This window comes from Haliotis rubra, unplaced genomic scaffold (genome assembly GCF_003918875.1).
Source record: "Haliotis rubra isolate DU_JTF1 unplaced genomic scaffold, ASM391887v1 Scf142, whole genome shotgun sequence".
NCBI lineage: Eukaryota > Metazoa > Mollusca > Gastropoda > Lepetellida > Haliotidae > Haliotis > Haliotis rubra.
In genome coordinates this window covers 1,169,199-1,241,287 of record NW_025765359.1, presented here as the reverse complement: position 1 = coordinate 1,241,287, position 72,089 = coordinate 1,169,199, and the positions used below count along the sequence as shown (strand labels likewise).

General features: G+C 39.1%; 1 long non-coding RNA gene across 1 annotated transcript; it reads left to right on the top strand.

The window, feature by feature from the left end:
* Nucleotides 1-28,598: 28,598 nt before the first annotated feature.
* Nucleotides 28,599-51,207, top strand: LOC124269113. Its single transcript, XR_006896424.1, has 3 exons — nucleotides 28,599-28,611; nucleotides 43,192-43,197; nucleotides 51,083-51,207. It is a non-coding gene; the product is annotated as an uncharacterized LOC124269113 (long non-coding RNA).
* Nucleotides 51,208-72,089: the final 20,882 nt, after the last annotated feature.

Here is a 72,089-nt window from a genome sequence, read left to right as displayed (position 1 = left end):
TCGTCCCTTTTCCATAAATGAAGAGACGCTCCAACGTTTCTAAACCATGTTTTTATATATCATCGTAAAATGTGATCTATACCTAAAGCAAACAGCTGCATCAGCCTACGTATATTTTTCAAAGTACCTCCAAGCTATGTTTGTTTCTCTAGAAGACAACTTAGAAGGTGAGGTGAAATTGGGGTTTAGATCCTACTTGAGAATATTTCGCTCATATGACGACATGCATGCGTGTGTATGTGTATGTGCGGCTGCTTGTACTAGCCCAGACTTAAGCTGGTTTTATAGTGCTAACCCACTGAGATACCATGCCGCAGTGAAGCATGAATACCCCACTCAGACACATTATACTGACTCCGAGCCGACCAGTCCTTGTTGTACCGATTAATGCCGAGCGCCAGGCAGGGACCAACAAGTACCATATGTTAACGTCTTTTGGTATGACGCGGTCGGGTATCGAACCCACGACCTTCCGCTCTCCGGGCGGACGCTCTAACCACTACACCACGGAGGTGGTAGACAACTTAGAAGTCCTAATTGAACTGGTGTGAAGCCAGTTTCCACAAATATACCCAAATGATCAGGAAGGAAGATGTATGGTTCAATGATCCATCTTTACAACACATAGCAGAGACAGCTGATGCCAAGCTAGACAAAGCTGCCGTTTGTGGAGACACTTGTCATGAAGCTGTCATTTCTTATTGTAGCTCACGTGTCTTACTAGTTCTTTCCGTTTCCGGAAGAGAAAGGTTGTTGCGATTTCCAAAACAGATCATGCTTGGAACGCATTGAGCAGACGAAATATATCATTTAAATGGGCATTGGTTTGGTTAGTTTTAGATTCCAAGATCAATAAGTGAAGAACACGAATGACTTTAAGCAACCAAATACATGCATTTCTTATCGCTACCTAGTAATCGCGTTTTTTTATATTGTCTGGTCTATAAAAATTTGTCGAATTTTACAGTTATATGCTAGTTTAATTCTCTATCAATGATATTCTAGTTATTTTACTGCCCTTTGTTGGCAGTGTGATACAATTTAATTCAATTGACTGTGAGTTTTTTAACTGTTGAAGTCACGATATGGCTGAAATATTACCACTGTGACTGTAAATTTTAACTCACCCACTCACATAGTAATCGTTTGTGCGTAGTATGGTTTTAATCAGTGTGCGAAATAGCCACTGGCCCGCTAGCCCGTGGCTGGTAAAAATCCAATCGGGCCAGTAAATCTTCACAGTAACTGGCCCGACTGTCTAGTGAATTTTCATGGGGTCATTTTTTAAATATATCACTCTCTCCGACTTTAATTCATGCAAGATTATGGCCTGATAAATATGTTCATCTATTAGCAGCTTAATGATGAAACGTGTCTATGTTCAAATTTCGGGCTAGTGAATTATTTTGTGCGCTAGTAACTTTCAGGCATAGCTATCCCGACTGACTAGCAAAATTTGGAAACTATTTCGCACACTTGTTTTAATATATAATCTTTTTCAATTCTTCATGTTATATGTTTAGTTATTTTTTCCACACTTAAAAACGACAATCGACCACACCTCGCCACCATTAATTGCCATAAGGATAGTTTCACTGACGACTGGCAGTCACAACACGCCGATTGGTGATGGTACCATGAGGAGGCGTTTGTCTGCTTGTAGTCTCTATTTCGCCTCGCAGCTCATTCTTACAGCACGTCATCGATAAAAACTAACTGGATTTCGCCTGATGACTTCGTCACTTGGACTGCACAATCATATTGAGCTGATTCGCCAATTTAGAACTGGATCTTGGAGACTAGATGGCAAATGATCTAGTGCCCAACGCGTCAAACCAAAAGATGTTTTATGATCGATGGCCTTGATGTTACCCTGTGTTGCGCTCGGTATTAAGGGTATACAACAAGGACGAGTCCAAGGAGCTAGAATACTGACTCTCTTGTTTGGAGCTGGAATACTGACTCTCATGTTAGGAGCCGGAATACTGACTCTCATGTTAGGAGCCGGAATACTGACTCTCATGTTAGGATATAAGACGAGTATATGAATGGCAACTTCTTGTTTATTGAATATCACAACGTTTCTGGGCTACTTCTTGCCCCTTCTTCAGATGATTTAAGACAGATGCAGAAAACAAACTATATACACCAGATTTACAGGAAGTCAGATATGTACATGTATATACAATACAATATCTGGCTTCCTGTAAATCTGTTATATATAGTTTGTTTTCTGCATCTGTCTGAAATCACCTGAAGAAGGGGCAAAATGTAGCCGAGAAACGTTGTGATATTCAATAAACAAGAAGTTGCCATTCATATACTCGTCTTATATATTCACCAACTTCTAAATGCCTCTCAAGAATCTCTCATGTTAGGAGCTGGTATACTGACTCTCAGGTTAGGAGTTGGTATGCTGTCTCTCATGTTAGGTATTCAATTAGATATTCTTTAACTGCAGCATGGCATTTCACTGTACTGGCACAACCAGCTTTTGTTTGGACTAGAACAAGCAGCCGCCCACCAACGTTCTTGCAGATCGTTATATACGGGCGATAATCTTGACTCCGACATTAACCCTCCTTTCACCTGACTTTCTTTAACTGAGATAATCCTAAACCTATCCACGGGTTGTTGTTAAACTACAATATGTTATATCTGCGTATTTGAAGTCGGTACCTTTTTCAAACGTCTGGAATCATCATCATTTGAAAGCGATTCTTAAATCCATAATTATGATATCTATAAGCGAGAAATATCAGATATTTTCAACCAGTCTCTATGGTTTAATAATAACATTAAAATAGAGGGAAAGTCAATCTACTATGAAAATATGGCAAAAAAGGGAATAATGTTAGTTTGTGATACTTAGGTCAGAATGGAAATTTCTTACATAAAGTTGACATAGAAAAAAAAATATGGAATTCCAAATATAAACTCCCTCCATCTAGAAGGTATAAAGAGTACTGTCTTAGCATATTGCAGACTCAGAAAAATACCTGATACAGCTTGGACCTATCAGGTTAAATACCCAACATTACCATTTAATATATCTTGCATTTGCGGACAAAACCAAAGGAGAAAATCCTTTTATAACGTATTTTTACCTCAAGTTGAAACTAGACGAACAAGCCAAACAAAGTGGGAAGACATCCTCAACAAACAATAAAACAAAGAAGACTGGTCGAACATATATTTAATGGCAAATAGATGTACAGAAAGTGTACAGTTAAGATGGTTTCATTTCAAGATTACTCACAATATTTTAACGACTAAACATAAGTTATACTTGATGAATTACACAGACTCTTCAATGTGCTCATTCTGTGAATCTGCTCCTGAAACAATCATTCATTTATTGTGTGAATGCCGATATACCGTGAAAGTATGGAAGGAGGTATCCGATTGGCTGGATATACTGTCTGAAGGAAATATTAATTTGTCGCACGAAAATATTATCTTTGGTTTCAAAGGTAAAAACAACAACCCACTTAATCTGGTGTTTCTAATAGTGAAATATATGCTATATTAAACAAGCCGAAATAATATAAAGCCAGATTTTAAAGTGCTTCAAAGGGAAATACTCAACTACTATAAAGCTACCAAATATACAGCATTTTCTAATGCAAACCCAGCAAAATTTTATGCTTTCTGGTCTTCCTTCCATACACTTTTTGCTAATTATACCAACCTAGATGTTATATAAGTATGATACAATTTGACAAGTGCATCTGAATACAAGTACTGGTATACATATTAGCCTTGGGCAAGGATAACAGATACATTATAGTAAATCCACCCTGAACATACGATGATGATTGTTTGTATTGATGGTGATGATGATGCTTGCACAATGTCGATGACGAGGATGTTTTTGTATGATGTTCTTTGTACAATGTATTATGACAAAAACAAATTGATAACGAGGATGTTTTGTATGACGTTTTATACAATGTATTATGACAACATATTGATGACGAGGATGTTGTTTACGATGTTTTGTACAATGTATTATGACAACAATTTGATGACGAGGATGTTGTGAACGATGTACTACGACAACAACAATTTGATGATGAGGATGTTGTGTATGATGTCTTGTACAATGTACTATGACAACAACAATTTGATGATGAGGATGTTGTGTATGATGTGTTGTACAATGTACTATGACAACAACAATTTGATGACGAGGATGTTGTGTATGATGTGTTGTACAATGTACTATGACAACAACAAATTGATGACGAGGATGTTGTGTACGATGTTTTTGTACAATGTACTATGACAACAACAAATTGATGACGAGGATGTTGTGTACGATGTTTTTGTACAATGTACTATGACAACAACAAATTGATGACGAGGATGTTGTGTACGATGTTTTTGTACAATGTACTATGACAACAACAAATTTTTTGATGACGATGATGTTGTGTATGATGTTTTTTGTACAATGTACTATGACAACAACAAATGTACTTTGGGAAATAAAAATACTTAAATTTGTTTTTTTTAAATGATATCTATAATCGGAATCGTACAATGGACTTTGTTTCATGATTGTATTTACCTTTATATTCACTTTACACCAACGCTTGTTAACATTGGAGTTTATTTACGTTTATTTTACTGTCAAGCCAAGCACTTTTCCCTACATCTTGGTAACAATGCCACAAATTTAACTTGGTCCCTATGAAGCACTGTGATACAATCACTTTGATTATTGTACTCATTGCACAACACACCTAAATGCCTATCCCACGAAGCATCTTGCCTGAAAGTCAGCAGTCGATTTGACTACTTTCAACAATACTAACAGTCGATGACGCAAAAATAAGGTCAATGAGTTAAGCCTGATTCTGAAATCTACAATGCCTGTCAATCAACAGTATATGATTAGGGCCAAGAGTTCATAATGGCCAAACGGCTACACATATTTATTGATTTCCCACCAAACAAAAGCTACTTGACACATAATGACCACAAGATGATTCAAGAACACACACCTGCTCATGTTCTTAAAGGAGCTCTATGGTTTTGGTGGAAGGGGCAGCTGCCAATTAGTCGGGAAACCCCAGTGTGACTAGTCATTTCTCAGGAGTATGTCAGCTCACAAATAGTCATTGACCTTGTTTCTGAGGAAGAACTGGTTCTGTTTTCCTTTCATGGTGCTTTGTGATTCTTCTGTTGACAGCAAGACATTAGGTATAGTCTACGACAATGCCCATATCGCCTGTAACTATTTATTCCTTCATACATTCATCACATACCTTCATTGCATCCTTCAAGCCATTCCTCGTGCTTTAACGTTGATAGTTTAGGGCAAAAATACACTTTGTAACACTACAAATGGGAATAGACAAAATCTTTTCTAAGTAAAAAGTTATTTTCAATATCAATTTATAAATTTTCATGTTTTCTTGGAGATGCGTTTAAATTAGTTTTAGGAATGATTGGCGTCGTAAACTGAAAATCAAGGTGCAGTGAGTGATGTTCCACTTCATTGTTGGACCCCTTCGTTACAATGAATGGATTACACCGCTCGCGACAAGGGTTGTCCCGTCACTCTTAAGGTATATTATTGACAGCGAGAGCTGGACAGTTGAGAAACACATTCTGACAAAAGGGTACCTACAAACTCATAGAGAGAGTGGGTGAGTTGAGGTTTGTACGGTTTTGACATGTATTCCATCTTTGTTATGACCGAATGTCATATTATATCATGTAGGGAAAAGACTGAAGTGATGCACGTCTCAAACATTCCCCGATTTGTTTGACTCCACGTGCACAGTTATGATGCTCACAAACCTAAAATCAAAATGAGGGTGAACTGGGATTCGGAAACGCTATCATCAGTTACTGGAGGTGAGCTCAAGGGCCGCCACTGGAATTGCAGCGCCGGAGACAATTCCACTTGTGCCCCTCAAGGATTCATAGAAACATTCATTGTTGAATCTTGGGAATTCATGCTGATGCCACCAATGCTTAGGCCATAACTGGAGTCTTCAGATTTACCATGAATTCTGCAGAGATTTCTATATGATTACAGAAAAGGCTTTTATTTACTCAGGTTTGCGCTAGTACATCTTTTAAGGTAGCAGAACTTGTTACAGTTTTCCCCAAATTCATATGATTCTACACCTACTAATATGTTTTGTGTTCTTAAGATTTATGAGAGGAAATATTTGCAGTTAGATGAAGCTGAACTAATAAAGCTTCCAGTGACATTATGGAATGTAAATAAATGTTTACATTAAAGATAAACTGCCGCGATAATGTACACACAGCTACAGCTATTTATTACAAATATTAAACTCCGAGTAATGTTATCACTCAAATAAGTGGAACATTTTCTAACTCTAGCTTACTCGCTTGTCTGCAGATCTGTAAAACATCTTACTACTCTTTTTTCAACTTTTGTCTAACTTCCAGCTAACATATATAAAGCCTTATGTTGCTATTAGATTGCTTCGCTCGAATATGTGTGCATGAAAGTGGTTGTATAAAGCATCATTACTGAAATATATTTTTTTATTTCCCGATTCAACCAAACACTAACTCGGAAATGCCAAAGGTGGTTCTCTCGTCCTGCAGCTTCTTCTGCAGTGAATTTGATTTTCTTGTCCCATAATATTGATGATACTTCCAAGAAGTGATATTTATGCTACAATACATTGCCTGGATTGACAATGTATTGGAATTTCATGATACATAAATCCCCACTTGAGTCATTTTCTCAAAATTATTCAAAGAAAAGGGAATCCCTCTTGTAAAAAGACATCATAAACCAGTTCAGTTAATAAACATTTTGTTATATTTTATAGCATAAGCACTATGAATTATATGGATAAGAGAAACACTACACGGTCTAATGGAAGATTTGGATCCACGTTCAGTGTCGCAGGATTAAGAGTGACCAATTCCACATTTATGCACCGTCATATTACTTATCGGCAATATTTCATCTATTAAATGTTTCATATTATTTCATTATGCAACAAAAAGTCGTCCGTGTCTTAATTGCCTGAAATGTGCCTGACACGTTTTTATGAAATTGAGATAAATAGCGGTAATGTGTTTGATATATTCTGGCAGTTTAACAGTAACTGTCAGTATTCAAGGACTGATTCCGTGGAAATATATGTGGTTAGATTCTACCAAAGACGTTTAAACGCGTGGGGTACTAGTATTTGCCACATGTGTTGCCCACTCACAAACATCTCCCATTTTGCAGGAACTTAGTCAAAGCTTTTAGATTTTTGATTTGGTGGTCACCCTCACATAGAAAGATGCCCGTTTTCTTTCACAGATCTTTTGCCACAGTAAATATATTATGATTCCTGACATACCGAACCCTCAAGCTCTTGGGACAAGCATGGATTCCAGTCGATCATTTCTATCACAAACCTCCAACAGGTGAATGTCAACGGAATCGGTTTATGAAGAATTTTAAACTTATACCTTTGTCTATTTTAAACTGATAATTTTCATCACAATGGAGATAACTAATTTGAAATCACTAACTATGAAAGATCTTTTTAATAATATCAGTTCTCATTGAGTTATTGTTTGTTTTAAAAGAAACTGATTTGATTCATAAATTTTGATGTATATAGGGATATTTATAAACAGGTAACACATGAACATTTACTGTGATTTGAAGTGGCGGTACCCTTGACGGTGGTTGAAGTACTGTAAAATTATTGTGCCCCTGAGAGGGTATGTGAGACCACTTCAATCACAGAATATTCATAGCTGCTATCGTTCTTAAACGTAAAATATTGGAGTTTTAAGATCAATGGATAACATTACCTACTATCGCTAGCACCCGAAGGGATGGTATAAATCCATCTAGGGAACCGTGCAGAAAGCAGAAGTAAGTCCCCACGGTCCCTAGTATGGTGACCTAACTTCCGTTGCCAGCAATCTATTGCCACTCTGTATCTCGTATCGTTAATTGTTAATGTATGATTTTAATTTTCTTTGATCTAGTTTTAACAAATCTGTGATAATCTAGTTCACAGGGTTTGATACATTATATGTATTTATCATGAATTTAGAACTAGTTTTAGTCACGATATGTCCGACAAATTGCCTGTGTGACTTAAAATCTTAACTCACTAATTTTCACTGATTAAACAAATAATCGATCAAAACCATTGTAATAAAGTGACGGTTCTAACTGAGACACACCATCTCCGTTGCCGGTGGAAACAGCTTCAAGTTTTATTATGTCTGTGGCCCAAGTGTGGTTGGTACAGCAAAGTGAATTTCATTTTCCAGACATAGCCAGAGACATAAATGGCACCAATGGCCTGCTATATTTCCAACAGATTACCAATTTACAATCTACAATATAGATCAGGAAAGATAATAACTATTTCATTTCTCACTGCGGCTCGGAGTATTGATGTATGGTGCAGACCTCCTGTGTGGACACAATGATGATAACAGTCAAGTATATTCTCGCAGGACTGGGCAAATATTTATTATATGACCACCCATATATGTATCAGAAAGGAATCATACAGACGGCTGGGTGTATTTTTGCACAATGTCTTTAACAATGGATTGGAGTATGAGGTCATTTTTATGAGGTCATTTTGACCTACGTTTGTTCAAGAAGTGACGCTGACATATCACGTCAAGTCTATATTCCATAGTCCGTATTCTGATCAAACATTGATTTCCTGATTATATGTATTGTGTTTTCGGAAAAGCTGCTCACATGCTTCAGCCATGGACTATGGTATGAAGTCATCTCGACCTGTGTTCCCATAACTTGTCACTTTATGAGTATATTCCCAATCCTTGATCTGATTCAACACTGAACACCAGAGCTGTGCGTGTGGCTATCCATGAACATTACTTAATATTTCGCACTTGGTTAAATCTCTTCGCAAACTGATCAACAGTTTATTAGCTATAGCATGCAAATATACACAGGTCTATATAACCAATTCAGCCACATCCAGCCGAGGACCATCTGACCATGCGTTTTCAAAGAGAGGCTAAACCTATTAACCAAGGTTTATGACATTTTTCATCCATACATTGATATGTACTGTTATACTCTTTACGCAAGAGCAAACTGTTCAACGCGTGCATGGTTGTTGTTGGGTCGCTTAAAGCAACACATTCAGAATGTTCTCTTGGGCTGAATATCAGAACATCGGAAACACCCTCTTTTGCAATCCTCGAATTTGCAGGACCATTTTGCAAATGTTACGCGGTCATGTTTTCCATTATTTTACCTGGAACCGTCCGAATTCATATTTGAAAATCAGCGCGGTTGTGTTCTTGTGGCATTAGGTATCAGAAACCTTGGCTTACGATCAGGTTTACTAAAACAATTCTAATGCACAAACATCAGTTTATTTTTCATCTTAGCTACCAGAAAATAAAGGACATCATCATTTCCCTCAAGCTTTCGATAACGGTCTCATGGTGGGGAAACCAAGAAAAGCTATCCCACCCGGTGGTACCCACATAAGGAAAAGCAGCCCGACACAACTGTACCACCCCACAGCCCTCCCAAGCGTCTCTTTGATTGATTTGTATCATCAGCAAACCCATAAGACCACTTCATACAGAGACGAGAATGTGAGCCTGTCCGTTCAAAGGAAATTGAAAGTAATGGTGAATGGAATTCCGGATATGAAGAACGACTCTTGAGAATATTGACGTTATCAAACATGGGTTTCTTCCGTGCACAGTAGCATCTTGAACATAATTCCTCTAAAAGTTTAGTTAAGATTATAACATTAGGAATACATTGGACATGTTTTAAACAATTCACAAGACAGAATAAAGCAAATATTGGTAGATTCATACCTCACCACACAGATCTTGTTCAAGCAACACATCATGATACCCGCATCTCATCCAGGAATTATTGTGCATTAACCCAGCACTATATCTCGTTTGTCAGATTTGTTATGGAGATTTGAAATTCATACACAATAGGAAAGCACACAACATGAGAATGTATAGAGTAGACAAAAACATGGACTTCTTCCTCTTCAGTGTATTCTTGAATATAATACCTCTAATAGTTGACTTAAGATGTTAAGCAACTCACTTCTGGACAGAATAAAGCAAATATTCCTCACCACACAGAACCTCTTACAGCAACACATCAAAATTCCCGCACATCATACAGGAATTAATGTGCATTAACCAATCCCTATAGTTCTTTATTGAGATTTGGAATCCATACAAATAGGAAAGTACACAACTTCAGGATTTATAGAGTAGTCGAACCTGATAATATTGATGCATGGTGTTGGTTTATTTCGTCATCAGTTAACATATTAACGCTCCCAGCATTGGATTTGATACGGCACAGATAACAAACTCAATTATATAATGTAGCGGTGCCTATATGTAATGGATATATAATATACGGCAATGTTTGTGGAAAAACCGACAGACATCGCATGCAAGGTAACATATAGACACATTGTATTTGATACGTCTCTGATACAAACTCAAGATTAAGTGATTGATGCCTAAATGTAATGGATGTGTAATACAGGGCAATGTCAGGGAACAACTGACTGATATTTCATGGACGGTAACCAGAAGCTGAACGACTAAAGCCTGGGACAGAAAGGTATATTCTAATTCTGTTGACTCTTCTTCAATTTGCACACCCTACAAATGACAACATCATGGACGGACGTTACCCATCTGTGACATATCTCTTTTGCATGTGCAAGAAGCACTCTTCGTTTAGACTCTCCTTTCAATGTGATAAAATTGAAATAACTATTCTCTTCACCGGGGATAAGACTGTGTTCAGAAGGGGGAGACACATAGCATTTTGGTTGAGCCAAGGACAAGTACTTGATCCTAACACTCACATCTTAAACTCACGTCTCGCAAGCAGCAATTAAAACCTGCTAAATTTCATAATTTAATTTTTCTTTAGGTATCAGTCATAAAACATGAAAGTCGGAAAGGCAAATAAGGTTGGAGTCGCAAAGTAATATCTTTTATTCGTCTTTCAAATGGACGATTTCTCTTATATCTAATAAGACATTTCAACCATTATCTAATATACTGAGCTTATAAATCATAACACGACCAGGAAGAAGCCTTGCAGGAAGCAACAAAAACTTCCTGCTCTTGAAATCACTATAAGTCTCCTCTAACTAGTTCAACAGAAATGAGAGAGATTCATTTTCACACAAATCAAGTTCGGGATTAATAAACATCCTACCTACACTATAGTCGCAGACGTAAATACACGAGGCTTTCCCAAATAGCCTAGATAGATTATTCGTATGTTCGATTAATATTCTGCAAAATATACTTCCTGCTTAGGCAAGACATCGATCTGAGCACCGTCTGTGAAGTAATCAGATCAGACACACGGCTAAAGGATTTTCATGTTTCAATCGACTGCAGGCCGAGCGCACATTCCTTTTTGCAAATTATGAGAAGATCCAACTCTTCTCATTAATGTCCGTATTTTTATCTCATCATAAAATGTGATCCATAGCGAATGTAAACAAGTACAATAACCTATGTATCTTTCTTCAAAGTTTCTCCAAACTTGTTTCCACAAGCGACAACCCAGAAGAACGGCTAGTTCGACTTGTGTGAAACCACTTTCTTGACATACACCCATGGGAGAAGATGTACGGTGCAATTATCCACTTGTACAAGACAGAGGCAATTCATTCCAAATTAGACCAATTTGCCATTTGTGGAGACATTTGTCATGAAGCTAACGTTTCTGATTGTAGTTTCAATCTTTAAAATAGATCATGATTCGAACACGATGAGTAGGACGAAATATTTCTTTGGACACTTGTCATAGAGCTCTAATCATATACTGAGTCAAAAAAGAAACTTCACAAAATGTAATTTGAAAAATAATGAATAATTTTTCTCTGATGATACATCTATGTATCCGAAATGGGATCCCTATCTTTCGACTCTAGAAAAACGTTAGCAAAACTCACTCAAACCCATCCATTCCTCGTGCAAATGACGTTAGTGCCAAATCAGGTTTTGCACGTGCAGTCGATCACGTGATCTTCGCATCGAAGTTTTCTTCATATGCACGTGTTTGCATTGGCCTCAAGAATTGAAAAAAACACTTTTAAACCACAGTTCTAACGGTACTTGAAATGCCACGATTGTCAAATGTGCAACGTGAACGTGCCGTTGGCACGTTGCAAGCGGGAAGATCAGTTATTGACGTCGCAAGAGCAATGGGATGCAGCCGTCGTACTGTGTATGACTTGCGAGGTCGTCTACAACAAACTGGCACCACTTCTGATCGCCCAAGGTCGGGTCGTCCACGTGTGACGTCACGAGCAGAAGACCCGTCAAATCGTCCTACGTCACCTACGTGACAGATTTCTGCCGGCTACACGAACCAGGGCTGAGATGTTTAGAGGTCGACTGTCCTCACAGACCATTCGAAATCGGTTGCGGGCTGCCAATCTCCATTCTCGACGTCCATATCGTGGGCCAATATTGACGCCGTTTCATCAACGTCAACGTCTGCTGTGGGCCCAACGTCACCTCCGATGGACCCAGAGAGACTGGAATCGAGTCGTCTTTAGCGATGAATCCAGGTTTACCCTCAGATTTGCGGACGGCAGGCATAGAGTCTGGAGACGACGTCGTGAACGGTATGCCCAATGTTGTGTACAGGAAGTCGACAGATTCGGGGGCGGAAGTTGCCAGGTGTGGGGTGCTTTCTGTGGGAACAACCGTTCCCGACTTCTGGTCATCCGTGAAAACCTCACAGCTGCTGCTTACCGCGACCAGGTGCTCACCCCTGAACTCGTTCCTTTCATGGCGGCTCATGGCCCAGGTCTACAGTTCCAGCATGATAATGCTCGGCCGCATACCGCGATGTTGACACGAAATTTCCTTCAAAACGCTGGAATCAACGTCATGGACTGGCCATCGAGGCCCCCCTGACCATAATCCAGTAGAGCACGTTTGGGATGCACTTGGAACCAACCTCAGAATTTGCAGGAACTTGGCGCTGCCTTGCAAGAGCAATGGCGCAGAATCCTCAACCACGTGTTCACAAGCATCAGGCAGTCGATGAGGAGACGGTGTTTGGCAGTGGTGAATGTGCGGGGCGACCATACACGATATTGAACTGAGAAATTTCGCATTTTTATTCTTGTGACTTGACATTCTGTATACCCATGTTTTGGAACGGCGGTGTAGCCTAATGGAACTGATTATGGCACTGTCAGTGTATCGAGTACATCACACAGATCTCAGAAATGAAATAATAACAATTTAACCATCTTACCATCTCTTGTTCTTTTATAATGACCTGAAGAAAGAATGTGAAGTTTCTTTTTTGACTCAGTATATATTGTAAATCAAATCTATCACTAAGTCTTAGAGTTTTTTGGAAAGACAGCTTCCCTGTTGAAAAAGATCGATCACTCAGTAGGCGAAATACATCAAGCTTTGGTTCGTCTTAGATTCTATGATCAATGCTTGAAGAACCTGGATGACCTTAAACAAAATGGATTTCTTTCCCCCAGCTAGTAATTGTATGAGTATCTAAGAGGTGTTCTAAAGGTGTGTGAATGACAACGAGCGTTGCACCGTTGAAAAGCAGATTCAAACAAAATGATACACATTAGGTTATATGGAGAATGAGTGGTGACTTGGATTTAACACGGTTTGGACCAGTATTCGATCTCTAGGCCTATCAGATTATTTTTTGTGGGTAACAAAACCTAAAAGTCGGACTGAACCCTTGATTTCAAACCACGAATTACGGTGAGCTTAAGTTACACATCCACTGAATCATGTACTGTTGAATCATGGAAATTCGTTCTTATGTTACCAATGATTCTAGCATAGTTGAAATAGCGCATCCCCCATGAATTATGATTCTTGTGATTGTGATTCTGAGGTTTGCTCTCTGGCATGTTCTGAATTGACACGAGAAAGTGCACACTTTTCCCACATTCACGTGATTCACGTTTTCTAACGTTTTATGTTTTAAATACTTATGCCAGGTAATATGTCCATTTAGTTAATGCTGCTCTGATAAAGCTTTTAGTGGCATTATGTAACTGTAAATACCTCTTAAAAGATAAATTGCAGCGAAAATATACACATGCCTTTATATACCTCTAAAGCATTAGTAAACTTCAAGTCCAAATGGGGGCGGTGGGGTAGCCTAATGGTTAAAGCGTTGGCTCGTCACGCCGGAGACCCGGGTTCGAATCCCCACATGGGCACAATTTGTGAAGCCCATTTCTGGTGTCCCCCGCCGTGATATTGCTGGAATATTGCTAAAAGCGGCGTAAAACCAAACTCAGTCAGTCAGTCAAGTCCAAATGGAACATTCACATTCTACCTCCTTTCCAGTGGAACAACTTAATGCCCCAATCTTTTTCCCAACTCTGTCTAACGGGCTTAATGAAATCATTTCACACGCTCACGTTGCTATTAGACTGTTTCCTTCGAATAACATGTTCAAGAAAGTGGTTGCAAAAAAACATTATTACTGAAATATATTCTTTATTTTCTGATCCATTCAAACACTAACTCGGAAATGCCAAAGGTGGCTCTCTCGTCCTGCAGCTTGTTTTGCAGTGAAGTTGTTTTTCTTGTCCCATAATATTGATGATATTTCATGATGGCACCACGAAGAGATATTTATACTGAAATACATTTCCGAGAATGGCAAGTATTGAATTTCATGATACATGAATCCCCACTTGTGTCGTTTTCTCAGAATTATTCAAGAAATAGAATCCATGGCGTAAAATGCTCATAAACCAGCTTACTTAGTATTCAGTTTGTTATATTTTACATCAAAAGTACTTCCTGTTATTTGTGTTATAGAAACATTACACGCCTAATGGGACATTGCAATTGGCTTCGAATGCATAGTTGCAGAATTAGGAGTGACAAGTTCTACATTCGGTATTATAAGTCTTTTTCCTTGTTACGTTTTCTTTCATATATTTATACATTGCAACAAAATGGCCACAATGTCGAAATCGTCTATTACATTGTGTAAGTGTTATTAATATAAACTTTATGTAACCTTACCTTAACTAGTATTGATGTCATGGCGGTTTGTGAGAATATCTACAAGTATGTAAGGACTTCTTCCGTGGTCAAGTAGATTCGACAAGGGTTGCCCGGACGCGTCAAACGAAAGACGTTTAAAGACGAGACCTGTTGTTTCCTGTCTGGCGCCTGGGATTAAGAGATGAAATAAACACTGATCGCCTCAGAGGCAGTATACATTGTGTGGTATTTTTGTTGGTACATTTTCATCCAGTCACAATCACAAATAATCTTGATGTACATATCCTTATCCAACTACTGGAGAATTAAAATTCGGCGGTCACTCACACATGGAGAAATGTCCGTTTATTTCACATCTTTGACAAAATCGTTTTGCCGATGCAACTATGCTTCCCGATATGCCGATCCCGTGAGTCGCTTAATACGGGAAGCATGTGTTGAAGAAATACAATTCTAACCCGGATATTCATGTGACACATGGCACCTAAATCAGTATATTATTTCAACAATTTTATATAATATACCTCTACTGCCAATTCAGTTGTGTAGAGGACAACGATCAATACGTAGTTCTTTTAAGACACTTCTCTGTGTACGGTGGAAACAAACGGGTTTAAGACGCCTGTGGCCAAAGTGCGGTCGGTACAGCAAAATAAATCTTTCTTTCCAGACTGGCCAACGCGACCCAGCTCCATAAATGGCACCACTGAGCTGCCATAGTCTCAGCACATTACGAATTTAAAAGCTACAATACAGATTATGGAAGATGATAGCAGTTTGATGTGGCCCTGCGGGTCGGAGTATTGATGTATGGTAGAGACACACTGTGTGGAGACAGTGATAATGGTAAAGCATATTCTCGCGAGACAGGGCAATCATTACCCATACGACCATACATATATACGCCAGAAAGAAATCATACACAAGGATGGTGTATTATTGCACATTGTCTCTTACGTCAAGCATGGGCTGTGCTGCATATAATAAAACCTAAATCATATTCTGTTCCGAATTTGGAGAACCATTTTACAAATATTACGTACTCCTGTTTTGCATTATTTTACTAAGAACCGTCTGAAATCATATTTGAAAATCAACCATTGGCGAGAAAGTTAGAGTCCTTGTGGCAGGAGGTATCAGAAAGCTTGGCTTTGGATCAGGTTTACCGTCCCCATGGTTAATTTGCCTCATCAGCAACCCTATAATACTACTTCATAGAGAAACGTGGATGTAAGCGTATCCTTTCAAAGGAAATTGAAAGTGATGGTGAATGGAATTCTGGATATGAAGAACGACTCTTGAGAATATTGACGATAACAAATAGGATGTTTGAGTTTCTTCTGTGTACAGTAGCACCTTGAATATGATACCTCTAATAGTTTAGTTTAGATTATAGCTTTAGGAATACATCGGACATGTTTTAAATAATTCACTTTTGGACAGAATAAAGCAAATATTGATATATTCATACCTCACCACATAGAACCTCTTACAGCAACACTTCATGATTCCCGCACCTCAAAAGGAATTAATGTGCATTAACCCAGCACAATATCTCGTTTGTCAGATTTTTTATGGAGATTTGGAATTCATACACAATAGGAAAGTACACAAATTAAGAATGTATAGAGTAGTCAAATACATGATGTTGGCTGACTTCTTCCTCTTCAGTGTATTCTTGAATATAATACCTCTAATACTTCAGATAAGATAATGATATCAAGAATACATCGGAAGGTGTTAAGCAACTCTCTTCTGGACAGCTGTATTGTCCTCTTTAATGGAAATGTTTTAGCTTTCCTCGCTAGTTTTATTCATATCTGTGATTCTCTAGTATTTTTACTGTCCACCGTCGACAGGTTTTAATCTTCAAAACGTTTTCTCTTTATATTGTATAAATTGTTTTTGTCACGATATGGCTGAGATGTTGCCGATGTGACGTTAAATATTAACTCACTCACTCACTCACTTCTGGACAGAATAAAGCAAATTTTGGTATATTCATACCTCACCACACAGAACCTCTTACAGCAACACATCATGATCCCCGCACATCATACAGGAATTAATGTGCATTAACCAATCCCTATAGTTCTTTATGGAGATTTGGAATCCATACAAATAGGAAAGAACACAACTTCAGGATGTATAGAGTAGTCGAACCTGATAATATTGATGCATGGTGTTGGTTCATTTCGTCTTCAGTTAACATATTGACGCTCCGAGCATTGCATTTGATACGTCACAGATACCAAACTCAATTATATAATGAAGTGGTGCCTATATGTAATGGATATATAATATACGACAATGTCAGTGGGAACAACTGAAAGAAATTGCATGCGAAATGACCATTAACCCAACTTCAGAATGCGTATAGTCCAGTCAAATACAAGGTGTTGGCTTATTTCTCCTTCAGTTAACATATAGACGCATTGTATTTAATTCGTCACTGCTACAAACTCAAGATTTAATGTAGTGATGCCTGCATGTAATGAATGTGTCCCACAGGGCAATGTCATCGGGAACAACGGTTGGACATTTCACCTAACCAGAAACTGAACGACTAAAGCCTGAGACAGAAAGGTATATGCTTATTCTGTTGACTCTTCAATTTGCACACTCTACAAATGACAGCATCATGGACGGACGTTACCCATCTGTGACATATCTCTTTTGCATGTGCAAGAAGCACTCTTCGTTTAGACTCTCCTTTCAATGTGATAAAATTGAAATAACTATTCTCTTCACCGGGGATAAGACTGCGTTCAGAAGGGAGAGACACTTAGTATTTTGGTTGAGCCAAGGACAAGTACTTGATCCTAACACTCACATCTTAAACTCACGTCTCGCAAGCAGCAATCAAAACCTGCTAAACCCTGAACGTCATAATTTCATTATTCTTTAGGTATCAGTCATAAAAATGAAAGTCGGAAAGGCAAATAAGGTTGGAGACGCAAAGTAATATCTTATATTCGTCTTTCAAATGGACGATTTCTCTTATATCTAATAAGACATTTCAACCATTATCTAATATACCGAGCTTTTAAATCATAACACGACCAGGAAGATGCCTTGCAGAAAGCAAAAACAATTCCTGCTCTTGAAATCACTATAAGTCTCCATAAAAAGTTCAACAGAAATGAGAGAGATCCATTTTCACACAAATCAAGTTCGGGATTAATAAACATCCTACGTACACTTTAGTCGCAGACGTAAATACACGAGGCTTTCCCAAATTGCCTAGATAGATTATTCGTATGTTCGATTAATATTCTGCAAAATATTCTTCCTGGTTAGGCAAGATATCGATCTGAGCACCGTCTATGAACTAATCAGATCAGACACACAGCTAAGGTATTTTTCATGTTTCAATCAACTGCAGGCCTTGCACGTTCCTTTTTTGCAATGATGAGAAGCTCCTTCTCTCATCAATGTCCGTATTTTTTATCGCATAAAATGTGATCCATAGCTAATGTAAACAAGTGCAATAACCTACGTATCTTTCTTCAAAGTTTCTCCAAACTGTTGTTTCCACAAGCGACAACACAGAAGAACTGCTAATTCGACTTGTGTGAAGCCACATATTTGAAATACACCCAAATGGTCGTGAGAGAAGATGTACTGTCCCATTATCCATTTGTACAACACAGAGGCAATTCATTCCAAATTAGACAAATTTGCCGTTTGGTGGAGACATTTGTCATGAAGCTATCATTTCTTATTGTAACTCGCATTTCGAAGGTAGTTTGAATCTTCAAAAGAGATCATGATTCGAATATGGTGAGTAGGCGAAATATTTCTTTGGACACTTGTCATGGAGCTCTAATTATATATTGTAAATCACATTTCTGACTAAGTCTTTGCGTTTTTTTGAAAGATCGAACACACTCAGTAGGCGAAATACATCAAGCTTTCGTTCGTCTTAGATTCTAAGATCAATACTTGAAGAACCTGGATGACAAAATGGATTTCTTTCCCCCAGCTAGTAATTGTTAGAGTACCTAACAGGTGTGTGAATGTGCACCGTTGAGAAACAGATTCAAACAAAATGATACACATAAAGTGATATGGAGAATGAGTGTGTGATTTGGATATAACACGGTTTGGAACAGTATTCGATCTCTAGGCCTATCTGATTATATTATGTGGGCGAAAGCCCAAGGAGATGCACGTCTCAGCCATTTACCACGTAAAAAAAACTCAGCCATTTACCATGTAAAAAAACACGTGCACGTGTATGACGCTGACAAACCTAAAACTCGGGCCAAACATAGGAGCTGTGGTGAGCCCAAGAGACACATAACGTGAAACATATACATATGCTAGGTAAGATGTCAATTTACATAATGCTGCTCTAATAAATCTTTCATTAAGGAACTGTAAATAAATTGCAGCGATAATGTACACATGCCTTCATCTACCTCTAAAGCATTAGTAAAGTCCAAATGGAACATTCACATTCTATCTCCTTTTCAGTGGAACAACTTAATGCCCCAATCTTTTTCCCAACTCTGTCTAACGGGTTTAAAAGGAATCATCTCACACGCTTACGTTGCTATTAGATTGTTTCATATTACATGTTCAAGAAAGTGGTTGCAAAAAAAACATGATTACTGAAATATATTCTTTATTTCCCGATTCATTCAAACACTAACTCGGAAATGCCGAAGGTGGCTCTCTCGTCCTGCAGCTTGTTTCGCAGTGAAGTTGATTTTCTTGTCCCATAATATTGATGATATTTCATGATGGCAGCAACAAGAGGTATTTATGCTGAAATACATTTCCCGGACTGGCAAGTATTGGAATTTCATGATACATAAATCCCCACTTGTGTCATTTTCTCAAAAGAATTCAAAGAAATGGAATCCCTGTCGTAAAAAGACGTCATAAACCAGCTTACTTAATAATCAGTTTGTTACATTTTACTTCATGTCAATTGTGTTATAGAAACATTACACGACCAAATGGGAGATTCGCTTCGAATTCATTGTTGCAGTATTAGGAGTGACAAGCTCCACATTTATTATTATAAGTCTTTTTATTTGTTACGTTTTGTTTTATCCTGTTTCTTAATGCACCTAAATGACCACAATATCAAAACCGTATCAATGTGTAAGTGTTATTCAAATAATCTTTATGTAACCTTACCTGAACTAGTGTTTACGCTATGGCGGTTTGTGAGAATATTTGAGGTCTGCTTCCGTGGTCAAGTTGATTCGACAAAGGTTCGTTTCACGGACGCGTCCAACAAAAGATTTGGCTGGCGATTTGGATTAAGAGATGAAATAGACATCCGGCGGCCACACACACATGGAAAAGTGTCCTTTTTTTCACACTTTTGAAAAAAGTCGTTTTACAGATGCAACTGAACTAGACTTTCTGATCTGCCGATCCCGTAGTCGCCTCGTACGAGAAGCATGAATTGAAGACGTCAAAATTCTAACTTGGATATTCATGTAACACATGCCAACTGAATCAGTATATTATGTCAACAATTATATATAATGTGCCGTTCTCTAATTTCAGATCTGTTGTTAACCAGATAATTGATCAATATATAGTGGTTCTAAGAAAATTGTACAGTGTACTGTGGAAACAAACAGCCTTTAACGTTTATGACACCAGTGGTCAAAGTGTGGTTGGTACAGCAAAGTAAATCTTTCCTTCCAGACTGGCCTACTGGAGACACACCGAATTAGCTCCATTACGATTTTATAATCTACAATACATATCATGGAAGATAATAGCTATTTGATGTGGCCCTGTGGGTTGGAGTATTGGTGTCTGGTGTAGACATCATGTTTGGACACAATGATGATACCAGTCAAGCATATTCTCGCAGGACAGGGCAAATGTTACTTTCATGATCATAATTACATTTAAATGCCAGACTATGGACGACTGGGTGTATTTCTGCACATAGTCTTGAACAATGGATTAGCATACTAGGTCATTATGACCTACGTTTGTTCAAAAGGTGAGGCTGACATATCACGTCAAGTCTATATTCAAAGGTCCATGTTCTCATTAAACATTGATTTCCTGATTGTGTGTAGTGTGGTTTCAGACAAACTGCTCACATGCTTCAACAATGGACTATGGTATGAAGTCATTTCGACCGGTGTTCCCGTAAGTTGTCACTTTATGTGTATATTCACGATCCGTGTTCTGATTGAACACGGAACACCAGAGCTGTGCGTGTGGCTTTCAATGAACATTACTTAATGTCTCGTCCTTGTGTAAATCTCTTCCACAAGTGTCAGTGTCTTTTGAGAGAGCGTGCACCATAGTTCAGGTAAGATGAGAAGAATTATGCTTGGAACATCTCCCTGGTTATGTTATGACGCGTCAGAGAGAATAGAATCTTGCATGGGCTGACTCAACCATTGATCAGCAGTTCCTCGTCCATAGTATGCAAATATATATCGCGGTTTCATAACCATTTTGGCCACAAATTCATCCAGCCGACGGTTCTGTCTGAGACACACCAGCACCGTTGCCAGTGGAAACAACAGCTACAAGTTTTATGATGTCTGTGGCCCATGTGTGGTTGATACAGCAAAGTGAATTTCAAGACTGGCCAACTGGAAACACACCTACCCGGCTCCATCAATGGCACCAATGGGTTACTATATTTCCAACAGATTACGAATTTACAATCTACAATACAGATCATGGAAGATGATTATTTGACAGATTCCACTGTAATTGATTTCTTACTGCGGGTCGCAGTATTGATGTATGGTGCAGACCTCCTGTGTGGACACAATGATGATAACAGTCAAGCATATTCTCGCAGGACTTGCAAATATTTCTTTTATGACCAACCCTATATATATATATACCAGAAAGGACATATATATATATATATATATATATATATATATATATATTTGCACATATACCTCAACTATTAATTGGCCTATGAGGTTATTTTGACCTGAGTTCGTGTTAGAATGGAGGCTAACATGTCTCTCTATTTGTATGTTCCCACTACTTGTTCTGATTAATCACCAAACTTCAAGGCTGAACACTGAACACTCCTTAATGTTTCATCCCTGCTTCAATCTGTTCTATAAGTGTCAACAATATTAAGAGAGCATGCACCATAAGTCAGATCAGCGGAGATAAATGCAGCTTGGACAATCATGTCGGTTCTGTTATGACACATCAGCTTTATGTGAGAGAATAGATAGAATCTTAGACGAGGCGATTCGGGATTCACTAAGTAGCCTTAATCCTCTTGGCCACAAGTGCAGCAAAACAATGAACATCTGGCCATGAGATTTCTTCAATGGTCGCAAAGACAGTCAATACCTGTTGAACAAAGTTTCACGACATTTTGGATCTCTCTGTGCAGCTTTCTAATCGGTTTATGGCAGATATGTTTGATATTTCCCCGGAAACTTTGGCTTAAGATCAGGTTTACTAAACCAATTTTTAATGCGTCAGTAATTGGCTTCACCTATATACACCTATATTTTATATTAGCTACCAGTAAAGATGGATTTCATCCTTTCCCTCAAGCATTCGGAAATGATCATTTCCCAGAAACCAAGGCTACCCACCCGGTACCCGCATAAGGGAACACAACTCGTCCCTTTCAAGCCGGAAACAACTGTGCCATCCCACAGCTCTTCTAACCCATGATTAATTTGCTTCATCAGGGAACCCATCAGACTAATTCATAGAGAAACGTGGATGTAGGCCTATCCGTTCAAAGGAAATTGAAAGTAATGTTGAATAGAATTGCTGATATGAAGAACGACTCTTGAGAATATTGACGATATCAAACATCGGTTTCCTCCATGCACAGTATGAATGAAGCAAATATTGGTATTATCATACCTCACCACAAAGAACTTCTTAGAGCAACAGACCATGATACCCGCACCACATCCAGAAATTGATCTGCATTAGCCCAGTGCTATATGTGTTTGTTTGGATTTTTATAGAGATTTAGTACAAAATAGCAATAGACACAACTTCAGAATCTAAAGAGTAGTCAAACTTGATTATACTGATACATGGTGTTGGGTGATTTCTTCAGTTAACAAACTGACCTTCCCCGCAATGCTTTTGATGCCTCATTGATGTAAAACTCAAGCATTTAATGTAGTGATGCTTACATGTACTAGCTATGTTTATAGGACATTGTCAGTGGGAACAATGGTTGGTCACGCAAGGTAACCAGAAACTGGATGACATTTGGCTGGGACAGAAAGGGTACTTTCTACTTCAGTTGACTCTTCAGTTTACACGCTCTACCAATGACAACATCATGGACGGACATTGCCATCTTGCAACATAAAACATCCTACGTTAAAACATCGCTCTAAGTACCGTCTGTGAAGTAATCAGATCAGACACACGGCTAAAAGATTTTTCATTTTTCAATTAACTGCAGGAGCGCTCGTTGCTTTTTCGCAATGATGAGAAGCTCCAAGAGTTCTCATCAATGTCCGTATTTTTTTCATCTCATCATAAAATGTGATCCATAGCTAATGTAAACAAGTACAATAACCTACGTATCTTTTTTCAAAGTTTCTCCAAACTGTGAGCGTTTCCTTAAGCGACAACACAGAAGAAATGCTAATTCGACATGTGTGAAACCACTTTCCACTTACCCAAATGGTCATGAGAGAAGATGTACGGTCCAATTATCCATTTGTACAAGATGGAGGCAAATGATTCCAAATTAGACAAATTTGCTGTTTGTGGAGACATTTGTCATGAAGCTATCATTTCTTATTGTAACTCACATTTCAAACGAATTTCAATGTTCAAATCATGATTCGAACACAGTGAGTAGGAGAAATATTTCTTTGGACACTTGTCATGGAGCTTTAATTATGTGTTGTAAATCAAATTTCTCACTAAGTCTTTGCGTTTTTGGAAAGATTGCTTCCTTGTTGAAAAAAGACCCTGCTTCTAACATAGCGAGTAGGCGAAATATATCAATAGATTGGTTCGTCTTAGATTCTAAGATCAATATTTGAAGAACCTGGATGACCCTAAACAAATGGATTTCTTTCCCTAGCGTGTAATTGTTGGAGTACCTAATATCGTACCAAAAACATCATATGTATTGGAGTTAATTGCCAAGCGTACATGTCGTTTTTGACGTAATATGTTTAGTTAGTTATTTTCCACAAGCTATCTAAATGAACTTAGCCAAAGGGTGCCAATGTCTTTCCTTGGAGAGTGGACGGTCGATGCTGTGGTGCATGGCGCGGCATACCTAAAGATGTTAAGCTATGGCACTTGATGTTACCCTGCCTGGCGCTTAGATTAATAGGGGATAAAACAAGGACAGGACCTAAGAGTTCATATACTGCATCTGTGTTGGGTATTCATGTTAAACTGTAATACGGTGTCTCACTTGGCTGGCTCAAGCGGCTTTTGTTTTGACTACATTAAAGTCAAGCATGTGAGAGTACGTAGAGTGAGAAAGTTTGCTTGTAAGCCACTTTTAACACATTCCACCAATATCCCGATGGGGTATTCCCCTGTTTATACCGATGTGCTGGACCAAACCGACGAAACGGTGTAACCACCAGGTTACACAAAAGCCCCTCAAGCAAGTGTGACAAACATTGTGTCACATACCAGTTAAAATGGGACGGTCGTTGACACAAATATTAATGGAATTTGGCTTATGTTTTAAATGATTAACTGTTAGTCATGTTTTCCTGGACGTAGACAATCCACTTCGTCATCTAACTATGTATGGATTTTTCAATATCGCATCTCCATATGATTGCAATCCACTTCCTAACAAAGAGGCATTCAAAGCGTCTGATCTAACTATGAATATGGATGACTAACGATCTACAATATATAAACACGGATAACGAAGCTGCCTAAGATGTTCATGTTTGAGTGAATTGTGGTTTCAAATCGGGTTGTTTCACCGTCAGTTCGTGATTTCTGGGGAAAGTAAGCAGCTGAATGTGTGAATATGTCTGCTAATCTCCATGGCTTAGGCAACTGTTATTGCAAAGTTGATATCCGAAGTAGAGATAGCATTAAGAATGAGGACAATTTTATGGATATACAACTTCTTTATTCTGTATAGGCGACGTTTCGACATAGATCCTAATGTCGTTGTCACTTGCTTGTCCTCATTCTTCATCTCATTAACTTCTACAATGGCAAACAAAGACGTCATATGCGCATTAGTAAACTTCAAGTCCAAATGGGGCGGTGGGGTAGCCTAATGGTTAAAGCGTTGGCTCGTCACGCCGAAGACCCGGTTCGAATCCCACATGGGCACAATGTGTGAAGCCCATTTCTGGTGTCCCCCGCCGTGATGTTGCTGGAATATTGCTAAAAGCCAAACCAAACTCAGTCAGTCAGTCAAGTCCAAATGGAACATTCACATTCTACCTCCTTTCCAGTGGAACAACTTAATGCCCCAATCTTTTTCCCAACTCTGTCTAGCGGGCTTAATGAAATCATCTCACACGCTCACGTTGCTATTAGACTGTTTCCTTCGAATAACATGTTCAAGAAAGTGGTTGCAAAAAAACATTATTACTGAAATATATTCTTTATTTTCTGATCCATTCAAACACTAACTCGGAAATGCCAAAGGTGGCTCTCTCGTCCTGCAGCTTGTTTTGCAGTGAAGTTGTTTTTCTTGTCCCATAATATTGATGATATTTCATGATGGCACCACGAAAAGATATTTATACTGAAATACGTTTCCGAAAATGGCAAGTATTGAATTTCATGATACATGAATCCCCACTTGTGTCATTTTCTCAGAATTATTCAAGAAATAGAATCCATGGCGTAAAATGCTCATAAACCAGCTTACTTAGTATTCAGTTTGTTATATTTTACATCAAAAGTACTTCCTGTTATTTGTGTTATAGAAACATTACACGCCTAATGGGACATTGCAATTGGCTTCGAATGCATAGTTGCAGAATTAGGAGTGACAAGTTCTACATTTGGTATTATAAGTCTTTTTCCTTGTTACGTTTTCTTTCATATATTTATACATTGCAACAAAATGGCCACAATGTCGAAATCGTCTATTACATTGTGTAAGTGTTATTAATATAAACTTTATGTAACCTTACCTTAACTAGTATTGATGTCATGGCGGTTTGTGAGAATATCTACAAGTATGTAAGGACTTCTTCCGTGGTCAAGTAGATTCGACAAGGGTTGCCCGGACGCGTCAAACGAAAGACGTTTAAAGACGAGACCTGTTGTTTCCTGTCTGGCGCCTGGGATTAAGAGATGAAATAAACACTGATCGCCTCAGAGGCAGTATACATTGTGTGGTATTTTTGTTAGTACATTTTCATCCAGTCACAATCACAAATAATCTTGATGTACATATCCTTATCCAACTACTGGAGAATTAAAATTCGGCGGTCACTCACACATGGAGAAATGTCCGTTTATTTCACATCTTTGACAAAATCGTTTTGCCGATGCAACTATGCTTCCCGATATGCCGATCCCGTGAGTTGCCTAATACGGGAAGCATGTGTTGAAGAAATACAATTCTAACCCGGATATTCTTGTGACACATGACACCTAAATCAGTATATTATTTCAACAATTTTATATAATATACCTCTACTGCCAATTCAGTTGTGTAGAGGACAACGATCAATACGTAGTTGTTTTAAGACACTTCTCTGTGTACGGTGGAAACAAACGGGTTTAAGACGCCTGTGGCCAAAGTGCGGTCGGTACAGCAAAATAAATCTTTCTTTCCAGACTGGCCAACGCGCCCCAGCTCCATAAATGGCACCACTGAGCTGCCATAGTCTCAGCACATTACGAATTTAAAAGCTACAATACAGATTATGAAAGATGATAGCAGTTTGATGTGGCCCTGCGGGTCGGAGTATTGATGTATGGTATAGACACCCTGTGTGGAGACAGTGATAATGGTAAAGCATATTCCTGCGAGACCGGGCAATCATTACCCATACGACCATACATATATACGCCAGAAAGAAATCATACACAAGGATGGTGTATTATTGCACACGTATTCCAACAATAAATCAGCTTTTGCGATCATTTTTATCTACGTTTGTACCATACATGTATACGCCAGAAAGGGCTCATACGGACGGCTGGGTATGTTTCTGCGCAAAGGTTTCAACAATGGATGAGTGTTTGCGGTCATTTTGACCTGCGTTTGTTTAAGGTCTGAGGTTGGCATGTCACGTCGTGTCTATATTCCCAAGTCCTTGGTCTGATTAAGCATTGATTTCCTGATTGTACTGGCGTTTTACGGATACACTGCACACATATTGTAACAATGGACCAAAGGATGAGGTCATTCTGACATGACTTCGTACAAGGGAACTGAGGCGGTCGTGTCACGTTGAAGCTGTATTTCCAATCTCTTCTTCTTGTTAAACACTGTTTGTTAGTTGTTTAACGCCGCACTCAGCACTATTCTAGCTATATGGCGGCGGTCTGGACGGTCAGGACGAGACAGTCAACAGCATGAACATCGATCTATGCAATCGGGATACGATAACGTGTCAACCAATTCAAACAGAGTACCCGATCCCTTTGATTGTCTCTTACGTCAAGCATGGGGTGCGCTGCATATAATAAAACCTAAATCATATTCTGTTCCGAATTTGGAGAACCATTTTGCAAATATTACGTACTCTTGTTTTGCATTATTTTACTAGGAACCGTCCCAAATCATATTTGAAAATCAACCATTGGCGAGAAAGTTAGTGTCCTTGTGGCAGGAGGTATCAGAAAGCTTAACTTTAGACCAGGTTTATAAAACCAATATTTAATGCACAAACGTCAGTAAGTGTCTTCACCTTTAATTCTTATGTTAGCTACCAATTAAAACAAGGACATGATCCTTTCATTCAAGCTTTCGCGCATGGTCTCCTGATGGGGAAAGCGAGAAAAGCTTTCCCACCCGGTACCCACATATGAAAAAGCAACCCGACCCTTTGATGTCGGAAACAACTGTGCCATACCGCATCCCTCCTTACCGTCCCCATGATTAATTTGCCTCATCAGCAACCCCATAAGACTACTTCATAGAGAAACGTGGATGTAAGCCTATCCGTTCAAAGGAAATTGAACGTAATGTTGAATGGAATTCTGGATATGAAGAACGACTCTTGAGAATATTGACGATAACACATAGGATGTTTGAGTTTCCATTTTGTACAGTAGCATCTTGAATATGATACCTCTAATAGTTTAGTTTAGATTATAGCATTAGGAATACATTGGACATGTTTTAAATAATTTACTTCTGGACAGATTAAAGCAAATATTGTTATATTCATACCTCACCACACAGAACCTCTTACAGCAACACGTCATGATTCCCGCACCTCATACAGGGATTAATGTGCATCAACCAATCCCTATAGTTCTTTTTGGAGATTTGGAATCCATTAAAAATAAGAATGGACACAACTTCAGGGTTTATAGATTAAAATTGATGCATGGTGTTGGCTGATTTCGTCTTCAGTTAATATATTGACGCTACTCCCAGCATTGCATTTGATACGTCACAGATACCAAACTCAGTTATATATTGTAGTGGTGCCTATATGTAATGGATATATAATATACGACAATGTCAGTGGGAACAACTGACAGACATTGCATGCAATGTGACCATTAACCCAACTTCAGAATGTATAGTCCAGTCAAATACATGGTGTTGGCTTATTTCTCCTTCAATTAACATATAGACGCATTGTATTTGATACGTCACTGATACAAACTCAAGATTTAATGTAGTGATGCCTGCATGTAATGGATGTGTCATACAGGGCAATGTCAGCGGGAACACCTGACTGACATTTCATGGAGGGTAACCAGAAACTGAACGACTTAAGCCTGTGACAGAAAGGTATATGCTAATTCTGTTGACTCCTTAATTGTCACACTCTACCAATGACAACATCATGAACGGACTTTACCCATCTGTGACTTAACTCTTTTGCATGTGCCAGAAGCACTCTTCGTTTGGAGGACTCTCGCAAGCAGCAATCAAAACCTGCTAAAGCCTGAATTTCAAAATTTCATTATTGTTTAGGCATCAGTCATAAAAAATTAATGTCGGAAAGGCGCAAAGTGATATTTTATATTCGTCTTTCAAATAAACGATTTCTCGTATATCTCATGAGACATTTCCACCGTTATCTATTATACTAAGTTCATAAATCATAACAGGATCAGGAAGATGCCTTGGCAGGAAGCAACAAATACTTCCTACTCTTGAAATCACTCTAAGTATCCTCTAACTAGTTCAAAAGAAATGAGAGAGATTCATTTTCAGACAAATCAGGATTAAAAAACATCCTACGTTTACATTAAAAAGATATTAAACAAATAGCCTAGATAGATTACTCATATGTTCGATTAATATTCTGCAAAATATACTTCCTGTTTAGGCAAGATATCGATCTGAGTACCGTCTATGAACTAATCAGATCAGACACACAGCTAAAGGATTTTCCATGTGTCAATCAACTGCAGGCTGAGCGCTCGTTCCTTTTTGCAAATGATAAGAAGCTCCAACTTCTCTCATCAATGTCCGTATTTTTTATTTCATCATAAACTGTGATCCATAGCTAATGTAAACAAGTACAATAACCTACGTATCTTTTTTCAACGTTTCTCCAAACTGTTGTTTCCGTAAATGACAACACAGAACAACTGCTAATTCGACATGTGTGAAAACACTTTCTAGAAAATGGGGAAGATGAACGGTACAATTATCCATTGGTACAAGACAGGGGGCAATTCATTCCAAATAAGATGTAGTTGCTGTTTGTGGAGACATTTGTCATGAAGCTACCATTTCTGATTGTAACACTCTGATTATAACATTTCGAAGGTAGTTTCAATGTTCAAAATAGATCATGATTCGAATACGGTAGGTAGGCGAAATATTTCTGTGGACACTTGTCATGGAGCTCTAATTATATACTGACGTACAAAAGAAAGTACACACCTGATGCTTTGGTAAAATGTTTTCCTGAAAACAGCGTAATATTTCGAAAAGTGTTTTGATTGCCACTCACAAGTCGCAAACATTGTGCACGTGTTGCAATAACACCATAGATATCGTACCCAATTGGAACATTGCTAGCAAAATATTTACTTTGTTTTAATAGTCTCAAAACACCAGGTGTGTAGTTTCTTTTGTACATCAGTATAACTTGTAAATCACATTTCTCACTAAGTCTTTGCGTTTTTTGGAAAGATTGCTTCCTTGTTGAAACAGATCCTGCTTCTAACACACTGAGTAGGCGAAATACATCATTAGTTTAGTTCGTCTTTGATTCTAAGATCAATATTTGAAGAACCTAGATGACCTTAAACAAATGGATTTCTTTCCCCTAGCCTGTAATTGTTAGAAAGTACTTAACATCGTATCAAAAATGGCAGATGTATTTGAGTTAATTGTCAGGCGTACATGTCGTATTTGACGTAATATGTTTAGTTAGTTATTTTCCACAAGCTATGTAAATGAACTTCGCCAAAGGGAGCCAATGTTTATTGCTTGGAGAGTGGACGGTCGATGCTGTGGTGCATGGCGCGGCATACCTAAAGATGTTAAGCTATGGCACTTGATGTTACCCTGCCTGGCGCTTAGAGTAAAGAGGATAAAACAAGGACAGGACCTAAGAGTTCATATACTGCATCTGTGTTGGGTATTCATGTTAAACTGTAATACGGTGTCTCACTTGGTTGACTCAAGCAGGCTTTTGTTTTGACTACATTAACTTTATTTAATTCGACATTAAACCCATTTCACATTACCTTTAGTAAGTGACATACTGTCCAGACTTAATCCTAAATTGCATGGTCAAGCATGTGAGAGTACGTAGAGTGAGGATGTTTGCTTTGAACCAGTTTTAACACATTCCACCAATATCACGTGGGGGATTCTGGGTTTATACCAGAGTGCTGGACCGAACCCAGCAAACGGTGTAACCACCAGGTTACCCAAAGGGCCCTCAAGCAAGTGTGATAAACATTGTGTCATATAAAGGTTAAAATGGAACGGCCGTTGGCAACAGATTAATGGAATTTGGCTTTTGTTTTAACTGATGAACTGTAAGCCATGTTTTCTTGCAAGTAGACAATCCACTTCGTCATTTAAGTATGTATGGATTTTTCAATATCGCATCTCCATGTGGTGTACTTTTATACCCAGCTTATTGTCTATCCCAAATTAGGCGCTGCATAGGCACATATTGCACACGGGTGATAGCGGATAGCAGTGGTGATCCTAACAAGAGGCTTTCAAAGCGTCTGACATACACGTCATATTCTTCATCGAATTATGTGACTTCGACAACGACGCCACTGCATAGGACTATGAATAACAATGAATAAAAAACTCAGCCTAAATATGTTGATGTTTGAGGGAATTGTGGTTTTAAATCTCGTTGTTTCACTGTGAGTTTATGATTTCTCGGGAATGCAAGCAGCTTTGTTTATGCCTGCTAATCACTATGGCTCAGAGATCTGTTATTGCAATATCGACATCCAAAGTAGAGTTGCACAGCCGAGAAACAGATTCAAACAAAATGGTACACATAAAGTCATATGGAGAATGAGTGTGTGATTTGGATTTAATACGGTTTGGACCAGTATTCCAGTTATTATATCTAGGTCTATCAGATTATGTCATGTGGCTGAAAGCCCAAGGAGATGCACACGTCTCAGACATTTACCACGTCAAATACACCAGCACCTGTATGGTGACAAGTCTTTAGAATCCGACCGAACCTTCATTCAAAACCACTAGCTATTGTGAACTCAGTGCAAACTTACACTGAAACATATACTGTTAAATCATGGAAATTTGTGCCGATGTTACCAAAGATTCTAGCACTGTTGAAGTAACACATCTCCCATGAATTCCGATTTTCTATGTTTCTGTCGCTCTTATTTTCAGAGCTTTGTGCTCTGGCATCTACTGAATCAACAAGAGAAAGTGCACAGTTTTCCCCAATTTCGTTTTATGTTTTAAATACTTATGCTAGGTAATATGTCCATTTAGATAATGCTGCTCTAATAAAGCTTTCAGTGGCATTATGTAACTGTAAATACCTCTAATTGCAGCGATAATGTACACACGCATTTATCTACCTCTAAAGCATTAGTAAAGTTCAAGTCCAAATGGAACATTCACATTTTACCTCCTTTTCAGTGGAACAACTTAATGCCCCAATCTTGTTCCCAACTCTATCTAGCGGGTTTAAAGGAATCACCTCACTCTCTTACGTTGCTATTACATTGTTTCCTTCGACTAACATGTTCAATAAAGTGGTTGCAAAAAAACATCATTACTGAAATATATTCTTTATTTTCCGATTCATTCAAACACTAACTAGGAAATGTCGAAGGTGGTTCTCTCGTCCTGCAGCTTCTTCTGCAGTGAATTTGATTTTCTTGTCCCATAATATTGATGCTATTTCATGATGGCATCAAGAAGAGATATTTGTGATGAAATACATTTCCCAGACTGGCAAGTATTGGAATTTCATGATACATAAATCCCCACTTGTGTCATTTTCTCAAAATTATTCAAAGAAGTGGAATCCCGGTCATAAAGAGGCCCCATAAAACAGCTTACTTAATAATCAGTTTGTTACATTTTACATCAAAAGTACTTCATGTTAATTGTGTTATAGAAACATTACACGGCCTAATGAGAGATTCTCTTCGAATTAATTGTTGCAGGATTAGGAGTGACCAGTTCCACATTTAGTATTATAAGTCGTGTTCCTTGTTACGTTTTCTTTCATCCTTTTTCCTAACAGCGTTCGAAATTAACGTCGATCCTTAGGCCCGAAGCCGACCATTCGGACCCACAGCTCTCCTTTTCTGCAGGTCCTTATGGCCGGCAGTTGTTGGGTTTTTTAAATGAGCGGAGGTACGCAGTAATGCAGGTGTTGTTAATCAGCGACAGTCAGTACCGAAATAGGAACAGTTGCGTAGTATGATAGATCTATAACATATGTTATATTTGGGATTACACTTTCTCAGTAAAGTACGGATTCTAGTACTCTTTCTGGGTTGAGTCCCATTCGGGATTCGAACCCACACCCTCAGTGTCTGACTTTGTGTGCTGGCGATTAGGTGCCTGACTCTGAGGGTGTGGGTTCGAATCCCGAATGGGACTCAACCCAGAAAGAGTACTAGAATCTGTACTTTACTGAGAAAGTGTAATCCCAAATATAACATATGTTACATTTGACCACTTTCTAAAATGGCAATGTGTATTTCATGATAGATCTATGTTACGGATGTACAAGCACCTCTAGAAACAGAACGATATTTAAATGTTTTAGGAAATATATTAGACGTCTTCCAGCAGAGAGGAGTGTACCCCGAGTCTTAACGGGCTTTCAGAGATCCATCAAACGGGACACCGGGTATTCTTTTGTACTGTCATTCTGTATTTATTTGTTAACGCTATATTCTACGTTACTCCGGCTAAACACGGCGCTCTGTAAATAGTCGAGTCCGGACCTGACGGCATAGTGATTTATAAGTCACCTACCGATCCCGCTCAAGACCAATTACATCCCGGAAGTTCACGGGTACCAGTGCTCGAATAAACGCATCAAACTGGAGACATGTAGATGTTTCTATGTTAATGAGAGGCGCTAAATACCAATCTCAGAGAAGATTAAAGAACAGCAGCGACGAAAATATTTTAATGAACGATTTATGAAGTCTAAATCTCAAGCTAAATGATGATCAAGAACTACGTGTTTTCGGAAATCTTCTCCGGAGATGTGTAATCGCCACACTAAGCCTGTTCCCGTTTCGGTAAGACGGCTCTTTAGCATGAGCTAGTACGTCCGCCTTTCGTATCAAATTATAGCACATTGCAAGTGCAAAGGCTTAGCATGTAACCACGGTTAGATCATTGTGTAGGTCTGTATGGTCATCCATGGGTGTTCTATTGTGGTGTTTTAAAGCATTTGAGCTTTGGGGATGCTCAAAGTTGCATTTTTACACTTTAACCCTGACAATACAGGTATGACCCTACCACAAAACTACAATGAATTCTTAGGTAGTACATGGGATTAAATGGATCACTGCACATGATACTCATGGATGATGATGATATCATGATAGCTCGTACGAACACTGATACTAGATGATGATGATATCAGTAGCTCGTACACTGATACTAGATGATGATGATGATATCAGTAGCTCGTACACTGATACTATTTGATGATGATATCTGTAGCTCACTGATACTAGATGATGATCATATCAGTAGCTCGTACACTGATACTAGATGATGATATGTGTAGCTCGTACACTGATACTAGATGATGATGATATCTGTAGCTCGTACACTGATACTGGATGATGATGATATCATTAGCTCGTACACTGATACTAGATGATGATATAAGTAGCTCGTACACTGATACTGGATGATGATGATATCATTAGCTCGTACACTGATACTAGATGATGATGATATCATTAGCTCGTACACTGATACTGGATGATGATGATATCATTAGCTCGTACACTGATACTAGATGATGATATAAGTAGCTCGTACACTGATACTGGATGATGATGATATCATTAGCTCGTACACTGATACTAGATGATGATGATATCATTAGCTCGTACACTGATACTAGATGATGATGATATCATTAGCTCGTACACTGATACTAGATGATGATGATATCATTAGCTCGTACACTGATACTAGATGATGATGATATCAGTAGCTCGTATACTGATACTGGATGATGAAGATATCAGTATCTCGTATACTGATACTAGATGATGATGATATCAGTAGCTCGTACACTTATACTAGATGATGATATCAGTAGCTCGTACGCTGATACTGGATGATGATATGAGTTGCTCGTACACTGGTACTTGATGATGATATCAGTAGCTCGTACACTGATACTAGATGATGATGATATCAGCTGCTCCTACACTGATACTAGACGATGATATCAGAAGCTCGTACACTGATACTAGACGATGATATCTCAGAAGCTCGTACACTGATACTAGACAATGATATCTGTAGGTCGTACACTGATACTAGACGATGCCGCGGCAAACAAGGAAGCGAATAAACCAAGATCGCACCAGAAGATCATGTCATGGGAAACGTTCAGTGATTTTCCGGTCGCTTCACCTATCTGTGGTCGACCTGTGACCAACACAACATCGATGCCTGGAGACACACCGATATCTAAGGCACGCACTTCCTATCGCACAGACTGTTTTGAAGGAACTACTCCTCTTGTACTTTGATTGGTTGGTTGGTTGTTGTTCAAAACTCAGAAATATAATCCAGCTATATGGCGGCGGTCTGTAAATAATCGAGTATGGACCAGACAATCCAGTGATCAACATCATGAACATCGATCTACGGAATTGGGATACGATGACATGTGTCAACCAAGTCCTGATAGTCACTCTTTCAACAGTCATGGGCTACTGAGCAACCACTTGGTGATTGGATATAGGGCGCTATACAAATGGACTTATTATTATTATTATTATTACTGAAGATGAAAACTAACCCGGATCTTCACGGGTATTTTTGAGATATTTTATGGCATCTATAAATAAGTGTATCCTTAATTCTACAATACAATGGAAACACCATGGGGGTGGCGGGAGCAAAGCTACACATTTGAGGTTAAACGGTCATCTGCCCACACATTAGAAAATAGGTTCATATACGTCTGGGATAATCACCTTGTACGTTAATCCATTTGATTATCCCAACAACAATGGGTTTTGCGGGTTTTTTCTCTCCATAATATAAACATGAAATAGGTCACGATCATTTACGGTTTGGTGAACGATTCCACTCATATCCGCTCTTTCACACATCACGCCCATCGGTTTTTACGATAATCCCATTATTTCTTAAAATATGACGCGTCTATCCTTGATAAAACACAACTGAATGTCATCTAAAGCCAATAGTGGTTGTCATCCCCCTCCCAACCCCAACCCCAACCCACACACACACCCACACCCACACCCACACCCACACCCACACCCACACCCACACCCACCCCTCTCAATAAATAAAATTGAAGGGGGTGACAACCATTATTGGCATGAGTATATTTACTTTGTCCTACCATGCTACAATGCTTTAATCGTATTTTTTGTAAATTTGCAGCCTTGCTTAAATATCAGATTCAGTTCTCTATAATCATATTGAAATCTTCTCTCGTGATACATTCCGAGAAGCGTTCATAAATGTATCATGGTTTTGTGTGTCGTGCATGCTTTTTGCCAGTTGTATTGGTACCTTAGTTCGTGTGGTCAGGCTCGCTGACTTGGTGAGTGAGTGAGTATGGTTTTACGCCGCTTTTAGCAATATTCCAGCAATATCACGGCGGGGGACACCAGAAATGGCATTCACACATTGTGCCCATGTGGGGATTCGAACCCGGGTCTTCCGCGTGACGAGCGGACGCTTTAACCACGAGGCTACCCCACTGCCCTTCTCGCTGACTTGGTTGTATATTGACACTTGTCGTCGTGTCCCAATTGCATAGATCGAGGTTCATGCTGTTGATCATTGGATTGTCTGGTCCAAACTCGATTATTTACAGACCACCGTCATATAGCTTGGATATTGCTGAGTGCAGCGTTAAAAAAATAACCAACCAAGGCACAAGAGGTGTATTTCCTTCAAAACAGTCTGTGCAATAAGAAGACATAGTTTGTGTTGTAAAGGAAATTCAGCTACACAGACAAATGAGTGTTCATCGGCAACACACACATTGTGTTACACCTAATATACTTTCAAATCACTACAGTTCATCTGTCATAAATTGACACATTAATTAAAGTCAAATAAGAAATCTACTTCTGTAACTTCTTGTTATAGGATATAAAATGATCAAGGAATATTGAGGTACATCGTGCTGATGCAATGCTATGGTTGTCCAATTCTTTAAGTTTGGTGACGACGACTCACATGTTTGACATCTATCAGTAAGGTCTAGTATTACGTGAGTGAGTTTAGTTTTACGCCGCTTTTTGCAATATTCCAGCAATATCATGGCGGAGGACACCAGAAATGGGCTTCACACATTGTACCCATGTGGGAATTCGAATCCCGGTATTCGGCGTGACGAGCGAACGCTTTAGCCACTAGGCTACACCACCGCCATTTTAGCAGGAGTGAAGCCATGTTAACCGCAAGTATAAATATAGCTTCCGCTTTCACACGAAATATGCGATTGTTAGTGAACATGAAATGGCAGGGGACATCTCGTGGGTATTAAGGCTTCCTGACCAAATAGATGTAAACGAAACCCATTCCACTTCGATTGTACGATTTCCTCTTTGTCATGAGCAAATGCTTATGGAAAAGTGATGATACAAGGAGTTCGCGAAAAGGTGAGCGTGTCCTGCCCCACTGGTGGCACCCGTCATGTAAACATATGCAAAGGCACTTTAATTGTTTACCTGAAAAAAATCAGGAACGTTCAGTGCAAATGAAAATCATTGTGTCGCTGATGTGTCAGAGTTCCTCAACCATATGAAAATCTTTGAAAATCTCGGTAAAATTGGCATGCTCGATTGTACCTCTGAAGTTGTGAAATTTAAACACCAGCAGCTCCAACATCTATTGTTCGACATACAGAAAGTTGACCAATGGCACGCTGAAAACATACCTCATATCACAAAGCCTTGTCGAGAGTTTTTTGGGGTTGTTTTTGTCACTTTGAACCTTCATCCATTTACATTTATTGACTAGATTCAGGAAACTCATTCGTCAAATACGAATATTATTTTGGAATATTGGTTTAAACATATTTTATTGTCCACAAGACAATGGGATTAGGCACAAGTGCACCACTTATGGACGCCTTCTCCCTAAATACAGTTGAACATGATATTACATAATGGGGATGTACAATGTACAGTGGAAGCTTCACATGGAGGAAACATATGCAGTGTTGATATACATATATACAGTGTTTTAAAGGATATATACAGTGTGCTGGAAAGTGGAAAATGGAATACTATGTAACAGCATTTTAAATCCATAGCTATACGATTGCATCCACGAGAAATTCAGATTACAGCAAGGCACGGAGGAAAGGTTCAAGATCATGGTATATTCGAGAGGGTCACGCACTCTGTTCTGGGGAGGTAGGGGGTCAGCAAATTTGTACATTAAAATACGAAATAAATCATGCTTACAAATTATTGGGTGTTCATTGATTTTGTACATGACATGGGGGGGATCACTTACTTTGTACATACATTTTTTTGGGGGGGTCATTCACATTGTACATGCTTCTCTATAATAATCATCATCATCACCCCCACACACACACCCATCCCCACCCCCAGCCACAGATTATGAACGGTCCTGCATCATATTGTAACAATAACACTGTAACTATGACTGAAATCCAAGCATATAATCAATTGTAGGAACATTGTCTGTTCTGCATCATCAGTACTTCGTGTTATAAGCACAATTCGCGCATTAACACCATTCGTACAATCTGTGACAGTGGGAATCAGAACACTCTTTCAAAAGCTAAGGCAAATCACTCTGGCCCGCATTGTCTAATTTGCGTGACATGGTCTCATTGCCTGTTTGGGATGTACAGTTAATCTGAGCATTAGCCTGGCATCTCAAATACATCTTCATCCAATAACGTCAGCACATATATAACCAAGTATTACAAGTGTACAGAATCTTGGTGCCGACTGATCTTATCAAGTAAGATTATACTTGGAAATTTGAGGCTTTGTAGGTAGAAAATGTCTCATGTGTATCGATGCTGAACTATACTCGCCATGTAAGTGTTCTTGAGTTTAATTTGGCGGCAAAGAAAAAACTGTTTTCAGTTTGTTTTCTCCAAAACAACATCTCTCCTGACTGGAAGGGAAAGCAAATGTAATAATTTCAGACAAACAGTCCCAGAGGGCGTTTAAACGGGCTCCGTTAAGGTCGTGTACTGGCGAAGTTAGGCAACGCTGTTAGCGGTGAGTAGTTGGATGGGTGACATTGTACCCCGGGACATGAGATTTGGTCCACTTTGTCTAGATTAGGTGCTCACTTTTCTCTGAAGTTATATATCATATTGAAATATGCCTCCATCCATCAAGCAGTACATGGGTATCCGTCAGAATGAGATGGTGATGTACCTGTTAGCATCCAAGCGCCTCATAAGGTGGCTGGGATTGTATACTCCCCGTGGAGCTGAACATTTAATGTGAAAAGATGGGGTTACAGGTAACGTTCTATTTCTAGTGCATATATTTAGATGACTGACGATTTTGTAAACCCATATGACGTGTATGATCTTAATATTAGCAATGTTAATGTTCAACATATTCCCTTTTGCCCAATTATTATAACAAAATTTGATTCGATCCATTTGGATTACCTGTCAGTAATATAAGAATAATTAATAAACGGCTAAGCGTCTATGCACATGCATCCAGAGATTAAACTGCAATTGTCATGTTTTCACTGCCATTGCCATATTCAGATCACTTGTCTTTATGAATAATTCTCTGTGCGTTCTTGCTAAATTTCGGGGAATGTGTTTTAACAAGTTAATCAATTCACTGTTTGTCTTAAATTAACAGGTTCTTTACGCCAATGGAGCTCATTAATTACTGATAGTAGGTCGTCGACATTGCCTGACAAGGGACAATCTCTACCAATCACTGAAATTAACTGACTACATCGCGGAGCGGTAATCCTCTTATGGAAGTACTACTTACACTTACGATAATAGCAATCTGTCGATGTACGGGAGATATTCCTGGAAGCTGTCCGAAATGACTACATATTGACCGTCACATAATAAAATGGACATGGACTGAAATGCACGCTTTTCGATTCCTTGTCACTGTAGAATGAGGCCGAGCAGTTCACAGATATGGTTAGGTACGTATTGTGTTAGCATGTTGTTGTTATTTTTATTCAAACCCGGATTACGATTCATATAACCTCATTGAAGTACCACGGCAAGTTTTGTTTCTGTTTTTCGTGTAACGTCAAACTCAGCAATATTCCAGCTATATGGCGGATGTCGGGAAATACTCGAGTCTGGACCAGACAATCCGGTGACTGACATCAGGAGCATCGTTCAACGCAATTGGGATACGATGACATGTGTCAACTAAGTCAGCGGGCTGACCACCCGGTCCCGTTAGTCGCCTCTTACAAGCATGGGTTGCTGAAGATCAATTCTAACCCGGAGCTTCATGGGGGAAGACAACCTGGATAGTCACGGGTCTGTGATGGGATGGTTACTTTATTTATTTATATAATCGCCATTTAAGAAGCTGTTTCCGCCCGGAAAGGGGCTTGTAGATCTATATTGATGTTTGAGGTTCTTTAGCTTCACTTAGATGTTAAAGCATTCGACACATGCATATATACCTGCAACATTGGATTCATGTCTTTTTGTTTACAGTGTGCGGTGTTGCTGTCTTGTGGTTTCAGCAAGCTCAAACAAGCAAAGGTAAAAGTGAGTGAGTGAGTGAGTTGAAAATTTACGCCGCACCCAGCAATATTCCAGCTACATGGCGGCGGTCTGGACCAGACAATCCAGTGATCAACAACATAAGCATCGATCTGCACAATTGGGATACGATGACATGTGTCAACCAAGTCAGCGAGCCTGACCACCCGATCCCGTTAGTCGCCACTTACGACAAACATGGGCTACTGAAGATCAATTCTAACCCGGATCTTCAAGGGTCAGCAAAGGTGAGAACTAAAATGGACCGAATATTTGTTTGTTGTTATACTCAGTAATCATCAACATTTGTGCTATGTGACGGTGGTCTGATTATTAAAAAAAGTCTTTACCATTCAATCCTGTAAATCATGAGCATCGATCTACACAACAGGGAAGCGATGCCATGCATCAGCCAAGTCGACGATGGCCATTCCACCTTGTTAGTCACCTTTCACAACAAACATGGGTTGCTGAACACCAGTTCTAACCCGAATCTTCTAAGCCGGATATTTTCTGCATTTTCATATTATAAGCTAATGGAAACAAAACAAACAAACAAAACCTATCTGGAACATCTTCTATTTACTGAAATGATACTTTCTGGCGGATTTCGACGGATATTCGGATATTCGATGTCTGTATCCGGTTCTTGCAACTTATTCTAATTTTAATTGAATGCATTCTAACTTTCCCGAAAATCACCAAATGCGAAATACTATGTTCTAAATATATGTTTACAGGGAAACAGAGCACCTACGGACGCCATTTTGTTTTTCCTGTGCCAAGTTGCAGTTTGGACTTCCGGCCATTCCTCCTTGTGACGTCAGCGAGAAAAGGGTTGATTATCGAGTTGATAGTCTCCGGACTCTTCTCGGAAATAGTTCGAACTCACATAGCTCAGTTCACCCGGTTTGAACTACCCTGCCGCGGACTCAAGACTTCTGGAATAACACGTTCAGGTAATATAAGGTGATACTGCAAGGGAACAGAATAGATCCCCGTTGCCTGAAACTGAAATCCAACTTTGGAGGAGGACTGGGATTTTTTATGAGGCTGGATGTAGTTTCCGTTAATTCAGATATTTCCGGACACATATTTCATGATGTTTTGGTAATTATGTTAATGTAGTAATGATCTTCAATGTCGTTACGCTGTTTCGGATATTATCGGACTGACTAATGTTTAACACCGCAGTTAGCAATATTCTAAGAATATTCTAGCAATATTTTAGCTATATTCTAGCTATATTCTAGCAATATTCTAGCAATATTCTAGCTATATTCTAACTATATTCTAGCTATATTCTAGCAATATTCTAGCTAGATTCTAGCAATATTCTAGCAATATTCTAGCAATATTCTAGCAATATTCTAACTATATTCTAACAATATTCTAGCAATATTCTAGCAATATTCTAGCTATATTCTAGCAATATTCTAGCTATATTCTACTTATATTTAAACCAAACAGTCGAAGAAAGTAACGACAAGCAATTGACCAAGTCGCCGAGCCTGACCACCGGAACATGTCGTAAAGCAGATCATTAGCTTGATCATCTGATCCATTCTTACGACAAGCATAGGTAGCCGGGACCTAACTCCTTACCGGTGGGACGGCACATAGAAGTAAATTGTTAACATTTTGGTGAGGTCAACAAGCATCAGGATGAAAAATGTTAGCAAACAAAGGAATACAACCAGGGGTAAATGGATCATAGGATCCTTGCAAAACTAAGATCTGCAACTCTGTCCAGCTGTTTGAGTCGGATTAGAGACCTATTATTAGTGGCTTAAAACAGCAGTTGTCCAGCTATATGGCAGAGGTAGGTAAATAATCGAGTCTGGTCCAGACAATCCAGTGATCAACAGCGTGAGGATATAAATATTCGCAATTGGAATACGATGACATGTTTCAACCAAGTCAGCGAGTCTGAACACCCGATTCCGTTAGTCTCCTCTTACGACAAGCATGGGTTGTATGGCCTGGACCTTTACGGGTCTTTAGACACATAAGACATAATTTGCTCACAAGACTTGTTTATAGATTAATGAATTGAATTATCTTTCATGAAATTCCATATGACACAGGTATCATTACTAATGCAAATTCGCTGTTTTCTGTCATACAGGTGGTATATCTGTATACTCATCAGATGACGTCATGCTTCACGTGACCTATCACCATGACAACTTCATAGTGTATCCTGTTTCGGCTCTGGGATGGAACTACACTGTGTATTTACCACGAACGCCCTGCCATCCGTACAGATGCTCCACGTCAATAGGAATCACCGGAGTTAGAGAGCAGACAACTGTCCAAATCACTATTCCCAAATATCCTAGCACGAAAGTACAATTTGGTGGACAGCATTTCCGCCAAGGGGAGACAATTCACGTGATGCTAAACGAAAGCGACACAGCAGTTGTAACCTGCGCTTTTCGGTTGTGCAGACTTTTCATTCAAGGGAGTGAACCATTGTTTGTGCTTGCTTGGAATACCGCTAAATCAAAACGAGCTGAACTTTTTATTGAACAGTTTCGACCGGACATCACGTGGGGAAATGACTACGTCCTTCCTCTTCCGGGGTGGGCCGATAACCAAGTGCTCCTCTCAATAGTATCAGGTAAGTCGTTCATGTTTCAAAAAACTTTTTTATATAATAATATTCGATACGGTTTTGTTTCGTTCGGTTTATTGTTTTCAGCAATATACTAGATATACTCTAGCTGTATACGGTCTATAAATAATCGAGTCTGGACCAGACAGTCCAGTGATCAACAGCATGAGCATCGATCCACGCATTTGGGATACGATGACATGTTTCAACCAAGTCAGTGAGCCTGACCACCCGATCCCGTTAGTCGCCTCTTACAACAAGCATGGGTTACTGAAGACCAGTTCTAACCGGGATCTTCACGGGTTGATAAGGAGTAATTATGGTCAAACGCATTTATAGAGCTAGAAGGATTCGAAAACATTTACCTTTTGGCTTCATAGTTTAATGTGTGTACACAACACACTATTTGTCAAGCAGGATTCGAGTAGGGAGTAAAATAGGTCTTAACGCCGCTTTGAGCAATATACTGCGGCGTGTCAGGCTTATGGGGATGAAAGACCGCAGTAATCTAGCTCTAGGACGATTACCACTTTGTTGAAACCCATGGGAGCCGTCAAACCTGTAGATTTAATGGGGTGGACCTGGATTCGAACCTCAAGTAATAGGTTTCTGACTAGGTAATAGTGACGCAACTCTTTACAACAATGGGCAACTGGGGCATCCATGCCCGCAACAACTGTGTAGCTTGGTGTGATGTGATCAGTGATTGTCTGGTCTAGACTCGTTTAATTAAAGACCGCCGCGATTTAGTTGGAATATTGCCGAGTGCAGCGTTAAACAACAACCCAACCAACCAATGATATGATGTTGATGCTTTGTGGAATCAATAAGAAATGTACATCTCTGTTTGTTTAAAATATAGTGCTTTAAATTCCTTTTAGGAGAGTGAGAAATGTCATATCACCTGTATAGAAAAGACTTCACCGCCTTGTGGCAGGGACGTATCTGTGTTTTAGGTAAAAAACACATTTTAATACAGTTTTTGTGAGTGGGGGCTGCTACCGGATGGGCAGCACTTGCCGACACTTTCGTTAACACTGGATGACCGTGATGGATTTCAGTGATCCTTTCGTAATTTTTTCACTGCTGTTCTGCCCTTAAAGTTATAGGAATCATCATTACCATCATCATCATAAATCATGTGTTTTATTATTTTCATTATTAGCATTGACATTCAGTTGCTCTATTTCTCTAGGTCCAGTCGTTGATTCCAATGTGACTGTGAGAACAGTGGAAGGTCAAGCTGAGCTTCAGGTCCAGCCTGACCAACACCTGACCACAACAATAGAGGCGACAGGCTACATACATCTCACGTCTTCAACCCCATTCCATGTAATGTTCCTCATACGGGATACAGCAACCATTAACGACACCTATTCACTAATATCCGGTGTCCCCATTGGTCAGTACCTCCCCATGACCTGTGACGCTACCAAAGGCCAGAAAGGCTCAACAACTATTGCGTATGAAGAATTCATCGAAGAAACATTTACAGTCGACGTTGATAATTCATCTGTATCCTATTCTAACTACAGCAGCAGACGGAATTTAACCATCGTTGATAATGTGCCACGATCATATCGCGGATCATTTACACTCGATATACCCTTTTTGAAAACTGTTTTAGGAGCCTACAGTGTGTATTTATACAACACTGATCTAACTGGACAGCAGATCATTTCCGGCGGAAGTCGACTTCAGACTCCTTACAGCGCATGCGATGAGTTGGACTCCAACCAAACGGTCAGAAATGAGACTCATATATTGTGTTTGCAAGAGATTCTTGATGAGTTTCTTCAACCTTCGATAGAAGAAGTGCCTGACGTGGATACCGAGCTCTTCTCTTTCATTGGCTGCTCCAGGCCGGATGTCAGACGTCACGTGTCCAGACCAAGGGGTCGTTTAAGAAACAGGGGTATAACTGCATCGGTCATCGCGGTTATCGTATCAATAGTTGTTGCGGTAATTGCTGTAATATCGTTTATTATCGGAGTGGTTATAATCGATTTGACGGACGATCAGCGTCCGATGAGACAATCTAGGGTGATGCCTATAGAGGAAGAACCTCAGCCACAAGATTATTAGCTTCTCGAGATGCACACTGCAGCGCGTGTAGATTACTAGGGCTCCCACAGTCTATTACTGTAACATTTTCTATTAATTCATTGTACTATGTCTATTTTGTACAGCATATATAATACTCGTGTTATGCAACTCTGCCTATGACAGTTCATTGTGCGTTTGTAAACACTGGGTCTCGTGGCTATATGACAGAGGAATATATGGCTGTTAGACATTTTAACTCACTCGCTCACAGAAAAACAGCAACGATTACAAATGAACAAACTCATCTTGACTCCATTACATACATATTTAATAATGTCAGCTTCGTGTTGGAGAAATTATTTAAGATATTTGCTACTTTTGTAAAACCAACTTGTATGAATCAGACGCACCATAACTAATGAAAATCTTGGATTCGAACCAAATATCACCAACAATATCCCGATACGCATAAACAAGCATGTCTATAGAGCGACGACTGTTTAGGAGAAAAAGAACTAGAGACTCAGCTATGGTATATGTAATAGTCATATGCATGAAACTGATTCAATGTGGATTGAAAGTGTTGTGCTGGGATGCACCGAGTGAATTATCGAGGCAGTCGTGCGGAAACAAGCACTGTGTCGCGAGCATTGACGATACATAACTGCCACAAACAATGTCATTTTATTGTTCAATAAACCAGTAGCTTACGATATTGTGTCATTTAATATACCATTATGCACGTCACAGAAATGCATTGTTTGTCATCTACGCGTCTCCGGTAGTGCTGTGTTCGTATGAAATCGTCAGAACAAGGGGGGCAACTCTTGTGTACTTAATGTCTCAAGATCATCACGCATCTCGTCGTCACACTCGCCACCAATTAGCTGCAGCATTCCTTTCCCGCGTTGAGTGAGTGAGTGAGTGAGTTCAGTTGTACGCCGCTTTTAACAATATTCCAGCTTTAACACGGCGGGGGACACCAGAAATGAGCTTCACACGTTGTACCTATGTGGGGAATCGAACCCGGGTCTTCGGCGTGACGAGCGAACGCTTTAACCACTAGGCTACCCCACCGCCCATATGCCGCGTTGAGCAATATTCACTCACTCACTCACTGACTCAGCGCTTCTCTTGAATGCATTTGGTGGCAATACACTTTCCCCTTTATATCGAGTAATGGTCCAATACTTAGCGTCAGACTTCACAAGTCACAATGGGTTCTCGAAGTCTGAAACTTTCAAATTTCCATACGAAACGTGTTCAAAATTTGATTGATCAGGGTTACGTCATAAATGACGCATTCAACATGGTTTTATTGCAGACGTGTCAATGTCATAACCAAATATAACTAATCAACGACGAACAATATGTCTGATGCAATTCAATATTATGACGTGTGCCTTTCATGTGATCATTTTACTTGCATTTTGAGGTGTTTGTAACACGTGCCACTGTTCACCAGTCCTTCTTACGAACACCCTGTAAAATGTAAAAACTCTATTCTATAATGAATTGGGGGTAACCTAGTGGTTAAAGCGTTTGCTCGTCACGCCAAAGACCCAGGTTCGAATCCCCACGTGGGTGCAACGTGTGAAGCCCATTTCTGGTATCCCCCGCCGTGATATTGCTGGAACATTGCTAAAAGCGGCGAAGAACCATACTCACTGACTCACTTTGAAACATTATAGATATTTCGAATAAGTAATCTGTTTTGACACAATACCAGATTGTAATTTTAAAATAAGCTGTCTTTGTGGAAACCCTCGCCAAACGACAACAGTTCACTCACTCACTCACGATAATGAATCATAAACAACATGTTGTTTTTATAATCCCCTTCTAGAAGAGAGATTGTAGGATTATTCAATGGGCCTTGTCGCTGGATTAGCATTTGCCTCTTTATAAATAGAATTGTCATGAAGGGCAGACATGTACATTTCTTGTCGTGATGACGTGACATGCTTAGCTGTTGTCCGATATATGGCAGTATGGCTGGTGGTAAACACTTCCTCGTTATTAGCTTTTACACATATATTTTCCCGGTTGACTTGAATGGAATCTTGACAATCGCGAAATGTGATATATTAGACTAGTTTCCTATATATATAATTCAAAATAAAATAAAATAGTGTCTTCCTTGTGAACTAATTCTCGTCCACTATTGTATAATATTTTCATGTAATTATACCATCAGTATAATTTATGCATCTTTTGATTTTATTTCATATAAGGTTGTGTTTATATATTGCTTTCAACATCCCTTAATATAGTAGTGATACACGCACATGTACCATACGGGACGGTGGGGTAGCTTAGTGGTTAAGGCGGTCGCTCGTCACGCTGAAGACCCGGGTTCGATTCCCCACATGGGCACAATGTGTGAAGCCCATTTCTGGTATCCCCCGCCGTGATATTGCTGGACTATTGCTAAAATCGGTGTGAAACTAGACTCACTCACTCACTCCGCAAATGCCATACGGGCTGATTACAGGATAGTTTAAGTCCTAATTGGTCGCCTACTTTAGTGGCGATTGGTGGCATCATGTAAACTTAGCTCACAGTCGCATTAAAAGGTAACAGTAAAACTCACTGTCATATTAAAGCGTGAGTTTGGTTTAACGCCACTTTGAGCTGTGGTTTAATCGCCATGTCGTTGAAATGATGACAGCCAAAGCCAGATTTTTAGACGTGCCGAAGTATAGGATTATACATGACCAGGGGACGCTACTTTTACCATCACACACGAATCAACCGTGTCGCCCGAAGAACTACTGGCGTTTTGCCAACTTAGAGTAAACATGAATATTTTCATATACGATCAAATCCAAACCTATCCTAGTTGTGTCTTCAAACAGAGCAACTAACGGTACCAGATGGACACACAGACTTGATTGATGGATAATTATTATCGTATCCCAACTGTGTAGATTTATGTTGTTTGTATCAATCACAGGATTTGCTGGTCCAGACTCAACTACTTACCGTAATATAGTTGTGTGCGGTTTAGACAATAGAATCTAACAAACCGATTGAACTAATGTGAAGGGCAACTCGGACACCTCAAATATACTTCTCTCCAAAAGTTTAGAATCACCGAAAACACTTACTATATGTTATGTATATATATATGATTACATCGAAGATTGATTTCTCCACTAACTTGGGGGAACCAACTGCAAACTTCATGCAGATGAATTGTACGAGGATCATGCATCAAATTGCTGAAAAGCATGTGCACATATCGCGTATGTGAACAGCTGCGTTTTGGTGTAAAGCTTTATTAAGAATTCGCCAATTTTCACTGATTTTTTATCATTTATTGAACTCATGACAATAATATTTTCAATGTTACGAATTTGTTTTACATTACATCAGTTCATGTGTAAACAGTACCCTTTAACTGTATAGAATATTTTGTAAAATATAGTTCAGAACAGTTGACTGAAGTAAGTGGCTATATTTACACTAGTGTGTCTGAACTTTTGACGAGAAGTATATTAATGAATTATTTAGCCCTCAGATATGATAAGACTGTTACATTTTACAAATGTGCGTGGCAAAACTGTGTGTCCTCATTTCCACGAAATTGTCCAATTGGTGAATATTGATTTGCGATGTAGGTTACAGGGCAGTTAAGACTGACATCTAGTTTCTTAATCAACATATATTACAGAAAAATGGTTCCTAAAGTATATTCATAAAGTATAAAAAAGGAAGACCAGAGACGGGATTACGTGTATTTGTTTCAGGGTGTGTATGGCAAACTAATGTCAGTTGGTTCTGAACATTTTTAAATAATCGTTTTCATTTTCTACGTGATATAGATATGGATCGTGTGTGGAAATATTATGAAATTGTCGTTTTGATTCTTGCTTACCTTTTCATGTATTCTTTTAGTTGTTTAGCAATCGTGATGTATGAAAGTTTAAATACTTGATATTTATTTTTGGTGAAATTGCAGTATTTTGCTACAGACTAATTGTGAGAACAATTATAGAATAACGTACATATCCGGATTGTATTATCAAAAAGGTTAGACCCATACCTTAGATACATCTTGAAATACATTACGTTTTGACATGGTCATAAAGAATATATTGTTACAAGTGTAATCTACATCAACTTATGCTGTTCGTACCATATAATTATGGGAGACGGATTAGATAGAGGAGATGAGAGAGAAAATTGGGGAGGAGACAGACCAAGGAAACATGTTTTAATCCATACACCCTTGGGTACAATCCCCTCTCTGCTAGAAGACATCATATATATTGCTTAAAATATTTATATATCGTTTTGTTTCTAGAGGTGCCCGGTGCTTGTACATCCGCAACATAGATCAATCATACTACGTAACCGTTCCTATTTCGGTGCTGACTGTGGCTGATAAACATTAAACAACACCTGCATTACTTTTTACCTCCGACCTCATTTACGATCACCATGGATACACCAGTCTGCTCTTCTAGGCTGCAACGCGTGAAGATCCGGGTTAGAATTGGTCTTTAGCAACCCATGCTTGTCGTAAGACGCGCGCGGCTGACAGAATCAGGTAGTCAGTCTCGCTGACATGGTTGACACATGTCATCTTAACCCAATTGGGAAGATCGATGCTCATGATGTCGATCATTGGATTGTCTGATTTATTGTCTGACTCGATTATTTACAGACCGCTGCCATAGCTGGAACATTGCTGAGTGCGGCATTGATCAACAAACAAATTCTTTGCTACATCACATCACAGCAGTATTACAGCATAAATAAAACTGTTTTCCCAAGCTGACAGTTTTTGTTCTACATAAACACAACAATTAATCGAACATGGCTAACCCTGTTTATGTGGAACGCTTGGTGACACCTGCATACTAATTAGTCGAGTTTGCGGTCACGTGATCATGATGCAGCGATGTCTGCCACGGAATTTGTACTCGGTAGATTTGCAAACAGCGGAAAAAGCTAGCAAATACGCATCACTCTCGACTCTTCCCCATAAAGATGACACAGGCAGTTGATGGATAGTGTCATTTCATACTTCCTTACAAAGGCAGACGACAATTTAGCGCCGCCTAGCGGCATGATGAACAGTAATGGCGGAAAGTGAAGTAGACTATATATCATGACTGTCATACTTCGTCTCATCTGTCACGCTTTGCCCCTATACTCAACAGCACCTCTGTTCTGACGAGGGCGCCTTGCATATTTGACTTATTAGCCAGGTAATTTATAATCTGAACGGCCATGTCGCTTCATTTACCTGGAAGCACTAAGCTGATTGATTGATGTGGCATTGACAACTGTTGCTATGGTAACGCTTCAAATTGATACGCAATAAACACAATAAAAATAGCATTACATGAAAATATTTCGTTTTGATGAGCATAAATAGCTATAAAATATTATCTGCAGTGACATATCTTTCTCAATTATATATCCAGCAGATAAAAATTGACTCTGTTTCATAAGAGTGAAGGAGTAAGTAGAGTTTCACGCAGCTTTTAGCAATATTCCACCAATACCAAGGCAGGGGACACTAGAAAAGGGCTTCACACATTATACCCATGTGGGAATCGAACCCGGGCCTTTGGCGTGACGAGCGGACGCTTTAACCATTAGGCTACCCGACAGCCTATTTTTATGAAAGAGTGGTGTATGGGTTCAGTCTTGCATGTAAAAGTGGACTCACTGTTTAGGAATATTGTATTTCGTTCAGACGTTCAGATGTCCAGACAGAGAACTGTTTGACCCTTCCCTTCCATCTGCCCTCGATTCAATTCACATAACACGATAAAAAAAAACAGCGAACATGAAGCAGTGTATTCGCAGGTATTAATCCTTTCTGCAGAGGCCCAGATAAGATGCGTATTCGGGTAAAATACGCAAAGAAAATTTCCAAAATACGCATTGAAAAATAATTGTTGCGTACCAATTACGCATTTAAAATGTTAGATACGCAAAACGTTTAAAACAAATGCGTACGGAATATATTTATAAAACATCGTTTGCGTAATGAAAAAGATATCGATTGCTATCAAGTTGTTCTGTTAGTATAGGACAAGTGTTGTACTGTCAGTATGAGATGAGTGATTTTTAATGAAATCATTTCCATTATATTTAAGATGGTTTTGATTAGGTATGACATAAGGCAGAACATACCTGCTTAGTAAACTTACTCAGTAACATAATACTTAGGTGAGTAAAATGACTGAAATACGAACATATTTGAAAGCAGTGGGTAACGAAAAATTAAATACCCACTCAACATTCATAATACCCACTCCAAAAAAATACAGTGGGTACAGTTCCCACATGAGCTAAATCTTATCTGGAGCTCTGCTTTCTATTGTCAACTATGCCAATAACCAGCCGCACGCTTTTCAGTTATTAAGTCTTACAAAACGTTATTGAAACTTCGTAGAAAATACCCGGGCATGTCAATTTTAAGATTAAGGTATTTTTTAAATAACTGGTAGTCTACAGAACGTACTTGCACAGTCATGTGCGTTCTTGTCTCCTTGAACGCCGTCGAGATACGAGTTACAGAAAAAATAGTATCTTGTCTGTAAGATGCATGCAAATGTGCATGTAAGTATAACATGTATGTTTTCAAATCGGAGATTCCTGTTTTGAGTCACTATATCTGACAAATTCTGACAGGCAAATGAAAAGTTACACCCATTGTTATTTAGATTTTTGAATGAAACCAATACATATAAAATGCCAGTGCAAAATAATACCCAGTTTTGACTTTCCTCCGAAACCGATTCCATTTCAAGTAAGGGAGGGGCGGTGGGTAGCCTAGTGGTTAAAGCGTTCGCTCGTCACGCCGAAGGCCCGGGTTCGATTCCCCACATGGGTACAATTTGTGAAGCCCATTTCTGGTGTCCCCCGCCGTGATATTGCTGGAATATTGCTAAAAACGGCGTAAACCATACTCAGTCAGTCAGTCAAGTAAGGGACAAAATAGCTGTGGAAATTATATCAATTGATAACTCAAAATCAGTGATGACACCAGGTGTTCGCGAAAGTGGCAGCACCTACCATTCACATGAATTACATGAATTAGTAACTGAAATTTCGTGATGATACGAGGTGTTCCAAAAAATAGTAAGCATGTCTAAAATGCAATTGTTTATAACCCAAAACCGCACAGCAGTGTTCATGTGGTTTGTAAACAAACCAGACAATCAAGTGATCGAGGGACCAGAAAGTCCAGATTAACTTTGAATCACGAAGTGAGATTCCAGAAACTGTTATGTGATGGTGATGCATCTGATACTGATGTCTTGGATGTATTTTTAACTTGTGTTTACAGTGAGTGAGTGAGTTAATATTTAACGTCACATCGGCAATATCTCAGCCATATCGTGACGAAAATAGTTTATACAGTAAAAAGTGAAAACATTTTGAAGATTAAAACCTGTCGACGATGTGCGTTTACAGTGTTTCGATGATCGTTTTCAGCCCAGTAACGTTTGGTATCATTTGTAATGTTTGGTCATACCCAGCTATCAGATGTCAAAATTCTTTTGTCTGGCAGTATATGTCGTAATTTAATCTGTGATTACTGTGAACGTTCATTTTATTATTGAATTCAGTTAAAATAAGACTTGCAAAACCGTCCTCTGAATAATCATCCTACTTAAAATCCCAGGCTGGAATGCATGTTAAAAGGTGTTGGGAGTGAGTATGGTTTTACTCTGCCTTAAGAGATCCATACATTTGTCCATTATGGAATAGAGTCCAACCCTATTGCTCTAGCGACCTCTTTACAAACTACAGGATTTGGCAACCCACAATGTTGTCTCATACAGACCCCGAGCATATTTTAAAATGCTACATACACCCTCACTGCTCTTTCATGCCTTCTCATCCCATGTAGCCTTTAAACTTATATCTACAATTCTCGTTCTCAAATAAGTGAGTGAATGAGCTTGGCATAACGTCGCCTGGAACAATGTGGGCCCGATGTGAAGCACATCTCGGGCATACAAACAAACAGAAATTGTTATCGTGCGTTTGATTTTGTACTTGTGCTGACGTCTAATATGGAAGCAACACGAGACAAAAGATGGAGTGACAGTACGGTAAGGTGGTTAAGCCACAAAGACATTTTACAAGTTATCTTAGGGGATACAACATGGACTGGAACGCTCCAGGTTAGGAATCTGTGTTTCCTGGGATATCCATGTTATCCTGGGAATGGTATTTGTGTGGGTAAGCACTATTAAACAGGAACAGACCAAACACGCTCACACGCACGCACACACACACGCACACGCACACGACATACACACATACATGCGTGTACATACATACTTATCTTACCTCACACATAAATGTCGCTTTCTGATTGACTGAGCGATCTTCTATTATTTTCAATGTATCCCGCTTACAAGCGAGTAATATTTCAATGTACCCCGCTGTCAATGGCAACTCATTTGGTACTTCGTGGTAGTATTTCTTTATCTCAAATTACATTGAATCACGTATGATGTACGGAAATTACCGATGTTTTGCGAATGCAAATTGATGGAAGGGAGATAACTCTAAATCTGTTTTTGTCAGGAAAATCTAGCGATGGCTACAAAAAGATTTATACCCGTGCTTCAAACAATTTAAAATTAACATTAAGGTGTTCGGTAAGATAAATACGTTGTTCACTGGTCCCTCGGGGCCCATGAGTTGATGTACCCTTGGTGTTTGTTTATGTTCCCTGAGCCCGAAGGCTGTACCTCCAGTAAGTGTGCAATGTGTAGGCGAACTGGCCCGAAGGGCGAGGGGAACATAAACAAACATCGAGAGTACATCAACCCATGCACCCCTCGTGACCAGTGCACCCCACGTGACCAGTGAACAACTTATAACATACATACCTGCAATAATTATACCCCTTCGCCTCACGTCATGTTCTGCTGGAACCGACTCCAGCATTGCAGTAAACGAAAAATTGACGTTGTTATCATCAATGTTTACGTCATATCACACCAATCTCCAAGGCTGTTTCAACAACATTTCGGTTTCAACAAATAAATCTCAATGTGAGTGGCAAGCAGAAAGTGATGTCGGTCATACCCGCTTACCATTTGGTAAAACAAATCCCAGTTACTGAGTTACGGGTGGCCGAGTCTTAGATTTAAACTTTATGAGTACTGACATGTAGGAAAGCAATGGTGTTCAAGAAGGTTTTGTGGTTTGCACCCCAGGAAGACCCCTGGTCCAGTGCCCCTGTACATACATAGTTTGTTCACAGTTTCGTTAAAAAATATTTGGTGAGTGCAATAGATTGTCTCTTATTTCCCTTGTCCAATTCCAGTCATTATGTGGCGTCTTTGTATAACAAAATTAACACTTTTATATTGGCTCTTATAAATCTGAATGCACATGCAAATCTACCTTACAAGGCGTAGTAATAGTTTCCTATCACATGGAGCAGATGTTGATACCTGACACAACTGTAAATGACAAGCTGTCGTTATGGTGTTCTGTCAAATACTTGCCGCAACTCTACCTTGCAAACCGCCATAGCAGAGTCCTGTCAGATAGACAGATGGACTCTATCTGGCCGGCAGCACCACAATAAGACACTATGCATCTAATGACACATATCAGTCCGAGGAATAACGTCATGTGAGTTAATAAAAACTTTTAAAACATTTTTAGCATGTTCACCAATATATGCAAAGACAAGTGCATCGGAGTCGGAAAATGAGTGGAAGGTGTTTACACGTGTAATCCAAATCTATTCAAGACTTGCATACCCTTTACCTACCGGGGTATGCTGACAGTAAGCCATGTGTTTCATTTCCCTACACGGTTATGCCTACAGGGGGCCAAGTGTGTGATTATGCACATCCTTTGCCCACTCGGGCGTGCATGTTGTCACCCCCATGTGTCACGGTTGTCCTTTACCTACATGTCATGTGTGTCTGATTATACATATGTGTGTCTAATTATACATATGTGTCTAATTATACATATGTGTCTAATTATGCATATGGGTCTAATTATACATATGTGTCTAATTATAATTATACATATGTGTCTAATTATACATATGTGTCTAATTATACATATGTGTCTAATTATACATATGGGTCTAAGTATGCATGCCCCTTACCTGTCAGTGTGTCATATTTGTCGATCACGAATGCCTAGGCGGCTATGCTTAAAAGGAGTCATAATAGTATGTCTCCTGACCACGCCCTTTATGTCCATTGATAATTCTGCAGTGAGCCAATGCTGGTTTACGATGCTCAACATTAGCTATCCTGGTATGTTTCCATTTAATTGTGTGTCTGATTACATGTAATTAGAAATAAACAAATATATACTGGACAAAATAAGTTAGGGATATTGGTATTTTATGGTTAATATTTTACCAGTGTGTCAATAAAATGATAGATCATTATTCATAATTTCAAAATTTACATACATCCCTATCTATTTTTGTCCAGTATATATTAAATATATAGATTACGTATAACTATGAATAAATAGATCGTTTAACTCTAAAGCATGATTGCATTAAGCCAGCTGTGTCCGAACATGCATACCCTACCTGCCTACACAATATACATGAACAGTCATTTATGTCGGTCCCACAGTGGGACTATACTTTGGTCTTAGCTTGAACAGTCAGAATTTACGTCAACATCTTAGAGGCACGATATCATTTGTCAAACCAGAAATGGAAGCGCTACTTACTGCCAAACACAAACATAAATATGAGCTACTTAATACTCTTTGCGGGAAATATCGGTTTCATGATACACCAATCTGTCACCTTAAATGATCATTTACGTCATTATATACTGGCACAGGATACGCTAACGTTTTGCAATCACGTGGTATCAGCACTATTTAACAGTGATCATCAATTCATTCGCATCTTACAGTTAGAATCGTCAAATGGATTTCAGTAGAGGTGTGATTATTGAAAAGGAATGGCACAAGTAAACGTCCAAGAGAGCATGATTTGGAAACAAATAATGATCCATGTATAAATATAATTTTGAATTCTTTTGACATTTAGCTCTGGATATATTATATCCATCTTCAATTCGTTCATCTTGTGTACAGTTTACGTAGGGGATATCAACTGTTGACATAAATATCAGTGGAAAAGCTACTGCGCATGTGACTATACGTCTTTAGACAAAATATTGACATAAGCCACTATACAGGTATAATTTTGTTATCTTAATTATAATCAGTTTGTACATTAAAATATTTATCAATGAAATATTAACCTTCTGTATGGCAATTAAACGAAAATATATAAATGCACTCAATCGACCATGAATATAACTTCGTAAAGTGGGATTCGTTTCACATGAAATTTGTACAGATGGGATATTTACTGTTTATGATACCTTCATATTCATATCACGTTATATCTACGCAAAGAGAAGAGGGAAAAAAGAGCCACAAACTACTGGGAAACTATTTCGCCGCGGGCTTATTGATAGCTTCAGCGAAGAGAAGTGACAAGTCTCGCGGAGTAATATGTCTGTTCGCTTGCACGCATGCCCAGAGGCAAATAGAATACCGGTCCCGGTGTATAAGCATTCATCATGGGTAGGTCGGCTTAGCTTTATGTCACCCTGTGACTGCGGACAGGACAAGTTGGTAGACTTTATTGCCAGAACGGGATCTAAACGTGTCGTTTAATCTTATAACCTATAAAACCGTGTATTCATAATTTTATGATGCTAACCTGTTCCACTAACATGAACAGTTGTCGTTTGTTGTCAACAAAGACAGCATTGTTGAAATTACAGTCTGGTATTGTGTCAAAACAGATTTCTTATTCGAAACACATTTAATGTTTTAGAGTGAGTGAGTGAGTATGGGTTTACGCCGCTTTTAGCAATATTCCAGCAATACTACGACGGGGGACACCAGAAATGAGCTTCACACATTGTACCCATGTGAGGAATCTAACCCGGGTTTTCGGCGTAAGGAGCAAACGCTTTAACCACTGGGCTACCCCCACCGCTCCCTTAATGATTTAATGGCTGTGAGACATGTACAAGCATTGGTCTCAAATTCTCTTTTAATGTTTCAGGACAATGTTCTTGAAGATGAAAGGAATTTAGTTTAAGTACTAACTATAATGACTCACCATTGGCGTAAGCTAGAATAAGAAGAGAAATTTTAGTCACTGTGCAGTGGGTTAATATCAATGTTAAACCTGTGCAGGGTTTTAGTCTCTAGTTTCTCTCTATATTGATGTTGGCGGCGCTACTGCGATCACGGATCTTGGGAAATCCACATTAGAATGTAAGTGTGGCGTTCTCACGGTCCGCGCCCACAACCACCGGCCATCTTCATCTGTGACGTCACTTGGGATCTCCGTGATAGGCGTTTTAGTGCGAACACACATGTAAGTGAAATTGTGCAGAGTCACTTGTTCCTTGTACCTTGTAGGAACGGCAGTTTCAAGCTTGTGCCACTTTAAAGAAGTTATTCGTGAATGTGCAAGACGTCGGAAGTGTGCGGCTTAACTGGATAATTACAGTGCACGTAGTTTCATAGAAAGGGCATATGTAATAAAATCGTTTTCTCTGATATTTGATTCTGCAGATAATTTTTTAATTATGTGATATAACTTAAACTCAATTAAATTGTAAAAATTATAGCTATGACAAGCGTACTTTACTAGTAAAGTTGACAAGTGGCCAAACTGAAACTATCAAATCAATGTGCACGTGCAATCATTCCCATGGGTGTTTGAACAAATTTGTGTAACAAAGGGTGCATTCCTGAACCAAAATGCAATGGCCAACGAAATTGTGTGTGCAAATAGCTTTGTTCCACGAACAGGAGCATCAGTGAACGGTGGCAAATGTGCAGAGAGAATGGCGATGTGACTGCAGCTCGATTTGTGAGTGAGTGACCTTTTACTTTTTTACTTTAACACAATAATGCAGTGGTGACGTTGGCAGTGCAAATTATTCAAGTGAGTGAGTGGGCTGTGACGTGGCATGCAACATAATTTCAGCTACATCATAGCGTCATTTAACTTTGTTATCTAACGTTGTTAATATAATATAAAGATATACATACACTCACCAAATTGTGAACCTGAATATTTCATTTTTGTTATTTTATTGTGAAAGAAAATGACGATCCGATCTTGGACTTGTAATGTTTGACGCAGGCGGCGACATTGCGATCACGGATCTTGGGAAATCCACTGTCAAATAGATTGTGGCGCCCCCACGACCCGCGTCCACAACCACCGACCATCTTCTTCTGTGACGTCATCTTCTGTGATGTCATCTTCTGTGACGTCATTTGTTTACAGACAATTTCTTACCAAAAAGCATGGTGAAAACAGCTGAATTGATGGTACTGTACAAGTATATTTAAAAGATTAATTACAGGAGAGTAAGGTGTACAGTTTGGAAACAAATGTTTAACTCAGCTTGGGAGACGTTGAACAAATGAGCATCTGAATCTCTGGTTCGTTGTTGACGGATTGCACGAGCAAGTAGTTGACGTAGTCCCGGGATTATAGACAACCTGGGACCCCATCAACTTACTGCACGTAGAACCCAAACATCACTGGAACGATGAGCCACCCAAATGGAACGAAGTCATTGGAGAATATCCACTGCAGGCCCTGAAACAGATTTATAGGCAATAACACTTGCTGTGGCATACAAGATCAAACAATTAAAATCTCACATAACACAAATAGTGTGCAAATACTATATACTGCTTATCAGTAAGCGTATAAATGAATTATTAGGACAAACACAAAACTTCTCAAAGTCTAACAGAGACGAGGCACGTCTGACCACGTCTAACCGCACGAGAAAAGGACGCGATCTCGTAGCCTCTCGTCGAAAGACGAGATCCCGTTAATGTATGAGCGACAAGATTAATATTCTGGCTTTCGGCGCCGGAGGGGAAATGGAGGCAGTTCAAATAATAAAACCAAGCGACATTTTATGGGATGGGTTTGCGGACCTCCGGGCTGTGCACTGTGTCTTCTCAGCAACAGCAGTGCATTAATCATTTTGGGACACAGGCTGTGGACGCGAAGTTGAATTTTAAATTTGGTTAAGCTCTTAAGACGCATACTGTTTTAAACGTTAAGTTTTGAGATAATGAAGCTCAATCTTACATTTATGACCACATGCAACAATTTAACGTGTCACTTCAACATTCAACGATGGTTTCACAACTATCAGTATGAAGCAAATTTGTACATAATGAAATAATTTTACAATATGTTTGAACTTGTTTCGAATATTGTGTTTGAAAAACGTATGAGATATACCTAATGTAACTTATAAATAATTTATATATTTCTTCAAAATGAAGATTTTCCCTGATAAAGATATATCTTTAAGCGATGTAACCATAGAAACAATGATTTGGATAAATAGATAACCATCCTATATACGGATATATCTCTAGGTGCCATACTTGTCATGTGATGTACGGCATTTCGTTTAACGCATGGTCGCAGTTTACTCGTCGATATGCCTTTGGCGATGTACAGCTATTCCCACAAAGATAACGATCCCGGACTAAAGGAGTAAAGGTGCTACAGTTTCAAGCATGTTTGTGGCTCAGTATATCCCTATTTCTGACATATTTAAAGACGGAATTTATGAAACAAAACATAACTATCCAACATTGTCCTAATCTAAATGGAAATGCAGTTTAACACGTTTTAAACACATCTTTATCTCGTTTAAGGTAAACTACACTTTAATCTTTCTAAAACTTAAACATTTGGTTTATATAATTCGAATTTTTGTAGCATGTTTCATCTACGTATTCTAACGCTACGAATTGTTGCAAAAATTGTATAGACGGCCTAGAACAAAATTTTACCTACATTTTAAATATGCTGGAAGTAATACGCTATGCTTTAAATCGTCATACCTGATCAAATCGGCAGCCCTAAGTGAAAGGCAAGGTAAGACGAATATAGGAAATTCATATCAAAAGTGTCTGAAATACCTGTAGCAAACCTGCTCCTGGCTGCTGTGCTCATATCCGAATTGCTGAGAAGACTGGCGGAAGATGATGGTGGATACCGATACTCTACCCTTTTTATGTGAGACGCTCAGGTAATCCGTATACCCGCCTCAAGGTATCACAGGTAAATCGACCACTAAGGATCGACCTTTTCGATCACGTTTGATCGTAATGATTGGCCATCAATCAATGGAAACATCGGTCCAGGCGATACGGTGGAGTTTAAGACGTGCCCGAGGCTGTGTGTGTGACACAATATAGGTAAGCGTAGGCACTGTATCTGACCCTGCCTTAAAACAATGGGATAATGGGGCTATTGTCTTCTTAATATGCTTCCCTTTGAAGAGTTTATTTATCATTGAAATCCCCTTGGGACTTGGGTGACTGACACTGTCGATTGTGAAGTGTTGTAAAACTGCCATAAGGTTTTGAGACTAGGAAGTGATTATTTATATTATTTAAGAGTTTAACAGATTTTGTTTTGTTTTTCTTCTACACAAATCGTGACTTCGATATTTAATTAAAACAACTTTGACATGGCAGTGTTTGCATTCGATGTGCTGTTGGTCATGCCTAATTGACTTTCATATTTAGACTTAGGTAGTATTTCTTAAAGGTATTGCTCCAGTATCAAATTTTTGATATTTAATGATCACCAAAGTAATACTTTCATGTTTCATCAATACAAAAAATGTAATAAATAAGAAACATGACCTCATCAATGTTTTCTAAATTATTACACAATTATTCCAACCGAGTATTTTGCATATGAACATTGCCTCATAAACGGATCGATCCAGAATATCTTATTATCGATAGGTAAAGAGATCAAAATAGTTTATTGCAAAATATATTTAATAGTGCAGTAACTATTTGTTGTTGTGTTAATGCAGTATCTCATCTGTCAGAAGTCCACATTCTGGCAATGATAAATAAACATAGCTTGCGTGCCATAGAACCCTAATACATCTTCGTCGGGCACATTCCAGGTGAATGCCATGAGAAAAACGATAAACACTACAAGTGACACATGGTATGATTATAAATAAACCTTCTCCGTGTTGGTTGATATAATTAATCTCGAAGATAATAACAAGAGTTAAGAAATGGGTTATATAGCACTGTTTACACGAACTCAAGGGTATACCACCAATGTTTGTTCGTTATAACCGTAGTATGACTAAAATATGCAACAAGTGTCCGGGACACAGAAACAGTTCGCTATATCCGTCTGTTCGATATAAACGTAGTTTTATGTAGCTCCATTTGCTTCGGTGACAATTTTCTTAAAGTGTTTCATCACATACAGTATGCTTGTACCGTCCTAACATATACAAATACATGCATCTAATGATCTGTGTTCCATTGACTGTTTGAATCAACTGCTCTGAGGCATGACCGTTATCATTCACTTAGTAATAGTGTTGGGAATTGGTTGAAATCTCACAATTGATGATTGCTTCATTACCAACGAACACTCATTGACAAAAATTGGTTAGCGTCATTTTTCAGATTTTCCTATCCAGGTTGTTATTGCAGATATGTATAACATGGTGCAACTTGCTACTTTAAAGTGATGACTTATATATCATGAACATAATGTTCCCGGAGTCTTCAAGAAATATTCAGTCATGGTTTTTCAGTTAGTGAAGTGAGTTTTCTAAGAATTAAACACGTTTTCGGGCCCTGACAACTTCTACGATATGTTGCATTGTCAAGTATTTCAAAGACTAAAACAGTAGTTCCAAAATCGTTTATGTTTGATTATGAGAAAATGTGATCGATTGCTTGGTCGTTTGGTCACTGCGACCAATTTTCGATTATTTAAATTAATCGGAACACCACTACTTAGTTATATGTGTGTGTGTGTGTGTGTGTGTGTGTGTGTTTCTCCAACAGCAACATGTCTTCTTAAATAAGTATTCTAAATCTGTACCGATTCACGAACACGATGAGGTTTCTTATTCTATGACCAACGGAGGAGATTGAAAAGTCTCCTAAAACTCCTTCATAGTTTGAATAATATAACTGATAAAACTATCAGTCAATAAGTATCCAAACAATAATTCGCTTTTTTGAACATACTCACAACTATATACAAGTGTATCTCCTGGACTACCGTGAGTGTTTGTTTTTCGTGAAATGGTATTAATTGGGCAAGTAATGTGTTTTAATACTGCTGAAACAAATATATACGGATGATATAGTCACAATTACATGTGACTCAGCTTTTAGCAGAGATTTCTTATGGATGTGGAAAAGTTTTGGCTGCGTCTATTAAGTAGTTTGTTTGTGTGGTTGACATTGATATAAAATGTTATGAGATGTATGTTTCTGGAAGATGCAATACTGTTTAAGAATCAAGGAATACTCGTGCATAATCAATCGGAAACATCGTAAACACAATCGGTTTTTAGTACAAATGGGCATAAGCCGTACAAATATTAAAATCTAAAGTGACAGTCACGACTGTGATATCCCACATACAAGTTTTTAGATGTACTTATAAACCTCGGGTTACAGTAAAGGAAAACAACCGAAATATTTAAGACTTCAAAGTTGGAATAGTTGTATATTTCACACCTGCCACTCACGACGTCATCATGGGTTGATTGATGGTATCCGCTGAGTGACTGTGATGTATGTCCGTTACATAACACACCTTCGTAAACATCAATATATCACCACGGTAGCTGGTGCATGTACAGACAACGAGTTGTTGCTCTTTCAAGCAATGTCCGGCTTGCAAATACGTAAGAAATGTAAGCATTATATTACGAAGCCTTTACAAAAGAGACAGCAGGTATTGTGAGCACTGAATATGTGTATTGTAGTACAGCAGTATTAAAATCGTAATGAACAGTGTACATTCTGCAAATTTGTTCATGTCTACATATGAATACTAAATGCGATTTACAATATACAACACGCGTCTTAAGGTGAAGTGAGGTGAAATTGGGTTTTACGTCGTGCTTGAGAATATTTCGCTCATATGACGACGTGCATGCGTGTGTATGTACGGCTGCTTGTACTAGCCCAGACTTAAGCTGGTTTTATAGTGCTAGCTCACTGAGATACCATGCCGCAGTGAAGCATGAATACCCCACTCAGACACATTATACTGACTCCGAGCCGACCAGTCCTTGTTGTACCCATTAATGCCGAGCGCCGGACAGGGACCAACAAGTACCATATTTTAACGTCTTTTTTATCGAACCCGCGACCTTCCACTCTCCGGGCGGACGCTCTAACCACTACACCGCGGAGGCGGTTGCGTCTTAAGGAAACAAATGACAAGAGCAGTGTAACTGTACGGTATGTACAGTTAATGCAGAGGCATGAACAAAATATGATCCTTCATTGCTGATCCACTGACTGACTGAGTTTGGTTTTACGCCGCTTTTAGCAATATTCCAGCAACATCACGGCGGAGGACACCAGAAATGAGCTTCACACATTGAACCCATGTGGGGATTCGAACCCGGATCTTCGGCGTGACGAGCCAACGCTTTAACCACAAGGCTACCCCACCGCCCCCATTGTTGATCCAAGTATGTGTGGATGACTTAATTTCATTGCTGAAGTGGCCATGAAAAACGTGTGTGTGAGCGTGTGTGAGAGAGAGTGTTTGTGAGTGTGTTTTGTGACTGAGCGCGTGTGTGTGTACGTGCGTGTGCGTGTGCGTGTGCGCAAGTTTAAGCTTGATATATACAATCGTAATCTCAGGATGGTTACAATGTGATGACAGTATGTTACATACTGCGAAGCCTATTCTCTAAATTTGATTTCTCTCTGCACGTGGAAAGGATATTATACATGTACATTGCAATTGTATATACACGACACAAAATACACACGAATACACACACATACACCCACACAGATATGGAAGCATGTTGACAGCATTTGTAGAGGTTGTATCACAAGCAGAATATGTGTTTCTTCTTGTGTGTGTGTGTACATACACAGAGAGAGAGAGAGAGAGGGAGAGAGAGAGAGATAGACAGACAGACAGACATATTGATTTGAACCAAAGTGTGTAAAACATATAAATATGCAAATTTTCTCATATTCATGTATGATCTCGCTCGAGTTAAATCCGTATTTTTAAACACACATATATATAAGTCATATGTTGTTTGTAAAATGGGATAAAATGATACATGCTCTCAAAATAGCATTAGTTTTATCAATCGAACACTGCGTAGATGCGTGGTTAGACACGTAGTAGTCTGTACGCATTCCATTTACACATACGGTTTTTAGCAAAAGAAAATTTATAACATTTTGTCTTTTGATATAACATATGTTATATTTGGGATTTCACTTTATATATGTTACATTTGACCACTTTCTAAAATGGCATTGTGTATTTCATTATAGTTACACTTATCTTCATCTAACGTACATTGAATTGAGCTATATGAAATGTCAAGTTAAAAAATTTCCCACAAATAAACCATAGGTTACATCGCTTATTAACATGATGCTTTGTGCATTTACCGGGATAATGTCAAGACTCTGAATAATGCCTTCATAAGATTGCAAATCTCAGATAAATTGCTGCAATGTACTGGATTATCTCCAGGTGCTTTATTTGCAACCCACAACCCTCAAATCCCCCCCCCCCCTACCCTGGAAAAAACCGATGTACGGTCATTTCATTCCGGAATTGACTAAATCTTAAATTATTTTTGAATTAACTGACTAAATTAACATTTTGAGTATTTTTGTCATATTTTTCTTGCAAATGTCCAAATGTGTTTACTTCACATGTAATTTATTTCCTTCCCATAAATAAACAACGCCAGGCTCCATGTATTTCAAAATAAACACAGTAATTGGATCTCATTAACCTCAGTATCGTCAAATCAGTTAACCATGGGTAATTAATTAATCACTTGCTCAAATGCCCTATGGCCATTCTAGTAATTAGAGCCGGTGACCACCATAGTCAGATAAGGTTATACGTACCTGTAGATTGGATAATGCCGAACATTTGTTTGGAGACTTTAAACAACATTTTCCGTCGATCCTGTGTCTGAATCTCAAAACACAAACCGGCTTCCTTTGCGATTCTCGGCGGATTCCAAACTGAGGGACTTGTAGGACTATTAATATTATCCCGAACTCTTGTCGCTGAGTTTTATGATAAGGAAATGGCTGACACTTTGGCTACATAAAATATATAAAAGTGGCAACTTGGTGACAGATCTGACGCTGGCTCTGGTGTTATTAATCATGTCATGTGATGAAATTCTTTTTATGCAAATTTTAGAATTTGCCTTTGAGAAATCGACAAAGGACAAAGGGAACAGTTTTCTTAAAGTATGTCATATTTCGCTGAGTAAGTGAACTGTTAACTTTCGTACCTTTACCTGTTTTTATAAAGTCATCTCACGATATCTGAAATGCAAATATTCTGCAAACACACGTTACGAGAAAACATTATTATATTGTGTAATAGTACACCAAAAACTCAATTGTGTCTTTCTTGACTGATAATACTGCTATTTGCTGCATGCAATGATAATAATACGTTTTATAAATCATAATATGAAGTTATTTTAAAACTGAAAAGTTTGAAACACACTTTGTTTAACATAGATAATTTTCTGGGTTTAATATGTTCATCAAATAACATCTTCTAAAATGCCAATTAAGCACACTATGTTTGCAGTGTCTGTGATATATGCAAAAATATCTTATCTTTATTATCAGAATAATATTTTACAATCCAACCTGAAATATAATTCAAAGTTCAATGTATTATATGTTCATATGCAGGTTACATACAGTATTTCATTTTTTATGACAACACAGTTGTTACATGAGGTATGCATTCTACAAAAACGGACCGCCTCCGTGGTGTAGTGGTTAAAGCGTCCGCCTGGAGAGCGGAAGGTCGCGGGTTCGATCCCCGACCGCGTCATACCAAAAGACGTTAAAATATGGTACTTGTTGGTCCCTGCCTGGCGCTCGGCATTATTTGGTACAACAAGGACTGGTCGGCTCGGAGTCAGTATACTGTGTCTGAGTGGGGTATTCATGCTTCACTGCGGCGTGGTATCTGAGCGAGCTAGCACAATAAAACCAGCATAAGTCTGGGCTAGTACAAACAGCCGTACATACACATACACACGCATGCACGTCGTCATATGAGCGAAATATTCTCAAGCACGATTAAACTCAATTTCACCTCACCTCTACAAAAACGACATATGATGTGTATATATGAAAGGATTACACGATGTTCCTATTGCAGTTACATCAATAAGTTAGCGTCAGAAAAGCATATTTAACTGTAGCACCATTTGCAAAATAGATAATTGTGTATTTCGTGTCACTCGGAATATTACTGTAAGATTTCGTCGCGTTATACCTGTTTCAGGGAAAATAGTGTTGAATTAGCATATGTCTGCATTTATCCATGTACACTTAAGCAGGAAGGTCAAATGCCCATATAAGGTAGTACCTCTTTGGGCGAATGTCACGTGTACATGAAGGTCAAAAAGTCAAAATGAACAACTTGACAGTGAGATCCAACAAGCTTGGCAGGTCCGTAGGCGAACAGAAAGAACACGCTTATCATGAATTCCAAGGCGCACATGTATACCTAGACTAACGCTTAGTCTCTGAATATATATAATTTTGATAGTAACAAACAAGCCCATTTATATTGAAAAGGAGCCCTAGGGAGACCAGAGATTACCTGAGGAAATCTAGACTTGCTTTATTTAGGGCTTTAGCACTGCAGAGAGGGCTTGGCAGTAGGGAAATTAATGTGGTTCAGGGACTGTGAGACAGACTAATGTATACTATACATTATGTCATTCGGTTCCTTTATCATGTCACTGTTTAGCGCCTACAGTCAAACACCTTTGTGTCGAAGTTGAAGGCACCTACTTCGAGTTATCCAAGGTTCGACACACAAAAATGAAAAGGACCAGTCAAACACCTTTGTGTCGAAGATGAAGGAACCCACTTCGAGTTATCCTAGGTTCAACACACATAAATGACAGCTTTCACTTCGAGATAACTGTATGTTCGACACATCAGTATTCGACACAGCGGTGTTTGTATATGTAAAGTGAATGAGGAGACCTGTATTTAGAGTAAAGTTGGTCATATACGCAGAAAGAAGTTACAACAATGTGTAGTGAGACCCTCTGAGTCCAGACCCTCGTCAAACCGGAAACCCTGTACTGCTTGGAAAGTTGAAATATGTACAGATCTGAAACACAAACGCAAACACAAGCGCATTCCTTATCCCATAATTTTGATACCTTTGTTTACATGTTGTTTACCGCTGCACTCAGCAATATTCCAGCTATATGTCGACGGTCTGTAACTAATCGAGTCTGGGCCAGACAACCCAGTGATCAACATCGTGAGCATCGATCTACGATACGATGACATGTGTCAACCAAGCGAGCCTAACCACCCGATCCCGTTAGTCGCCTCTTACGACAAGCATGGGTTGCTGTAGAATAATTCTAATCTGGGTCTTCACGGATCCCATTTAGACAATGCATGTTTAGGGTCGTGTTTAATATCTAACATTTCAAAGGTTGTAAATAATAAAATTCTGTCTGATTGAGTGCAGCAACTGAACATGCTAAAGCTCCTGTCTGAAACATACATATGTATCGTATGTGTATATTTGTAAGCACAAGTGTTACAATACACCAAGCTAAAATGATAAACATATGTTATATTTGGGACTACACTTTCCCAGTAAAGTGCGGATTCTGGTACTATTTTGAGATTGAGTCCAATCTGAGATTCGATACAACACTCTATGAGTGAGGTATCCAGAAAAACAAGTCAGCGATCTAACCCACTCAGCCACAGGCTTCTACAACACTGGAAGTAAACACCAATGTTTGGTAATGATTGAATAAGAAGCAAAAGGAAATTACTATTCTGTGAACATAGAGATTTTTTCTGGGTTACATCTTCTTTTTATTCTCGAGTACAACGTTTCAGGGCTTGTTCTGGCCCCATCATCAGGTAACTGCAAAGTTAGAATCTAAACAAAAGAAGAACCTGAAAACACTTCATGACAAAGGTGAGATTAATGATATCATACACAACAAACTGAATCCCAACAACTCCCAGCCACCTTACGCTCGTGCCAATATCAAAATTCATAAATCGCCAGTGAAGACCAGAATTTTAGTGTGCGCCCGAGGGTCGGTATTTTACAATACTGCCCAATTCCTGTCGAAACTTTTAGCACCATTAGGGAAAGAAGGTAAATCCTTCATCACTGATTCATCATCGTTTGTTAACAAACTTAAGGATTACCAAGCTTGTGGCACCATGGTCAGTTATGACGTGGTAGACTTATTCACTAACATTCCTCTAGAAGAATCCCTAGCAATCCTACGATCCCGATTAGAGTCCTGTATAGACCATATCGACACAAAACTTTCCATCGACAGCATCATCAGCCTTGTTTCCAGCTGTTTTGAAACATCCTATTTCACATGGCAAGATCAGATATATCAGCAGATTCATGGTCTACCCATGGGATCTCCACTCTCACCTCTCCTAACTGAGATATTCATGACCAACTTTGAGGAAATTGCTCTGGGTACTTCACCATTCCAACCACTATGTTGGCACAGGAAAGTTGATGACACGTTCTCTATCCTAGACAACCATCAAGACCCCAATGCACTCCTAGATCACCTTAACAATCAACACCCTAGAATTAAGTTTACGATGGAAACAGAACAGCATAACAACCTCCCTTTCTTGGACATCGCCATTGACAACTCAAACAACCAGCTCATCACGTCGGTCTATCGGAAACCTACCCACACAGACCAATATATTCACTATCACTCAAACCACCATCCCCAAATCAAGAGAGCAATTGTTGCCACACTTGCGAGACGCGCGAAAAAGATTTGTAGAACAGACCACCTGATGACAACATTCATCACATACAATGGTTATCCAAAGAACCTTGTAGAAACCACCATAACGAAAACACTACAAGATCAAGTTCAGCCTTCTCCGAAACCTGAACCATCTCCCATCCGCATCAACATCCCGTATGTTGGGCCCATCAGCCACCAAGTCAGCAGACTCCTAAAGAAAATGGCCAGCATTGACACCACTTTCTCATCTGGCAAAACCCTTAAAACTTTGCTACGTGCAAATGGTAAGGGGTGCAATCACGCTATATCCAACCCTAAAGGCTGTGTGTATAAACTGAAATGTGACTGTGGTGACATCTACATTGGTGAGACAGGCAGACCAGTAGCTACACGTGTGAAAGAGCACAAAACTTCAGTGGACAAATCAGATCTAAAATCTGCAGTTTCTGAACACATTATGAATAATCCCGATCATGAAATTGACTGGGAAACTGAAGTCCTCTCAAAAAACATCAGTGCCTGGCGTAAACGCAAGTTGATTGAAGCTATCTTCATCAAACGCACAAAACCAGCAATAAACAGGGACCAGGGTGTCTACCTCCCAAATGCATGGTACATAAAACAATAAGACAATACCCTACCCTCGTCACTGTTCCCGTGTATAAAGCATAATTTCTATGTATACACTGCTATTACTTTACATTCTATACATTTATAAATACGTCTCTGTACATTTCTAATTCAATCAACAATTTTGTATGAGCCATGTCATCTGTATCTATTGACCACCACATGTATTGCGTCGTCATAGCATTGTGACGTCACGGCCAGAGTTAACAGTTACTGTTCAGTTTACCTGATGATGGGGCCAGAACAAGCCCTGAAACGTTGTACTCGAGAATAAAAAGAAGATGTAACCCAGAAAAAATCTCTATGTTCATCAAATATCATTTTCTAAAATGCCAATCAAGCATCTACTATTCTGTGGCAAATTTCAGCGTGTGTCATAGTTGTCATTTGGACGTTAGGTTTGCATCGTATCGAGGACTGTTTTCCGCCGTGCCACATGTTTGTGTTCGAATTTGTTTTGTGGTCAAATCCAATATTTCAATGTGGGATTGCTTTTTCTCGTCTTAACACCGCGAGAAGCGGTCTTTATGCAGTCCAGTCTGAAAAGGACAGAAATGGACGATTGCATGAGGAACGAACCAAGAAAACATAAAACCTGTCCATCATCCCCATTTTAATCAGTTCATTGGATAAGCATTGGTTGGGTTTGGATCAGTGTATTAATTGCAATTATCACAGAATACCCTTCCAGTGAGTGATGTAAAATGTTGTTTAGTGAGCAATAATCCTGATCCATAATGGCGTTATGGAAAACATTGAGTCGGAGCTGGCAAACGGATGGTAAATAACATGAGCACCAGCGATATGCATTGTCAGCCATTGTCACAAAGCCTGATCAAGCTTTCTACATTAGTCATGGATCTTTCAGAAAGAAACTGTGGGTCCGTGAATTTTAAATCATATCGGCGAGTTGTGTGCAGTCGAATCCTGGTCGGACCAATGACATAACTGTTGGGCAACGATACTAGCCCTGGGGGAGGCACGAGCAAAGTCACTGATCTTCCCAAGTCCCGACGAGGTACTGGGAACCTTTCAAACCAATGACTTCATTGATGAGAAACGATACTCGCCTTGGTGGAGGCACGACCAAAGTCACAGGTTTTCTCAAGTTCTAAGGGCAGCATCTTTATTTTCATGACTTCGTGAATGAGAAATGGTACTCGTCCCGGGGAAGGACGAGCAACGATACTCATCCTTGGGGAGGCACGACCAAAGTCATAGGTTTTCTCAAGTTCTTAAGGCGTACTTGGAACCTTTCAACCCAATGACTTCATGAATGAGAAACGATATTCACCCTGGGAGAGGACGAGCAACGATACTCATCCTTGGGGAGGCACAACCAAAGTCACAGGTCTCTCAGTTCTAAAGAGGTACATGGAACCTTTCAAACCAATGACTTCATGAATGAGAAACGATACTCGCCCTGGGGGAGGACGAGCAACGATATTCACCCTTGGGGAGGCACGACCAAAGTCACGGGTCTTCCAAAGTTCTGAGGAACCTTTTACTTCCCAGGATTCTCAAGTGGAGAATGACCTTCGACATATGATATTTAATCTTCGAGCTCTGAAGGCCTGCGCCATTAGTGAGTGAGTGAGTGGCTGGCTGGCTGGGTTTGAGTAAGCGAGTATGTGATGATATACAACTATTTTGCCTCAGTGATAATAAATGAATGCAGAATAAGTTTCTGAAACTACCTGCATCGCTTCATATGGGTGGTAGGGTAGCCTGGTGGTTAAAGTGTTCGCTCATCGCGACGAAGATCCGGGATCGATTCCTCACATGGAGAGAATATATGTGACGCCCATTTCTGGTGATGAGTTTTAAACATTATAAGCATATGGGGAATTGAACTCGGGTTGTCGGCTCAAAAGTTGCATGCCTCTTACTCATTGCAGCCATCGTACCTGCTTCTCCAAACTTTGTCTTTTATGCTACCTGTTAAGGAGCTAAAGAAATCATAAGCCTCCAATTACAAACCACCAAATGATTTTACGGCATTCTCTTGGTAATATTCCATCAATATCGCGATGGTGGACACCAGAAAAGAGCTTCACATTTGGTACCCACATGTGGAATCGAACTAGGGTCTCCGGTGTGACGAACGAACTCTTTAACAGGCGGGCTAACCAACAGCCGCAAAACACAAGCAGTTAGCCTGACAATGACAGACTGGCGTATGTGTAATGAAACGCAAATAGATCATATAATCGCTTGATCGTGTAAAATTAAAATTTATGCGTCACGCCTTGAAGTCAGCATTTCTCCTAACAGATTCTTGCTGTGCACTGCAAGCTCTGGGCTCTACCCTCCCAGACCGACATAAGA